Source organism: Equus przewalskii, chromosome X (genome assembly GCF_037783145.1).
Source record: "Equus przewalskii isolate Varuska chromosome X, EquPr2, whole genome shotgun sequence".
In the NCBI taxonomy this organism is placed as follows: Eukaryota; Metazoa; Chordata; class Mammalia; order Perissodactyla; family Equidae; genus Equus; species Equus przewalskii.
In genome coordinates, this window is record NC_091863.1 from 9,446,615 (window position 1) to 9,518,703 (window position 72,089).

A 72,089-nucleotide genomic window follows, 5' to 3' on the forward strand; every position below is an offset into this window, starting at 1 on the left:
TCCATTGCTCTCCTGCCATGCCGATAGTCATTTTCTGGACACAAATAAATCCCCTGTTACTTGATCTTCTTTGCCATTTTTGCAAGGGACTGTTGAGTGAGCTTGTCCCGAAACTGTTTTCAAAGAAGTCAGCTGTCTCAGTGGGGTTGGTAAATCACGCAATGGGAGCCCGCCCTGCATTTTGCCTGTTGCTCTCCTGAAGCCCGGCTTCCATCTGAGTTGTTTTAACGTACAACTTACTGGATCTGCCATGATTCGGAGCCCATGTCTCTCTCGTTCTAAAGGGCATGCAGGGTTGCTTAGGAAGAAGTGGCCGTGGACTCTGGCAGAGACCTCCCTTATCGTGGAAGTCAATGCTTCTGCCACTGGAAGCCCCATTGCTAACCTCAGAAGCCTCCATGGCAGTGGGGTTTGAGTTCTTTCTCCAATACATGTTTTATGGAAACACTTCCTTCTTATTTTTTTTTCCTTCTTGTTTTAATTCCCCTAGCACAACTAAGTCTTGATTTGGAAAATGGTGAATAAGTTACTGCAAATGGCTTTGTGGGCCCATAGACTCTATCATAAACTTTTTTTATTGTTGATAATGTCAGGTTTAATGAGGTATAATTTACCGGTAATATAATTCATCCTTTTTATGGATACACTGCTGTGAGTTTTGAGAGCCATGTGAGAGAATCGAGGTATAGGGTGTTTGTATCACTTCACAAAGTTCCCCATTGCTCCTTCGAAGTCAATCCCCTCCTACCAGTCCCCAGTTCCTGGCAACCACTGATCTGTTTTGTGTCCTTATAGTTTGGCCTTTTTCGGAATGTCATCTAAACGGAATCATACAATACGTAGCCTTTTGTCCCCTGCTGTCTCCACTCACTGTAGTGCTTTGAGGTTCATTCATGTTGTTGCGTGTATCAGGGTTTGATCCTTTTCATGGCGGAGCAGCATTCCACCGCATGGATGTACCACAGCTTGTTTAGACGTCCATCTGCTAATCGGGCATTTGGGTTGTTTCTGGTTGGGGGCGATTATGAACAGTGCTGCTGTCAACTTTCAGGCACAGGCATTTGTGTGGACATGTGTTTCCATTTCTACTGTTTCCACTGTTCTGCTCTGAGTTTGAGCTGCTATAACAAAGTACTATAGACTCAGTGGCTTATAAACAACAGAAATTTACTTCTCACAGTTCTAGAGGCTGAAAGACTGAGATCAGAGTGCCGCATGGTTGAGTTCTGGTGAGGGGCCTCTTCCCAGTTGCAGATGGCTGTCTTCTCGTTGTATCCTCCCATGGCAGAAAGAGGGTGAGAGAGTGCTCACTTCAACAGCGCATATACTAAAATTGGAACGATACAGAGAAGATGAGCATGGCCCCTGCGCGAGGATGACGTGCAAATTTGTGAAGCATTCCATATTAAAAAAAAAAGAGAGAGCGAGCGAGAAAGCCCTTTTATCAGGGCACTAATCCTATTCGTGAAGGCTCCATCCTCCTGACCTAGTCACCTCCCGAAGCTGCACCCCCAAATACCATCACGCTGGGGGTTAGGATTTCAACATAGGGATTTTGAGAGGACACAAACATCCAGTCCATTGCATGAGTAAAGCCTAGGAGTGGGAATGCTGGGTTGTATGCCAAGTGCATGTTCAACTTATAAAAAACTGTCAGTTACCTACAGCGGCAGCACCATTTTACATTCCCACCAGCAATGTAGAAGATTTCCAGTGGCTTCACATCCTTGGCAGTATTGTCAGTTTTTTAAAACATCGTAGACATTCTTCTGGGTTTGTAGTGGCATCTCACTGTGGGCTTAGTTCATGTTTCCCCAATGACTAATGATGTTGAACATCTACTCACATGCCTACTTGCTATCTGCATCTCTTCTGTAGTGAAGTGTGTGATAAAATCGTTCGGTCGTGTTTAAACTGAGTTGTTTGTTTTGTTTTTATTATTGGAATGTAAGAGCTTTTTAGATATTTCTGGATGTGAGTCCTTTATCCGAGATACAATTTGTAAATATTTTCTCCCGGTCTTGCCTTCCCTTTTCATGTTCTGACCAGTGTCCTATTGTACACGCTCATTTTGAGAGAGTTGGGTTGTTTCTTGCCCTGCCTCTGGCGCCTCCACCATCTTGGACAGCAGGGTAAGGAGCTGGGGAGCTTCAGACCAATTCATACTACTCTGGCTCTTGGTTACGGTCAGTCTCCTGAAAAAAGAATATTGGCCTAAACAACAGACATTTCACTCTCTGACTGTAGTTTGCATAGAATAATCTGGAAAGTTTGATTAACATGCGGATTTCCAAGCTCTACTCCTGGAAATGTTTATTCAGTAGGTGTGAGGCGAGGTAGAGGTTGTTGCAATATTCAACAGGCATCCAGATTATCGTCATATAGGTGGCTTTGGGATGACATTTTGAGAAACCCTGAGACTCTAGGGTCACTGACAATGTGGCACGTCTGCTGGGGTCAGGATGTAACATCGATGTCAGGCCTAAATAGAACTGTGTGGGATAAGTCAGAGGAGGGAGATGTTACCACACAACTAGACAAAAACAAGAAGAAACACCAAGAAGGCAGGAATTTGAGGACATTTTTACTGAACATTCAGCCATTCCATCATCCATCTCTCTCTGCTACTAGAGGCATGTCTTAATTTGGGCAGACATCTTTTAAAAGTGCCTTTCGAGTGTGCTACTTTATTTGATCAGATACTGGAGCAAAAAGGTGGCTGATAAATAAATATATTACGGCACATTAATAAATGTCAATAAATTCTTAACCTTGATCCTGAATAATAACATTTTCTCTTACATCAAGTACCAGGCTGCCAGGGGCTGCTAAGATAGATTCTGGTCCATTTTTTTCAGATCCACTGTACCTACAGGAAGTCATCCTGGACTTTTTCACCGGGGATGTGTGGAAGGTCTTTGGTCTTACAATAATAATTTTTTGGACAAAAGCAAAACTTATTCTGCATATTTTCAAACAAATCCATGAAGGATGTTGGAATATGAATCATTACCGTTTTTTACAGAAAAGGAAGCACAGTAGTAACAAAATACCCAATTCCATAAAATCCAGGCACCCAGATGTTTGGCCTGTGTAATACCAAACAACCGGTAGGTCTGAGGTTTTTCCTGAATTGGACAAACTATTCTGACGTCGCATAAATTACATCCAGCATGATTTAAGTTTTATCTACTGACAGAAACCAACTGGGACTGACCTGATTTTCTGTGTTGATTAATCAAATGTTATGGTTCGAACTCGTTGATACCTCTCAGCTGAAAAAACTTCAAAGGCCTATTGTTTTAATCGTGTGGGGGAATGCTTCTTTAAATCGCAACTAGTTAACAAACCTTCCAGGGTAACTAGGGCACTCAGGCTCTGCCAAACATAAGTGATCCACGATGGTTACTCAAAGCGGCGTAGGAAGAAGCCTGGAAGGGGAGGCAAGGGATGCGGATTCTACTGCTCGCTTGAGCTGGACCGTGCCTCCTTAAGATTTCCTGAGAGTAGACACCTAAGGAAACGGAAGTTTGTAAGAGGACTAAAAGCAAAGTGGTTAACCCCTCTTGCTAAATATAATCCCCCCACTCAAAGCAAGCAAGCCAACAAACAATGCGTTTACGTACCTCCTATACAAAGGGGGCCTCAAACCCGGAAGCCACCGGATTCAGCGAGGTAAGCAGAGAATTATTTTCTTTATCCTAAAACATTAAGTCATGTATAATTAATGTTGAAAAATGAGAAAATAAGGAAAAGACTAATCAATAAATAAAATCAATTAACATTCCACTACTCAGTAAAAACTACTGTTAGCCTATCAGTGTGTATTCTTCCATGGATCCGTACATGTTTATGACACGTGTATATTTCAAATGGCTGCTGTCCTGATGTCAGCTTCTGTGACTAAATGCTATATTGTGAAGCTCCTTGCTTGCCACTAAATATGCACCTTCATCACCCATTGAAATGGCCGCACTGTATTCCACTGTATGCTTACAAATATTAACTAACATATGGCGCTTCCTGTGTGTCCGGCACTGTTCTAAGCACTGTGACACCATTCCTGTGAGATAGGTAGTCTGATTACTCCTGTTTTACGGACAGGAAAACTGAGTTAAGGAGAGGTTAATTAACTTGCTGTCTGGGATTCAACTCCAGATGATCTGGCTTTGGAGTCCTAGTTCTCAACACCTGGCCATATTGCTTCTCACCTCATCCCCTTTGGCTATTTAGGTAATTTATAAAATTTCAGTCTTTGAACAGTGCAGATCAGTTTAAACCTCTACTTATTCACAAGACTGATGGTGGAGACAGAAGGAGGAGCATTGATAATGAATGACTCTTCAATAAGAGAGTACTAGGGGGACATTCTTTTGTGTAAGATCAGATTAGAAGGTGTCTGCTGTCATGGGAAAAACTGGGGAAGCCCATAGGATTGGCATAGCTCCTCTGGGCAGGGCGTGTTTTTAGACCTGTGCAGGAGGCCTATTTGCAGTGCTGCAGGAGAGAGGGACTCCAGCAATTGCACAGATCTACGTAGGAGGAAATAGCAACGCCGTGGTAGAAAAAAGCAGCCATGGTGATCAGAATACAGAATTAATATTCTGCAGGCTGAACTTTGACCTACTGCAAAGAGAGAGAAGTCCTTAGCAATTTGAGCATTGGCTTTAAGACAAGGAAGTGAGTGTTCTTCTGGGACTAGGTGTGGTGGGAAGGAAAGCAAAGCATTACTCACAAGCAGATCAGCGGACGTGATAGGGCCAGGGCCGGAGGACGGAGGAGGCCTGAGCGGAGCTAGGCATGCACTTCTCTGCTGGGATCACAGCACTACTGGCTCCCCCCACACAGGGTTTTCTTTACTTATGTCCACATATTAAATTACACAACCGAAGTGGAGCGGGAGAAGGTTGGGGGGTGGTCGCTAGTAAACAAGTGAATAGGTAGAAAAATGCATTATAAAGAGTGATGAGAATCTGAATAGATATTTCTCCAAAGAAGCTATTCAAATGGCTAATATCCACATGAAAAGATGCTCAGCATAATTAGGTATTAGGGAAATGCAAACCAAAACCCCAGTGAGATGTTACTTCATACCCACGAGGGTGGCTATAATCAAAAAGACAATGATGCTCATTGATGAGAATGTAGGGAAATCAGAACCCTCACACACTGCTGGTGGGAATGTAAAATGCTGCAGCCACTTTGGAAAGCAGTTTGACAGTCCCTCGAAGGGTTAAACATAGAGTTAGCACATGACCAGCAATTCCTCTCCTAGGTATATACCTAAGAGAAATGAAAGCATGTGTACATAAAAACTTGTACACCAATGTCAATAGCAGCATTATTGATAATCACTAAGAAATGGAAACTGCCCAAACGTCTATCAACAGATAGATATACGAAATGTGTCTATCCATACAATGGAGGATTATTCAGCCATAAGAAGGAATGAAGTACTGATACGGGCTACATGGCTGAACCTTGAAAACATTATACTAAGTGAAAGAAGCCAGTCACAAAAGGCCATGTATCATATAATTGCATTTCTATGAAATGTCCAGAATAGGCAAACTCATAGAGACAGAGAGTAGATTAGCGGTTGCCAGGGCCTGGGGGTATGGAGGACAGGGAGTGACTAATAATTGGTATGGAGTTTCCTTTTGGGATGATGAAAATGTTCTAAAATTGATTGTGGTGATGGTTGCACACTGCTGTGAATATGCTAACAACCACTGAATTGCACACTTTAAAAGGATGAATTATATGGTTTGTGAATTATATCTTAATTGAGGGCGTTATTGTAAGTGAAATAAGTCAGACAGAGAAAGACAAATAATGTGTGATCTCTCTTATACGCGGAATCTAATAAAGCCGAACTCATGATAACAGAATAAAATGGTGGTGGCTGGGGGTAATAGAGAGATGTTGGTCAAAGGGTACAAGCTTCCAGTTAAAAAACTGTTATAATATCCAGTTATGAGTCCTGGGGATGTAATGTACAGCATGGTGACTACAGTTAACAATACTGTATTGTACACTGAAAGTTGCTAAGAGAGTAGATCTTAAATGTTTTACCACACAAAAAAAGTGGTAATTATGTGAGATGATGGAGGTGTTAACTAACCTTATTGTGGTAATCATTTCACAATATACACACATATCAAATCAGCGTGTGGTACACCTTAAACTAACACAATGTTATAAGCCAATGATATCTCAATAAAGCTGGAAAAAAAAGTGATGAAGTGAATTGAGGGAAACAAACACAGCCCCGAGGCATGAAAGGCCACATGTGCTCCAGGACTGAGAGAGGAGGCCTGTATGACAGTGCTAGAGAGGGTGAAGGGATCCCCTAGAGTTTAGGGTGAGAGATCTGGCAGATGAAATTGGTAATTATAGGCACTTTGGGATTATGTTCAAAGGATGATGGGAAATCTTTGAAGGCTACAAAACCCAGCAGTTACATAATCCAACTTGTATTTTAAATAGCTCGCTCTTCTTGAATTGCTAGGGCAGAAATAGATTGCTGTTACAGCTAAAACAAAACAAAACAAAACACGGCCAGCCCTGATGGTGCAGTAGTTAAAGTTCAGTGCAGTCTGCTTTGGTGGCCCAGGCCCAGTTCCTTGGTGCAAAACCACACCACTCATCTGTCAGTAGTCATGCTGTGGTGGTGGCTCACATAGAAGAACTAGAAGGACTTACAACTAGAATATACAACTATGTACTGGGGCTTTGGGGAGGGAAAAAAAAAAGGAAAAAAACAGAAATCATTAACAAAAATTTAGAGTTAAAATTAGCACATGGTTATTTTCTTTTGATTTATTACACATGCTAGAAAAATTAGGACATCAAAATGCTTATTCACTAATGGAACAAAAGGAGTGGATTATCATGTAAATAATAACGTAAGCTTTTGACTTTTTAAGCAAGTATTCTGTTGCTTCTAGGAATTAACAACTATAGGCCACAAGTGGAGAATTAAACTCTTTTATCCATGTTCAGTAGCATATTTATATCATACAGAGATTCAGGTTGAATTGCATTTTAGAGAAGGAGCAAGTAGAAGCTCATCTAGCAAAGGTCAGGATGGGGTGGGCCCAAGGTTACCTGTGTGTCAAATGCGGGATCGTCAGCAAATCAGCACAGTTACCAGGACTCCTTTTGGCCTCTTGTTGAAACTGTGAAGAAGTTGTTGGGACGAATGAAAGAGTTTCAGAGATTCTGAGATGCACACTCCCAATTGAGAAGAGATGGGCTTTCCCGGCCTCAGGGAGGGCAAGAAAATCTCTCAAGCAAACAGAGAACACAGCTCTGCAGGAAGACAGATGAAAGGTGTGCATACGTCCTGGGACATCAGCTCTGTGCCCAGGCAGTGGGGAAAGAACAAGCTCAGGTGTGGACCTGCCAGGGTCCCAAGGATGCCCAGGTTTTTGTGCACCTGTTCTGAGTTCCTTGACAGTGGGAGGCCTATGAAACTTCTGGAAGAGCCAGGTTCTCTTTTGGAGATGGAGCATCATTGGGAAGAAACCTCTCTTTACAGCTTATGGTAGTGACATTAGCAAGACAAGAAACAACATATGAGGAGCAGCAGTTAAAAACAATCACAATAGGGGCTGGCCCCGTGGCTGAGAGGTTAAGTTTGTGCACTCCACTGCAGGCGGCCCAGTGTTTCGTTGGTTCGAATCCTGGGCGCGGACATGGCACTGCTCATCAAACCATGCTGAGGCAGCGTCCCACATGCCACAACTAGAAGGACCCACAACGAAGAATATACAACTATGTACTGGGGGGCTTTGGGGAGAAAAAGGAAAAAATAAAAATCTTTAAAAAAACAAACAAACAAAAAAACCAAAAAAAAAATCACAATAGAAGTTTCAGGTACACAGACACCCCCAAGCACCATTGTAGGGAATTTCCAGTACATTGAAGCCTAGTGAAGAGAATCCGTGGTGAGCAGAGAAGATTAGAGAGCCTGGATTCTTTTTTTTTTTTTTCTGAGGAAGATTTGCTCTGAGCTAACATCCGCTGCCAATCCTCCTCTTTTCATATGTGGGCTGCCACCACAGCATGGCCACTGACAGATGAGTGGTGTAGGTCTGCGCCCAGGAACTGAACCCAGGCTACTGAAGTGCAGTGTGCTGAACTCAACCACTGGGCCACTGGGGCTGGCCCTAGAGAGCCAAGATTCCTTATCAGTTAATTACCATCATCTTCAAATGCCTTCCATGGTTTGGATGTATCATAATTCATTTAGTCTTGTAATGATAAACCTTCAGGTTTCTTTCACCGTTTTAGCCTTACAAACAGTGCTGCAACAATGCTGCAACTTGTTTCTACATAACTACATCTCAGCTGAGATGAAATTACGTGCCATATAAACTGTGACAGGTGTCACCAAATTGTTCTCCAAATCTGCTGAAGAAATTTACATGCCCACCAAAAAGTGTATGCAAATGTATCCCAGCATCCTTGCCACTACTGAGTGTTGTAAAGTTTTAGCTTTTCAGGCAACCTATAGTTTAAAAATGGTATCTTAGGGCTGGCCCAGTGGCATAGTGGTTAAGTTCATGTGCTCTGCTTCAGCAGCCTGGGGTTCTCAGATTCAGTTCCTGGGTGCAGATCTAGCACCGCTGCTCAAGCCATGCTGTGGCAGCGTCCCACATAAAATAGAAGAAGATTGGCACAGATGTTAGCTCAGCAATAGTCTTCCTCAAGCAAAAAGAGGAAGATTGTCAAGAGATGTTAGCACAAGGCCAATCTTCCTCACAAAAAAATAAAATAAAGTAAAAAAAAAACCAGTATCTTGTTGTTGTGGTTTTGGTTTATAATTCTTAAATTATAACTAAAGGTATCTTTTCAGATTTATTTTCTTCCCCTCCTCTCTCTCCCAGAAACTTCCTGCTTGCCTGTTTTCTATTGGATTATACATCTTGTTCTTATTGATTTGTGTGAGCTCATTGTCATGTGTCGCAATATTTTCCTCAGTCTTTTGACTTTGGAAATAAAATTTTCTGAAATAAAGAAGTTTATATTTTTTTATGTAGTTAAATTTATAAATAATTTTCTTTATGGATCTGGACTTTAAGTCTTACCTAGAAGGACCTATTTTCGACCAAGATTAAGAATAATACACTTCATAGAATTATCATATGATCTAGTAATTCCACTCCCAGGTATATACCCCAAAGAACTGACAACAGGGAGTCAAATAGGTACTTGCACACCAATGTTCACAGCAGCATTATTCACAATAGCCGAAAGGTGCAAATAAGTCAAGTGTCCATCAACAGATGAATGGATGAACAAAATGTGTTCTGTCCATACAGTGGAATAGTATACAGCCATAAAAATGAATGAAATTCTAATACATCCTACAACGTGCATGAACCTTGATAACATTATGCCAAGTGAAATAAGCCAGACACAAAAAGACAAATATTGTGTGACTCCACTCATATGAGGTAACTGGAATAGGCAAATTCATAAAGACAGAAAGTAGAATAAAGGTTACCAGGGGCTGAGGAGGGGGGAATGGGGAATTATTGTTTAATGAGTAAGGAGTGTTTATTTGGGATGATGGAAAAGTTCTGGAAATGGATAGTGGTGATGGTTGTGCAACATTGTGAGCATACTTGATGCCATGAGTCCTTCTTTTGTTCCTTTCTTCTTTTCTGCCTTTGCTCAATTTATCTGCTTATCTTTTGTTTTCAGAGTCACTTTGGTTTAAATGCATCTCCTATATGGCCCAGAGAGTTGGAAGTTGTTTTTTTTTTTAAATTCAATCTGAGAGTTGTTTGTTTTTCTTTCTTTTTTTGCTGAGGAGGATTCACCTGAGCTAACATGCATTGCCAATCCTCCTCTTTTTGTATGTGAGCCACTGCCACAGCATGGCCACTGACAGACGAGTGGTGTAGGTGCATGCCCAGGAACCCAACCTGGGCTGCCAAAGTGGAGCATGCCAAACTTAACCACTAGGCCATTGGGGCTGGTCTGGGTTGTTTTTTGTTTTAAAGGTAAAATTATGTTTATTTCATTTACCTCTATTGTACATTTATCTCTATGTTTAGTCGTAATTCTGTAATCTTAAGTTATCTTTCCTAATTTTTAAATATATGAACATGTGAGTTTTCCATCTGATAATTTAGAAGATTTATATTCATATTTTAGTACCTCAAAGGGTCACTTCACAAATTGAAATGATTGCTTACTAAACATTTCAATGACCATCTAATAGTTCGTCTTATGATAATATTCTTTGATCATTTCCTTTTGCTGTAAACTTAAAATTGCTTCCAGGGTTTTGCTAAGATGGGGTACTGCTACGATAAACAACTTTGGACTAACACTTTCTCTCCCTATATTTCAGATTCTGTCCAGAGAACAGATTCAAAAGATAGAATAATGATATCAAAGAATTTGAATATTCCAAACTCCTGATTTCTATTGTCAAAGTACTTTCCATACATTCTGTGACAATTTATAGTCCAAACATTCACATAATTGGGACGGAAAAAAGTTTTAGTTAATAAAAGAAAGTTGTCCAAATCTTAATTAGCCTTAAGGCTGAAATAGCCTTGGGACAAAAGTGTCCCCTATGATTTGCATTCTGAAACAAGTCATCTGAGGGAGTTGCCAAGCCAGGTAAGAGGAGCCAATTCACTTCACTGCCATCACATCTTGGACTCCTTTCCTTCATGGAGGATTTCGGAGATGGTATCTCTTCATATTTCTATGGATTTCTTACACCACAACTAGCTCTAATAACAAGCTGCCTTAGTCTTTTTTTTTTTAATTGTAGTGGAAAATGAAGAGCGTTCTGAAGATCTTTTAAACACAGGGGTTAAGTTTATGGCAACTTATTTATAAGCTCATGAAGTTATCACCAGGTTGTAATGAAGCACAAATCAAGAGATTAATCGAGGAAAAATCGCATCACAGCAGTTCTGGCTTCTACTGCACGCCAGCGGGACTTAGAAGTTCTTGCAGCCAGTGCGTTGGCACCTAGAGCATTATCGAGTGGCTTGTGGTGAAGGCCTTCAGGCACATCGTTTTAACAGATGATGAAATCTACAGTCTGCTTCAGATTAGTTCAAGTTACAGCGCATCTTCAAAGAACAAGAATTCCAAGTATTTCCGTTGTTGCTCGCTTCCATGTCTTCTTGCTTGTTTACATAAACTCTTTGGAGTCTCTGTGTGAACGTTCCAAAGCATTCCACAGTGCTGTTGGGAGATAAGTTCTCTTTTGCTGTATCTGTAATTACAGCCCACGTAAAAAGGGGATTTGCAGTGTTCCCCCATCACAGTCCAAAACCCGAAAGAGAAGTTAAATACTACATGTTTGTGCATCTCTCCCCCTCATCTTCCACTCCAAATTTTGAGTAGAAATATGCTATACTTCTCCTCCCTATAATTTTGCCCCAGGCTGACTATCTTCCTTGTCAGACAGGCCTCTGCAAACTCAGGCCCATGGCCAAAATCCAGCCCACTGCCTGTGTTTTTATGGCCTGTGAGCTGCGAATGCTTTTTACATTTTTAAACGATTGGAAAAAAAAATCATAAGAAGATGAGTATTTCATGACATATGGAAATTATGTGAAATTCACATTTTGGTGTCCACACATAAAGTTATATTGTAACACAGCCAGGCGCAATCATTTACAGATTGTCTGCAGCTGCTTTTGAGCCACAATGGCAGAGTTGAATAGTTCTGACAAAGACAGAGACTGTGTGCCTACAAAGCCAAAAATATTTACTAACTGGACCTTTACAGAAGTTTGCTGACCCCTGTTCTAGAAGATTCATTAGATTCTGAAGGCTCGCTAAGAGCAGCTAACATGGCCCAGGAGATCCCATTTGCTCAAAGTTGGAGCGCCTGATGCCCATTTACAATGACCCACTACTGGGGCCCAGACTTCACAGACTCCCCCAGCGCACGGATCCCATTTCAAGTTTCTCTCCCTTCGCTAAGATACCAAGTCCTTTTCAGCTGGTAATATTTCTGCACGGGATGCACAGAGGGCTGAGCATATGAGAATAAGTAAGGGTGTACTGGGCTAACGTCTCCAGAAATACGGTGTAGACAGTGCTTCTCAAACTTCAACGTGCGTTTCTATGACCTGGAGATCCTGTTAAAAGGCAGATTCTGATTCAGCAGGTCTGAGGTGGGGCCTGAAACTCTGCATTTCTCACAAGCTCCTAGGTGATACTGATGCTGCTGGCTCACAGACTGCACTTTGAGTGGCAGGAGTCTCCACTCTGAGGCCTATTTCTTCAAATGACTTGATTGCCTTTCCATCTTTGAATTTCTGTAATACCATAGAAATATTCCTAGATTGTGATGGATGGCTTATATATCATATCTTATTACTTCATCTTTTAACTCATGCCTTATACTTCTTATTATGAACAGACTGTGTTTTCTAGAACTTGGATAGTAAGTCTCTCCTATAGAGACCAAATCGTCAAATGGGCTAAATTTGCCTTTAGTGCCCTGGTTCTCGTCTTTTCTCACGGGCTCCAGGTGTAAACCTCCTAGCCTTCCTACTCTCTTCTCACTCCTGGGATAACTCCCACGTCCTGGTTCCTCCCAGCACCCTTGGGCCTCCACAAGTCCCTTCTGCGCTCCAATCTGATGAACACAGTCAGGAGTCCTAAAGAACCCTAGGGAACATCCGCTCCTGCCCCCTCATTTTGCAGTGAGCACAGCAGGACCTAGAGAGTAGAGGCGACTCTCTCAAGGTCACCAAGCAGAGACCAGGAAGCCGAGGCCCCCAGCTTTCAGCCCTTGGACTTCACTCCCTCAACCTTCTTCTTCTGTCCCAGAAGAACCCTTCTCGATGGCCTAAAAGGTCTCAACAGTGAAATGTTCAGTGGGCATCAAGGAACAGATGTGTCACACTTCCCTAGTAACATATTTGTGGTGAAGCGGGATCTTTCTGCAGTGATTCTAATGGTCATGACTTCAGATACCATGATGGGGTAGCTGGGGACAATAGCTTTGAAGCTCTGGGCCTTTCCCCAGTTCAAATCTATCCTGAGAGGGATACCTCACTTGGCTCCTATGTTAGAATGAGAAATTGACATAAAATTCACATAATATAAAATAAAAAAGAGTACAATTCAGCGCATTTAGGGTATTCAGAATATCGTGCAACCATCACATCTATCTAGTTCCAAAACATTTCATCACCCTAAAAGGAAACCCCATACACTTTAGCATTTACTCCCCATCCCCCCAGCCCCTGGCAACTGCCAATCTGCTTTCTGTCTCTAGGGATTTGCGTATTCTGGAAATTTCATATAAATAGAATCATAGAATATGTGAACTTATATGACTGGCTTCTTTCACTTAGCATAATGGTTTTGAGGTTCATCCATGTTGTAGAATGTGTCAGGACTTCATTTCTTTTTATGCCTGAGTAATATTCCATTGTATGCATATACCATGATTTATTCATCCATTCGTCCATTGGTGGACATTTGGGTTGTTTTCACCTTTTGGCTACTGTGAACAATGCTGCTATGAACATTGCTGTATGAGTATCTGTTTGAGTTCCTGTTTTCAATTCCTCTGCATATATACCTAGGTGTGGAATTGCTGGGTCATATGGTAATTCTATGTTTAACTTTTTGAGGATCTGAATTTCACTTTAGTGGTTTTACTATTCCATTACACGATTTCACAATAAGGACAAAGGAAATAATCAGGCAAGGGAGAAGTATCTCGCTAGTGTCTCTTCCTGTCCCTCACCAGATGCCTTTAGCCAAATCAATAAATTTAATTTTATATCAATTTTCCCCAGGCCACAACTTAATGTAGCAGTTTCTGAAGGGCCACAGATTTGTCTCAAGCCAGCAAGCAGGAAAGTGGATGAGAACAAACCTTGAGCCTGGAGAATCTTCGAATTGCCTACGAATGATCCAGAATGGGGCTGGCTTCGTGGGAGGGCAACCCGTGTAGTCACACAGGGCCTCGCACTCAGAAGGACCCCAGGCTTGGTTTAATGCTCTACTGTCTCTGTTTTGAAAATCGTAATAATTTTTAAACAAGGAACCCCACATTTTCATTTTGCACTGGGCCCTGTAAATTACACCGATGGCCCTATCAAGAATGGATAGTTTCTATCTTATACCCATTCTGTACCCCAAACAACAAATTCAAAATTCTAAAACAAATTATAAAATGGGAATTAAAAAAGATATGTCTGTCACTCAAGGTGGAAGCATTCCAAATGTGGGTGGCTACTAAACAGAATGCTAATAGAATCACTCAATTGTATTTAAAAACACAGACAACAGACCAAAGCCAGACAGAGTTTCCACAAGTGAATTTGCTGTGTCTATTATTGTTGGCCTGAGAAACCGACTCAAAACAGCCATCGCAGGAAACTGAGCCCAAATAAGGACAAATAGCAAACACACTCCTTCTGCTCTCCAAGAAAAAGTGGGCAGGTTTCAGTTCTTGTGCCTTCAAGTAGAACTGAGCAGTGCCCCCTGTGCTTGACAAGGCCCGGGAAACTCAAGAGCAGAATGCAGTCTCAAGGGAAGAACTTCAAAGAAAACAGGATACTTTTGCAATAGGCTGCTACGCCTTCCCATCATGTTTTGGTTGCAGGAGAGATCAGGCTTCCTGGGCTCAAGGAAAAACAAACGCGTTCCTGATAAGCCTAAACCCTGCCCTGCCCTTTCCAGCAGAAGCAGGGAGGGGAGGGCCTGGATTTTTCCTAAGATGAGAATAAACAGGTTTTAAGTTCCGAATTGATCACAAGTGGCCAAAAAAGTTGGTGGGGCCTCCTTATCTGCTCCATCTGCTGGCTCTCAACAACTTTGAGCAATTGCTCAATCACGACGTCTTTAAAGAAATCCTGCCAAGCGCAGCCTTTTCCCAACCTCTTCTTAGTTAAAGCAATCTACAAAAGGCTGAGGGTGGAAGAGCTGGCCATCTCTGTATTTACTCCAAGTGGGTAGGAGAAGTATCCTAGGAGACAGGTCCTCCGGGAGAATGATTAGCCAAACCGTCTTGTCCAGAAGCCTTCCAATAAACCAGATTAGCTGTGATGTGATTATGTAATTATACGGCCTGTTTCAAGGAGACGACTAAACAGTAATTGACAGTTTGGCATCAGGCAGCAACTTGGGGTGTAACCTCTATCGGGGGAGCCAAGTTGGATACCAAAAGTAGAAGGACTCACTTTTGTAGGGAAAGAAGAGTGGAAGGAGGTGTTTGGTGATGGTGAGAAATGGAACATATTTGGAGTTTCTTAGACATTTCTTATAACATGTATCCACATCCCCGATTCTCCTTTACAGTTCATAACCTGAGTTAAAAAAAGGAAAAATTAAAAAAAAAGGCCTAAGGTAGAAATAACAGGGTCAGGCTCACCTGTAGTCCATGATTTTGTTGAGTTTTTGGGGAGGGAGATTCTTAACACTTTCGTCCTCCACTCTCAATCTCCACGGTGCAAATCCCTGTCTGTTTACACACAGTCCTTCCTGTAGCAGGAAAGGCCCCCAGAGGACTTGCCTTCCTTGCCTTCGGGACTCATTAATTCATGGTGGGTGGTAGTCAGGTACATTCTGTGGAGGACCGCCTATATCTTTGCATATGTAATTTACTCCTCAAGTTTTAAAAATCATATTGATTTTGATCTGCCTGGAATTGCTTGAACTTGATTCTGTCGGAAGGTAAAGTAATATAATTGCTTTTTTTTTCTTTTTTAAAGATTGGCACCTGAGCTAATATCTGTGGCCAATCTTTTTTCTTCTTCTTCTTCTTCTCCCCAAAGCCCCCCAGTATATAGTTGTATATTCTAGTTGCAGGTCCTTCTGGTTGTTCTATGTGGGGCGCTGCCTTAGCATGGCTTGATGAGCAGTGCTAGGTCCACGCCCAGGATCCGAACCAGTGAAATCCTGGGCCACCAAAGCAGTGCGCGCAAACTGAACCACTCGACCACAGGGCCAGCCGCAATAATTGCTTTTTTACTTATTTATCTCCCCACTGGAATGCACTCCTGGAGGGCAGGTATCTCATTATATTGACCTTTGTGTTCCCAGGGTCCGGTACGATGCTTGGCACACAAATGTTTCCTGAGGTTTTGCTGGCTGAACGAAGCAGACAGAGACCCTTTCAAGACCTTTCATAGTCCAGCGAGTATAGCATAGTGGTTCGGAGCAGAGATTACAGAACTACACGACTTGGTCTCGTGTCCTCGCTCTGTCTCTTTCTACTTGTGACTGTGGCTAAGTTATTTAACTTTCCTGTGCCTCAGTTTCACCATCTTTAAATTGAGTGTACTAATAAGATCTATCTTATAGTTCTGGAAATTAAATGAGTTAAAACTCAGACCATTGCCTGGGAAATGGTAGGCACTCAACTGTGTGAACTCTCTTTATTATTTAGAAAAAATGGACTGATGACCCACTTCCATGTTCTTGCAGCTTTGATCCATCCCTACTGCTCCCCAACAAAGTAATCCTTTGATAAACTATCTCCGAGTAAACCGTTATATATCCCATCATCTCTCTGTGATTGTCGCATGATATAGGGCAAAAGACCCTATAGGAACAAATGTCTCCAAATCCACACTCAGTAAGTCAATGCTTAATAAACATCCAACTGGCGAAAAACGAGGGGGATGGACTTTTGGAGCCATCTCAAGCTCTTAGTGACCTAAACATTTATAACATTTAATACATTTTGATGAGTCATTTTCAGTTATTAAACATGATGCGGGGTCGGTGAGCCGAGGACTTGAAAGAAAGATTTCTTAGACTCTTAAGATCTGGCAGTAGTGCTCTTTTATTTAGAGAATAGAATAGCATGGGGACAGGACCCATGGGCTGTCAGAGCTTCTGCTGCTGCCGGCATGGGGACACGACCCATGGGCAGTCAGGCTGCTGCGTGGGGACAGGACCCACGGGCAGTCAGAGATGCTGCTGGCATGGGGAGCTGCTGCTGCCGCTGCTGGCATGGGGACAGGACCCATGGGCAGGCAGAGCTGCTGCCGGCATGTTGCTGCTGCCGCTTCTGCTGCTTCTGCTGCCTCTGCTGCTGCTGCAAAGTTGGGTGGAGAGTAAGGCTAAATTTAAGGCATAGGTATGTGAGTTATCTCTTTACAAGACAAAGGGATATGTAAAAAAGTTAAAATGGTATCAGCGCCTGTAGGGTCCGGCCATTTGGCGGTCCCACAACTTTTAGATAAGAATCAAACCGGATTGAGTAAATGGCAGAAGTCACCGCTTGAATTTTATCCTCGGCTAAAGACAAAGGAGGATTTGGGGGGGGGGGGGTGTCAGTTACATGAGGTTGCCAGACAGTAACCAACTTAAGTTCTTGCCTCTGGCATTGATTAATTGATTAAGAGCTTCTAGAGATAAGACCATCCCCCCTTCTTCCTGGCACAGAGAGGGAGGCAGCTTCACAGATAGAGGTTTCCCTTAGAAATGTAAATGTTTCCCAACAAAGGGGCAAACAAATTCCACTCCTTGGAGCCTGAATCTCATCTGTAGTTTTAAAACTAACCAGCCTAAAAATCCTCATCATAAGCCATTTTAAAATTAAGCAGCCTAAAAATCCTCATCAAAACATAAAAAGGATTCGCTTATGCATGGCTATGTTTGAGTAGATTAGTTGATATTCCGTATTTTCCATTAATTCTAAACCATAAGATGGGAACAAAGTCAAAATAGTACATTAAAGCTCTTTAATGATATCTCCAGCACTTCAGAAAATGTCTGCACATGACCTTATGGAAAGTTTGAAAAGTTAGAAATAGGCCAAGTGTGTCTTGATCCATTCTTCTGAACACGCCTCTTCTGCTGCTGGGAAGGCCTAGCTCTGAATTGTCTTGACACTGGGGGGAGAAGGAGCTGGCAGTGAGCTGACCTCTACCAAAGTGACCCGGATCCGGAAGCCAGTGGAGGAGAGCCTGGGGCTTGGTAGGTGAGTGAGTGTGGCTGGAACTTCTCTGACACAAATCGATTCGGTTGTGTGCCCTGAGATCGGGCTCTCTTGGGAGGACTCTGAGATCCCAGGCAATGGTCGCCCCTGATCTCCATCTAACAACGCCAGCTTGTCTCCCTGGGTTACCATCTACTCCCTTCCCTCGTATGTCACCAGACTCCTCAAACAGTGACAGGGCATTACTACTAAATGAGGAAAGAAAAGGATAAGAAGCAGTACATGCAAAATGACCTGAATTGTGTGAAAAGAAGAAAAAATCACACTCACGAATAAGATGGGAAGAAAAGACACTAAAAGTTGGCAGAGGTACTATAGGGTTTTAATTTGTAGCTGATTTTTATTTTCTCCTTTATGTGTATCTGAATTTTCTTAAAATGTCTATAAAAACTTATGCTTATAATCTTACAAAAAGAAATTAAGTTCTATTTAGAAAACTATGCATATGATGTGGGGAGAACCGGCTAGTCCAGTACTCCTTGAAGCCAGTTGGCAGCCACATGTACGAGGCGACATCTGATTGAGAGAAAACCCAGCTGCCTCTCAGTCAGGCCTAATCACAAGGACTTGCCGGAAGTCCTTACATCAAACGCCACTCTAAGAGCTCTGTCCCTTTATTTGCTGGTAGTTTCCTGAGAATGTGTCCCCAGTCCTCTCCTTTCACCCTCCTCAAGAGGTGATCACTGGGCCGCAATTGAAGCTTGGAGCAGAACAGCAACAGGAAGGAAGCTGTGTGTGCCTCAAAGCCCACCATTCCGTTAATCATTCCCGGAGGTCCGTGGGACCACAGAGGGTTGTTCTGACCCACGTGGTCCAGCAGCAGCAGGTGGCACCTCCCTTTGGTGAATTACTGTGCTTTGCTGGTTAATGTTAGCTCAGTAGGTCAACAAGGGGGAACATCCATTTTCTCATCTGGTGAACCAGGACAATTTCCTTTCTTCAAGAAAAGGGAGAAGGTTATGATTTCATAAAAGCTCTTTTTTCTCTTTAGGTGGAAGATTAGATTTGCTAGAGACATTTTCACTTTCTTCGGAAATTGTCTGTTTGCCTTTTGCTTTGGAAAAGGCATTTGGTGGACTAAAGTATGACTTCTTTTTGAAGCTCCAATGTGGAAAACAATAGTTAAAATATCGACGTCTATTGAATATCCACTGAACCTGTCAAAGGATATAGCATTTGTACAAATGCTAATGACTTAGGAAATCTGGCTTTAAAGGGATGATTATTATTTTTATAACCTAAAGGAAATCCCTATCTAGTGAGAGGGATTCCAATTACTCCACAGATTTCTGATTGGACCTAAGAGCTTCCTTCCCCATCTGCCCCACCCTGATTTCTTCTTGTCTGGCCTAATTATTTCTTGTCTAGCCTTCTGTCAGTCACCCTCCATGGGTTCTCTTTGACTATAGCAATTTGTGTGTTTGTCTTATCTTCCCTCTTCATCTAGAGCGCATCAAGGGCAAATGTCAGGCCTGTCCCTTTTTTGTAAAGTCCACATCGCCTGTCTCAGTTGCTGGCACACACTAGTAGCTCAAGTAATTATCAGCAAACGAATTAATTTTAAATCTATTCATTGGCCATTTATTTATTCATTCATTCAGTGAGTCAGTCACTCAACATGTTTTTTGAGCGCAACTATATGCCAGTCATGTTCAAGGTACTGGGGACACAAACAAACAGGTCAGGCGAAATCCCCATCCTTTGCAAATTTACATTCTGTTGGGTTTGACCAAGTACTGGGAAAACCCTTAATTTCCTTATTTAAATGTCTAATTGCTGATCCCTGGGGGTTTATCTGAAAGGAGGTGAGAGGATTTTTTTTTTTTGTGGTCTTTCCTCTCTCTAAGCGTGTGATCAGGATCAGGGAACAAATAAAGCCCTCAAAGAAAACCTGTAATTTTAAATTTTTGACCCAGAACTTCACATGGCTAAAGGTGCAGCCTCAGTAGGGCCCTTTCTCATTGAGGAATCGGGGCCCCCTGCAAGGTCTGAAACGGAAGGGGTGAAATAAAAGGAGGTAGCTCGCCTGTATAACAACAACTTGAAGTCCTCCCCTCTCCTTTCCCTCAGAGTTCCAAAGTCAAGAATTTGGGAACTCTATGACTCAGAGAAAATGAGGAGCTAGGATAAAGGTCTCTATGTGAAGGGATTGGTGGCCGGCCACATCAAAGGTGGCAAGAAGCCTAAAGTGAGGCAGTCCCACAATGCCTGAGCCTGAGGCTGGAGTTGGGAGCAAGAAGAGGAGGCAACGTCCAGAAGGAGAGAAGTAACCCACTGGGAATTCTCAGAAATGTTGGGATGGGTGCAAGACTTCCTCTGGGATGTGTGACTGAGCCCTGAGCTCTTTCACTTAGCCATGCAAAGAAAGCCTGGGCCTGGAAAGCTGGGGTGCATGGGGAATTCAGATTATTCTGTAGTGGTGACCCTCTTTTCCAGCCTGGGGAGCGGTTCGTTGGCAGCTCTTTACAGGATTCCCAATGTGTTTATTTGCTTGGTCTTCATATTGCCTCACTCCCAGCAAATCCAAGAACTGTCAAAGATCTCTGGGAGTAAGAGGGTCTCATTTAAAAGCCTTTCACTCAGACTTGGAAACAAACTTTCCCTAAATTAAAAGTAGATAGGATATAAATCGGCATTTATGTAATGTAATGTTCTGCACCAATCCCTATTGTTTTGTGAAGCTCTTTTCAGGAACGGTCATTTGCAGCAGCCCCCTGGGTCTTAGTAGCCCACCATTTTTCCCTGAAAGATCCAGAACTAATCCCAGGAAAAAGCAGACAGGCTTTCAAGCCCGCGGTTTTAACATGTTCCCTGCCCACAAAGAAGCTGTTTTCCATGCAGAAACACCGCTTAAATGTGAGCTAATTCATCAGCCATCTCTCTGCACAGGCCACTTTGTGCAGACTGAAAATAAACGACATTGACCCAAACTCCCAGCCGTGGGGCCAATGTGAAGAATGGGAGGTGATGCTTTCTCCCTTGCAGCCTCTTCACCGAACCCCTCCATCCCAACCCGCAAAAGCAACCAGACCCAGGGGCACCCAAGCTTTCACTAGAATGACAAGCTCAGTTTGATTGCAACAAACTCCCACCTGCCCCAAAGACACCCATTCCTGCACTGTTCTTGCTTTGAAATTAAACTTTGAGAAGGAAGCATCCAAACATCACCTCGGTTCGAGGGAGACCCATGTGGCAAATTCCCTCTCCTCTATTTCTGCAAAAAGTGAGGATTCAGAGAAAACTTGGAACCCCAAGACTTCCACCTAAAAATGTAAACTTCTGCTGAAGAGGACACTGTATTCACAACGATGACCAAAACAGGTCATCGTGGCGACGTTCAGGCGGGTCAGCCACGTGCCTATCCATCGTCCATCTGCAGCTTAGCCTTCAAACCCCTTTAGCTTAACCTCTAAATTGAAGGATTTAATAATCTTTTCATCCATTTGCTCTCATAAAACTGCCTGGAAGAATGGAGACACTTCTCCTGTTATTACCATTTAGCTCCTTACCTTGATGCTGTATTTTGCTCCCTTAAAGCTTTTAATGGACCCAGATAAATCACAGCTTTTACATCGCCTGCCACTTTTTACAATCAGAATGCTCGGTATCCTAATCTAGGATGGAACACTTCTAACAGTTCATTTACTTTTGATCACATTCTGCTATCTTTCTACCCCACATGGAGCTTTTCTGCATGGACAAGTTCACAATTCCAGCTCAGCTTGCAATTGGGTTTTCCGAATTTTCCATTTGTCTCCTTAAGAGCGAGAAAGGGAATGCTTAGTGGTGGAGGCAGAAAGCTGGCAATGAGGCGTGCCAGAGCTGAAATAGACGTCTAGGGTTTAGCAGCAAAATAAAACAAAACCCAAGCCCCACGCTGCTCTTCCTCTGCCCTGCATGTTCTTTTCTGCCTGTGGCCCCACCCTCCTCAATCTCTAAGACTCAGCCCTGGTGTCACTGTGAAGGCTGTTGGCACCTGTCCCTCCTGTGGACCTTTAAGTACCCTGCACAGTTTTCATTCCAGCATGTTCCTCATGGGTTTGCAACTATTTGTCTATTTGTCTGTCACATCTAACATCCAGCACCCTCTGCTCTAGTCTGTGATCGTTGTATTTGTTCTCAACTAGTGCCCAATAAATGCTATCTACTCTTATTCCCATAGAACAGGGTTTCTCAACATCAGCTCTATTGACATTTGGGGCCAGATCGTTCTTTGTTGTGGAGCTGTTCTGTGCATTGGAGGATGGTTAGCCACAGCCCTGGCCTCTACCCACTGGATGCTGGTAGGAAACACCTCCCCACCCAGTTGTGGCAATCAAAAATGTCTCCAGACATTTTGTCTGCCAAATGTCCCCTAGGGGTTTTGCAGTCACCCACCTCCCATCCCCCCCTCCAATTTGTGAACCACCGCTAGAGAATAAGACAAAGAATATGGGTGCAATGCTTCAGGCCACGTGGTCTTTAATCACATGGACTCTCCAAAGCTATCAAAACTGTCCTTTATTTTTTTAGAAGAAAGCACTAATGTATTACCAATGCAGCCTCCAGATTCTACTTCAAAAATATATTTTTTAATCTTATTAAAATCAAAGTAAAAAAAATCCCTGAGAGGTAGGTGTACTTGCAGGCTCTGGAGGGTAGTAGTTGAGAGCAGAGTGTGGAAGCCTGGCTTCAGTTCGAAATGCAGTTCCACCAGATCCTAGCTGGGTGATCTTAGGGGAATCCCTTAGCCTATCTACGCCTCCTCAGCTGAGTAATAATCTAGTTAATCTAAACTGTAATCTACAATTAATGATTTCACCTGCCAAAAGGAGTTGTTGAGATGGTAGATAGTTGAGTTAATATTTGAAAAGCTCTTAGAACAGTTCCCAGCACAAAGCAAGCACATATAAACATTAGCTCAAAGCCAAGAAGTAGGGGGATTTTCAAGGGGTCTCCATATTAGAGCCCGTTTGTTTAGAACTATTTGGAAGCCTTAAGTTTTTCCTGCCAAAGGGATCAGAGTCGATCCTGCAAAATGTATAAAACATCTTTACACCTCCAACATTTTAGAACTAAATTGGAAGGTTAGGGTCAGCTCGGTAAGTTTCTGCTCTTAAAATGCGACCTTCCTTCAGCTGACTCAACTCCTTATTTTAGAAAAAGATACGAGTCTCAATAGATAAGAAGCTGGGAAATCTCACGGCCTCTTGCATGTCCTAACCATTGGGTTCACACTCACCTATTAGAAGCAAAATCACAGAGGAAACCACTTGGCCACCAGTTTTGATAAGACATTCCAGTTGGTCTGTGTGCTCCGGAACATTGAGCCATTAATCTCCAGGGAACTTCTTGTTTTAAATTTTTCTTCCATTTTTGTGTATTAAAAAAGACACAAAACAGAGTTTAAAACATGTCATGACTTTGATCTCACTGTGCAGTGCTTTTTAGACTGTCTTCTGTGATAATTTCGTCCATTCTCACTGTTCAATATTATATTTTAGAGGCAGCATACATCAGGGATAAGAACATAGCCCGAGGCTCACCTTTCACTGCAACCAAGAAGATGTATAACCTTGAGTGAGACACCTAATTTCTCTATGGCTCCTTTCTGCATGGATAAGGTAAGATTGATATTACTACTCTCATCAGACAGTTTTTGTGAGACCGAACTGAAAGCTTCATCTTCAGAAGTCAGCACAGAGCAGGACACATGGTTAAGGTTAAGGTTAAGGTTAAGGTTAAGGTTAACCTTAAGGTTCTATAAATGTTAGCCATTACCATTAATAATGTCTCATAACCATAGAGTAGTTAATAGTCCTTCAAGCAGGTTCATGTTCATGATCTTATGTGACAAGGAGAATATTGTTCAAAAAGTGAAGGAAGTGATTTTAGTCCCCCTTTAGAGAGAAGATGACTGAGGCAAAAAGATAGTTGAGGAATTTCCCCAAGGTCCCCAGCGAATTAGCACCAATTGAACCTGGAACTGAATCTCCAAGACCCTGAGTCTTGTGCACTTTCTTTGATTAGTGCTTCTGGAAAATTCATGTATATTCCGACGATCTGGGAATCCCGTTAAAATGCAGATTAAGATTCAGCAGGAGGGGGATTGCTGGGCTTCTGCATTTCTAACAAGCTCCCAGAAGGTTCTGAAGCTGCTGGCCCATGGACCCCGCTTGGGATAGTGAAAGTTTATAAATGGTTGCATCAACCTCTTACATTTCTGCTGCCTTAGTAATTTTCAGCAGAATTTGAGAAAAAACAAAGTGTGCAGAAGAATCACAAAACATTTCATGGGGATAACCCCCACAGTTCTCGTTCTCTCACCACTGTGAAGTTACCTGGGAGTTTATTACCAAAACACCCATCCACCTTCACAGTATCAGGACAAACAGGCAAGCCCAGCTTGCTACAGCCCAGCCAATAAAAGTTTCTACTCTGTGGGCTGATTGGAAGTCCCGCTGGGACCTACAAAAGTCCCTCCACTCCTTTCCCTTCACTTAACACCAGGGAGCCCATTGCCAGTGGGGAGCTCCATCGAAAAGAACATTTCTCTTTCTTCTGAAAATTGATTGCTCCCTCTGTATACATTTGTTTTTCATTTACACAGATATTTCAGCTATTTTTGCTTTGTTGTGTTACCTAGGTAACCTAGACCAAGGAAAATAAGAACTAATTCGAACTTTTGCATCAAATTTCAAACCACACCTGAGCTTTCCACAGATCACGCAGCAGAAAGAATGACAAGGTTTTGGCGGGAGGGCGCCTTTAATCTGAGGGGGCCAGGCTGTCATGAAAGTGGGTACAGATGCGCAGGAGAGGTTCAAGTGTGGCTTATGAAAATCAACTCGCGAACAGGGCATTTTTCTCTCTTTTTTCCTCTATATTGTTTTTTCGTATTTTTACTTTCAGATTAAGCTGGTCTTTGCATATTAGACGAAGGGTCGTCAAATATTTTCTGTAAAGGTCCAGATGGGAAATATTTTCCGCTTCGTAGGCCATGGGGTCTCTGTGGAAAGGACTCAGTTCTGCCCTCGTAACTCAAAAGCGGCCACAGACAAGATGGAAACATTTGGGCAGGGCTGTGTTCCAAATAGACTTTATTCATGGACCCTGAAATTAGAATTCCAATTAATTTTCATGTGTCACGAAATATTTTCCTTTTGATTTTTCTTTTCACCATTTACAAATGTAAAAACAATTCTCAGCTCTCAGGCTGTCCAGAAACAGACGGCAGGCGGGGTTTGGCTCACGGGCCGTAGTTTGCTGACCTCTACCTTAGAATCACATGAGCTCAGCCAACAGCAACATTCTCATATATTGTAATGTTAAAAATTAGATGTAGAATAGACTTCCAGATTTCCTGTGTTTACGATGGCAGCTTTAAAGGAAACCAAAGCTGTGTGCTGGGAACTGTTCTAAGTGTTCTGCAAATGTTTTTTCACGTTAGCTTTCGGTATGTAATACATCCTCATTTCCTAAGGCTGTTTAGTTTGTGAATGTGAAACCGTCAACTTCCTGTGTCAACTGCAAGTAGCTAAGTTTTCCTATTTGTTTGAATTTCTTTAGTGGACCCTCAACTTGTATTTATTTATTTTAGCTCCAAAGACTGACCATATTCATAGCAAGAGTTTGGAAACGTAAGTAGTAATTTTCTGCAAAGGAATATATTCTGACCGATTCATTTCACTGAAACCTCAGAAACGACATACTTTTGTTCTAGTAATTATGATAATAAAGGCTGGAGGCAAGATTCTTTAGCTCTTTGTTTTGTACATATTATAGCTACAAGAATGTAGCTGGAGTTTTTTCATGTAGGAATTCCATGCATATACCAGAAACTTTTAAATGTAGAATTTATCTTTGCAACATGCATCTTCGACGATGTATGTATGCTTTCTGAGTATGCACAATTATTCCACTTTTCTGATAGATATGCTAAGCTTACTTTTCTTTGGTGTATTTCTTTTCACATCAGGCACAATCACCCATCAGCTTCCCTCCACTATCACCATACACATGCCCACTAACCTAACAGCCTTAGCTGTAGGAATTTCTCTAAAGTCATGAAATTGATTTTCTTCAAACACCTCATTCGTTTACTCCGCCCCTTGGTAACGCTAAGTTAAATACAATATGTGGGCTTTTTGGCTTGGATTCTTGTTCTATGGCTTCTGTACACCGTCACCTCATTGTTCATCTGACGGATTGTAGATGCAGAGTAAGTTTATTAACCAGAATATCTTTTGTGACCCCATAAAATCAATTTATTTCTGCCAAAAGAGATTATCTGGGGAGATGGTCAGTAAGAAACAGCTGAATCATAATCACTTTTGGAACAGCCCTCGTACTCCATAAAAATCACGTTGACTCAGAACCACTCCCAATGCTCTGTGCTCCTTCAGGAGATGGCATAAAGGAATGGAGTAGCACCAGTGGCGGCAGAATGCGCACGGACGCCGGCAGACCTGGAGGCGGCTGGCCCACCCAGCCCATACACCTTATGGCAGGAAGGAGAGTGGGTTAGCTCCTCTTCGGATAATTTGCTTGTGTTTTCTTGTGCCTTTGATAGGGGCATTGGGACACAAAGGCTTTGTCAGAAGAGGAAGAGAGGAGGGGAGGGGAAAGGCAGCAGCTGTGGCCCAGCTGAAGAGCTCTGCGCACAAGCTTTCAGATCTCTGACATCTGCACTTCCTGGGTCCTGACCTTTTCCCAGCCCTTCCCTGGCTGGGGGGTAGCACTCCCAAGAATTAAAGGCGATGTCACAACGCCCTGCAGGATCAAGAACATCCCTGGGTGGCCTAACAATAAAAACAGTGTCCTGGAAGAAAGAAAAAAAAAGGGCAAGAAGAACTAAGTGAGCAATCCACAATGTTAAAAGGGCCAAGCTATTCAATGTCTGTTTAATTGCCAATTCATAAAACTGAAAGAAAAAAAGGAGGTTCCTGCGAGTTGGCACATGTTTACTTGTCTTCAATGATTTAATGAGTTGAAGAACATTGATTAAAAAAGAAACAGAGTCATCTTCAAATGTAGACAAGCAGGTTTTGCTTATAGGCGGCCTGTTTCAGAAGCCCAGGCTCTCGAGTATTGCCCTTCAAATTTCCGCCCACGGTGGAGATAACACGGAGGAGAACCCCGGCATTTCTCAGCTGCCCCCTGGGGGAGGCAGGGACATACACGACGCCAGAACCATTTGTGTTGGCTCAGGATGAGTTATATGGTGTCTGTTGCACTGGATTTACCCTTCTCATCTTCCGATGGTGTTTGGCTTAGACTAATTTTAAATGCGCTGGTATTCCCTGAGCGTACTTCTGATGAAATTTACCCCGGACACAAAGCTCCCAGAGCTGTCTTGTTGCAGCTTGGGTAACTTTCCACTGCCACGACACAGGGGAGCCGGTGGAATTTCTCCTCTAAAGACTGGGCCCAGGGAATCATATTTTTTCCCATCTGCTCTTCTTGTGGTACGGACCCTCATTCCCATAATGTGTCAAGTGAAACAGGAAGCAGAGGACAAGCCTGGTCAGCTGTTGAAAGTGCTCGAAGCCCTTTATTCTAGTGCAGAGTTCTTCACCCTCAGCACTAGTGACATTTTGGGCCGGATTGCTCTTTGTCGTGGGGGCGGCCCTGCGGGTTGTAGGATGCTGAGCAGCAGCCCTGGTCTCTGCCCACTGTTACCAGGAGCACCTCCCTCCCAGTTATGGCAACCAAAATGGTCTTCAGACATTGCTCAATGTCCCCTTGGGGCACCACTGCTCTTGTATGAGGGTATTGTGGCGGTACACAGGACAGCTAATATAATTCCTTTCAGCCTGGCTCAGTCCGAAGCATTAGTTATTCTTTTCCAGCCTTTTGAAGTACAGGATGGGCGGTCATATAAGCTCCATGAGGAAAGTGTGCCTGCTTTATTCATAGCTCCCAGCCTGGGCAAAACAAAGTAGGCGGTCAATAAAAGCGTGACGAGTTGAATTATATTTTCTTTTTTCCTGCTAACTCTCTCTCCTTTCTACTCTGCACTTCAAGTCTAGGGCTGCTGACTCACTCTTCTTGGTAACTGGAAGAAAAAGACACTTTGGCTTTGGATCCCCAGTCCGGGCTCAGTTTCAGATCTCAATTTCCTTTTCTTAAATACCAGATCTCAATTGAGGGCACCCAAGAATCTTGCTTACAGTGTCTGCTTAAAGGAATGTTTCTGTGCTGCGTCAGCTTTATCTCCCTACTTTGTCTTCAATAGACTTTCTTCAATTTTCTCTCTGATCCCAGCTCTTCACAGTCTGCCTATGGCCCTCGTTGGCCATCAGTGACCTCCAAGTCTCTGTTTCAGGTCCCCATGTTCCCACCACTCAGGAAGCCCCCTTTCTGGGCCCTCTGCCCTGGGCATTGTCTCTTCACAGATAATCATTCATGGACAATCGAGACAAGAAGATCTTAAGATAGAGCCCATGGATGGGACTTAGAGAATTGGTCAATCTCTGAATTGTCAGCTGACACTTTTTATGTGGGCATTTAAACCCTTCCTGAGCAGAATACCCATGGCCTTTCATCACATGTCCAGAGGGATATAAGACAAAAAAATCTCCAGATCCATGTCTCTAGATGCTGGCCCAGCAAAGTTTAACTGCACTTTGAGATCCTTTAAACATATCAGTGGCTCAGACTCTATACGTGATCTTTAGGGGAAGGGATTAATTCATTATCTCAACAAATACATATTGAGCACTATTATATGCTAGGTACTGTACTAGGTATTAGAAATACAGCAGTAGCAAGACAGAAGCAGCCCCTACCCTCAGGGAGCTTACAATATTGAGATGAGCTAGCTCAAGGAGAAGAGAGTCCAGCACACGACGCTGAATGCAGCCAACGTCTCTGATCATTTTAGAAAATAGTTAACAAAAAATATGCTGTGTGCAAGTTTCACAAAGAAAGAATCCTTCCATGGATCTGTATAGATCCAAAGCATTGCTAAGTGAAAGCAAATAGCATAAGAAACATGGAGCCTAAGAAACCAAATGGACAGAAAAGCACGCAAGCCTTTTGTATGGGAGAAAACTTACAAAGGACTTTTGGTCCAGGCTTTTGAAAGAAGTGTTAAGCCCTAATGCTTCTTTAGAAAATTCAAAGAAAACTTGAAGAACTCACTGAAGTACAAATTCAATTAGAGGAGAGAAGCCTTGGATAATAACATGGAGTGCTGTGTTCTGTTTGTACCCCTTCATCTTACAGTGAGTGCTAGAAAAGAGAAGAAAGGCTGCCAGGAGATCCTGGTGAGTGAGAAGGTCTTCAAACAACCTGGTTCCTGGATCGTTTTGGTCGAATAGCTCTTAGTGACTTTATTCTGCATGGGAGGTGGCTGTGGAAAAAGGATGCAGACCATTATTTTTCTTGATTGAGTCATATAAAGAATGATGTTAGAAAAGGTGTCAGAGGTTGTGCCAGAGATTATTATATAATTGATTCTCCCATTTTAAGAAAAATAGGGTCAAAAGTCATTTTCAAAACTAGATTTCTATTTTCCAGTATACTCTGTCTTGGGAATACGTAACAAGTCACAAAGCCATCTTATCCCACCCATGTTAAAAAAAATATTGTTTTAAAAAGAAAATTGAGAGCACAATGATAATGTTCTAGATCAGAGGCAAACAAAAGGACTAACATGATTATTTCAGTAAGAAAGTCTAAGAAACACAGAAAGTCTTTTGTCTCTAGACAAGAGAAGGAAGTGTTCAACAGAGATATATGGGAATATTCCTCTAAGAGGGAGATGAGAAAGTTTAAGTTTTGGTGAGAATCATTTGACATGCCTGAAAGTGGCTTGAATTTCCAAAATATATGAATGATAACATTTGTAAATATTTTTGAGTCTCCTTATTGGGACAAGAGACGTCTTAGGAACTCAGAAAACTTAACCTGAGCCCTCTAACCCACCACTGAGGACTCAGGGAGAACGGAATGAGCACCAGAAGACTGAAAATCAGAATCTGGATTCTGATTACAATTGACCAATAGACGAGTCTAACATGATTATCAAAGGTTTGAAGTTACTACCTTGGTGGGACAATGATATGAGAACATCAGAGAGAATACAACTAATCCATTGCCTTACAACAGACACAATTCAAAGATTCTCTGACACGTATGCGACTTCCTACAAGTTGGCATTCAGGAATATGACATAATACATAAAATAGTATTTTTCGTGAGAGAGATGCAGGCCCTATATTGAGCAAGACCAATGATAAAAAAAAATTGTCTTACGGTTATGTATATAGTTCATAGTATTTTTCTTCGAGTGAGAGGCAGATGGTTTGAGGATCTAGAATGTGACAGAGACAGTAAATGGATTGCAGACATAAGTGACAATATCGTCATGTGGGCTTACTATTCATAGGCATTTGTAAGTCGCGTAGAGCATGCATAACACAACTCTGACATGGATTATCTCAGAGCTCTTTCCTGTGACCCATTTGGTGGAAATCATCCTGGAAATCTCAGGGGTTAGGTGTTTGTTCTGGTAGGAATATCACTACTGGAGTCAAACCAATTGTTCTGACACTCCCAACGCCCACATGTAACTGCCTTAGCAGTGGAAACATGCGGTCAGGGACTGCAGGAACCCGTGTGATGATGTGGTCTAGGTGCTTACTATTTTTATAACAAATTTACTAACAAGCACATGGGATTTTCAGTGATCTCTGTGTAAGTTTCAGGAGCAGTGCCAAAACTAAAGGGTAGCCTCAAACAAGAGGCGTCTCTTACACATAGACACACACACACACGATAAATAGCAGGACATAATTTGTTTATTTCTCAAATACTCTTCTCTCTCCCCAGACTGTCAGCTCCACTACTGAGACGGTTAAAATAAATAAATAAATGCGATACAATTGTAATCCTTTACCACTAGATCCCAAGCAATTTTTTTAGAACCTGGAACTCGGCAAGTCCCTGTTAGTGAACTGGAGGCATCAAAGGGACAAGTAAAGGTTGTTTGAGGTTGGTACCCGTAGGAGAAGGCACTGGCTTCTGGGTCTTTACAACGTGTGTCCCCTCCCCTGGAGGAGGAAACGATCGTTGTGCAGATTAGGATAAAATATGCTTGATGGAGTTTGTTTTTCTTTACACTAGAAATTCCATCCAATGCACATGGCCTGGAAAATAGGCTCTGGGCTTGGAAAGAAAGCAAGTACCTGTGGAGAGGCAGAATTTAGAAGCAAAAAGGATGCTCTTTAGGTGGCCACCACCAGCAGATTCCATTTCATTTCTAAATTTGTGATTTGTATGTTCATCCCTTTGTTTGCATAGGGCTTCTCATTTTGCATTGTTTTGTTTATTTTGATTTTGTTCTGGAATCCAATACCAACACACTGTGAGGAATAGCTTCTAGACAGTGTTTATGAACAGCTGAGGCAAGGATCAAGTTAAATAGCACACATACTCCCAGTGGGATGTTCCTCTTTGCACTTTATGGTCTTCACATTGCTAAATGCCTTAAACTACGGTTAATTCTCTCTATAAGAATTGCCAAGGCACTGCCAAAGCAAACATCAAAACGCTGAAAACATGACCTTTATGCAAATATATGGTGAGCAGGTATCAAAGACGTCTTTAATTCCTTAATGAGGAAACCAGCATATAGGAGAGACTGATGTATATATAGTCAGTGGAGAAAAGAGTGTTAAAATATGGTGCAACGATAGATACAAAACTGTTTGATGCCCTACAAGGCAATAAAACCGTAACCTTTGAGGTTATCTTTTTTACCAAACATAAATCGTTTGCAACTCTACTGGACAAAAATCATTGTAACTTCTCGGTCTACAAGTTACCATCTGACTTTGTGAAGTCCCAGTCCTAATCAGTGGTAAATAGTAAGTCAAACAAAGCAGCATTTCTGTGGAGAATGAAATACCCTTGGCTTAGGAAACAGAGCTCCAGGATGACTTTGAAAGGACATGCGGTCATCATTTGCTCATTTTCACGCATTGTATAACTTCTCTTCACAGGGCCACACATAAGGCATTCTGTCTAAAGTTCAGTGGGAGGGGGTTTTATGGGCGTTGGTCTCTGAAATTCCCTATAACTCCCTTGAGCTCTATATCATGAATAGTTTCAGCAGCCAAAGGAAAACTCCAATATTTCAAAAAAGAGATCTTGAAGGATTTGTCTTTCTAAGAGCAAGCTTTTGCTGTGCACCCGAGGCAAAGGTGGCCCCCTCTTGGCCCAGCAGCTCACTTGATTAGAGGCCAGCACTGCCTCGGACTGTTTGTCAATGTTCTATTGTAATCTGAGGTTTTGAGGGGTGTGACTGCCCACAGCTGGCCACAGCTCCTCAGCCTACATTTTGCTAGCCCGCGCTTACAGCCAGAAAGTCCTTTAGAATGTTGCACTGAACAAAACTAAAAGCCCACGGCCCATCTCAGGCAGAGGAAACCACAGACAGACTCGCTGTCTTCCACAGGCTCCCAACTCGAGTTGACCCAGTTTATTTCTCAGCATTTTAAGTCCTATGACCTTAGCAAAGGTTCAACATCCAGTGCGGACTGAGCAGGGACAAACAGAATTGCAGTTCTTGACACAGGCTTCAGAGGCACAAGAGTTAAGTTAAAGTTCTGTGTCCACTGGGTACACGTAGCTGCACCTGCTCTGGGTCTCGGTTTTCTCATCTGTACAGTGGGGATGAGAAGACTTCGCTTACCTACTCTGCGCTATTGTTTAAAGATTAAACAAAAACTGTATGTTAAAAGGGCTTGTTATAATAAATGTAGTTATTGTTATTGTTAAAAGCTACCTTACACTGGATGCCAACTGAAACGAGTGCTTTACACCCATTAACTCGAACCCCATGAAGAGCCACACAGCAGCTGGGTATTGCAGTGTGTATGACAAGCACTGTTGCTTGCATAGCTATATCCGTTCATCCCCTTCTTCCGTGCTAACATAACCTCAAGTTTGTCTGCAGTAGCAGTATGCGCAGCTCTGTTCCCCAGACCCTCTTGTAACCAGGAAGAGCCATGTGACCTGATTCTGGGCAGTGTGACCGAAGCAGAAGTCTTCTTGGGACAGGGGTGAACTCTGGAAAGCTTTTGCTTCCATAACAAAAACAGACGGAGCTGGCTGGTGTGGCCTTTTCCTCTTCTCTTCCCATTTTCCTCCTGCCCTGAATGCAGAAGTGATGCTTGGAACCAGGACAATGAGGGAAACTCCAAGAGAACTGCAGAGACGTGGGCCCAGCCGTGATAGGGCAGAGCTCTTTGATCTGAATATTGACAACCGCCTCTCTTCAAACTTCCTGTTATGTAAAAAAAATTAATTTCTCTAGGATTAAACCACACAAGTTGGGTTTTTGATTACTTGTAGCTGAACACAAAACATGAAAGAGCTGAGTCTCCTAAGGTAAACTGTGGACTTTGGGTGATGACGATGTGTCAGTGTAGGTTCATCCTTGGAGACAAACATCCCACTCTGGTGAGTGATGTTGATAATGGGGGAGGCTGTGCATGTGTGGGACAGGGGGAGGGTGGGAGATCTCTGTACCTGCCTTTCAATTTTGTTGTAAACCTAAAACTGCTTTAAAAAGTTAAAATCATTTTTTTAAAAAAAGAGCTGTGTCTGCAGGAGTTTGAAGTTTAATTACTCAACTAATGCCACCCTCTCCATAAAAGCCCAGAGGCTCTGAATTCTGGGGTCCGGCTTTTCTTGTGGAAATGCAATGGTCTCTGTAACCCTCCCTGCCCTCCTTCCCCTAAAAATCTGTAAAAATTATCTTCAATGGCCAACCCTTCAAAATTAAGCATGTGATTAGTGCCCCAAACTAAAGTTTGTTCTTGATATGGAGCAACTGTTCTCAATCATTTTGCCCTGTTATTCTCATAAATTATAGAAATACCTTGGAATTGAAAATATTTTGCCATGCAAACTTAATTGATTCATTAAATCAAAAATTTAATGCATACCTGCTAAGTTCCAGGCTTTGGGAAGATAACTAAGAATAAAATACGTGGCATTCACAATCTAGGGAAGAAGATAGACTTGGAAATCAATAATTTCAAAAAGCCTGGAAGGAAAACCACCAAAATATCTTTGTGGTTATCCTGAATGAGAAGGATCCATGAGCGATTTTACTTTTCTTTTTCACATATTTATAAACATTCCAGTGTTTCTATATGGAGCATACATGGTAATAGGGAGCCCAGACAACTTCTCAAACATAAAAAAAAAAATCATTTCTTGGGTAATAAACCCTGCATTTTGACTTGAAAAATGTGGTTACTGGGTCTAACACATCCCTTGGGGTGGAGACAGGTAAGTATGAGTCACATCTTTGGAGCCAGCCTTATACATTGACTTTTGTCAGACCTTACCCAGCTCACAGACTGGTCAAGCTGAATGGAAACTAGAGATGATCTAGGCCAACTCCCCAGTTCTCAGATGAGGAAACTGAGTCCCAGAAAGGTGAGTGGCAGATAAGAACTTGATCCCAGGGCACTGGACTAAACCTAGTAGTCTGGAAACTCTCAGTTAGACTCCTCACGCATGAACACAGCATTTCAGGGTTAAAAGTCTTGCCAGGAGGAGAACAAACAGTTGGAGTGGAAATGGCCTGGTTATCAGCAAATATTTGTAACTACATTCGTAGTGCCAAGGATTATACTAGAATTTTTTTTAAATAGACTATTCTTTGATGAGTTTTAGGTTCACAGCAAAACTAAAGGGAAGGTACAGAGATTTCCCATGTACTCGCTGTCCCCCTCTCCACATACACACAGCCTCCTCCACTGTCAACATCCCCCACCAGAGGGTACATCTGTTACAATTGATGAATCTATATGGACACATCAGCAGCAGCCGGAGTCCATAGTTTACATTAGGATTCACTCTTAGTAATGAACATTCCACAGCTTTGGACAAATGTATGATGGCATGTATTCATCATGATAGTATCATACAGAGTAGTTTCACTGCCTTAAAAATCCTCCATCTTCCACTTATCCATCCTTTCCTCCCTCCCAACCCCTGGCAACTACTCATCTTTTCACTGTCTCCATACCTTTGCCTTTTCGAGAATGTCACATCATTGGAATCTTACAGTTTGTAGCCTTTTCAGATTGGCTTCTTTCACTTGGTAATAGGCATTTAAGTTCCCTCATGTCTTTTCATGGCTTGATAGCTTATTTCTTTTTAGTGCTGAATAATATTCCATTGTCTGGATGTACCAGTTTATCCATTCACCTACTGAAGGACATCTGGTTGCTTCCAAGTTTTGGTAATTATGAATGAAGTTGTTATAAACATCCATGTGCAGGTTTTTGTGTGGACATAACTTTTCAGCTCTTTTGGATAAATGCCAAGAAGCACAGTTGCTGGATTGTGCCGTGAGAGTATATTTAGTTTTCTGAGAAGCTGCTGGACTCTCTTCCAAAGTGGCTGTACTATTTTGCATTCCCATTAGCATCAAATGAGAGTTCCTGTTGCTCCATCTCCTCACAAGCATTTGGTGTTGTCGGTGTTTGAGATTTTGGCCATTCTAATAGGCATGTAGTGGTATCTCATTGTTGATTGAATTTACATTTCCCTCTGATATATGGTGTGGAACATCTTTTCATATGCTTATTGACCATCTATATATCTTCCTTGGGTCTAGTAGAATCTACTGTTGTCAACTCCCTGAATATCTCAATATCTGAATATACTTTGAGTGACATTTTGCACTTGAAAATTGGCTGTGTTTACCCCACAGCTTAGCAATTTGCTGCATTTGACAATGAAGAGCTTCATAGATACAGTGCATCACACACTTTCCCATCAGGGACATTCTTCCAGTTGAGGTGACTAAATGGACACTCACTAGGTGACTAGGTAGGTGCTTGGAGGCCTGGCCCAAAGCAGGCCATATTGTTTAAATATAACTCCTCATATAATAACTTTTTTACACTAAATTGTAAAAAATTCACCAGACAGGTGAATCATTGACCACCCATGGCTTATCTCATCCTGGATAAACAAAATGTGGTATGTCCATACAATGGTATATTATCAGCCATAAGAAGGAATGAAGTACTGATACATGCTAGAATGTGGATGAACTTTGAAAACATGATGTTAAGTGAAAGAAGCCAGACACAAAAGAATACATACTCTATGATTTCATCGGTAGGAAATATTCAGAATAGGCAAAGGCATGGAGACAGAAAACCGATTAGTCACTGCCAGGTGCTGGGGGGAGGGGGAATGGGAAGTGACTGCTCATGAGTATGGGATTTCTTGGTGGGGTGATGAAAATGTTCTGGAATTAGAAAGCGGTGATGGTTGCACAACTTTATAAACATACTAAAAACCACTAAATTGTACAGTTTAAAAAAGTAAATTTTGTGGTATGTGAATTATATCTCAATTTTTTTTAAGAAAAAGGATTTTTAGGTTACTTATCTTTTTAATTGTTTGCTAGCTAGAGGACCTGCAGACTCGACTCGAGCCTTCATAAAGCTGCATGAGGCAGGTTCCTTTTTCACTGTAGTTTTCACTTGGATATTCACAGTCCCTGGAATGGAAACGACATAGAATTTACATCCACCTTGGTTTTATTGACCCTGTCTCTGAGTTGTTTCCTTCCTCCCACAGTGACAATTGGTGAGCGCTTTTATAGCTTCCTTCTGGAAGTTCAAGATATGCCATAAAACATAAAGCCTAAGGTACCTAGGAAAAATCATCTTCTAAAATACAGCAATTATTTCATTTTTTTCCCTGGGAGTTTTACGGGGTTTGTTTTTTGAAAGGTTTGATCCAGCTTCTTCCCCTTCCTCTCTTTCTTTTTTATAGTGAGAGGCCCAGAGATTGGAGTCCAGCAGTAAAACATACCCACTGCCTGCAGCACCTCCCAGGTACGGGGGCAGGTGGAGTAAACATACTGCGTTATCAAGAGAGAAAGGCAGAGCTTGGCCAAGAGAGAGGCCTCAAAGGCAGCGCCCAGGAAGGCCAGGCTCTTGCCCACGATAACCCGTATCCTGGGGCCTCTCCCACGGAGCACAGGGTGTACCAGTTTCCTCACGACCACAGCTCCAACAACCTTTCTCTATTAGCAAAATATCTCTGGGGTGAAACCTGACGCTGGAGCTCTGTGCCGCCCTGTGCTGTGTGGGTTTTAGACAACATGTCTCCAGGATCTCAAACACTCCTTCACATTGGGTCATAGCAAGAAGTTCGCCTCAGGTGCCTTCACTGACGGAACAAGGAGCATTTATTTCCCGGTTCTTGGTTGGGGGTGGGGGGGCACTTTTCTCTCTTCTTGGGCTGTGCTCCGAGAGTTTAATAAGGATCCAGACTCACTTTGCATGAGGGAGTATGGACATTTTAATCCTCCTAGGCCTCTGTAAAGCAGGGATAACCCTTCACCCAGGTTGTGACAGAGCCACGCCTACAGGCCCAGGAAATGCCACACTGTGAGTGGCGCTTGACTCACTTCAACCAACAGGCTTGATCCTGAAAAGATCTGTTTAAATTAAATCATGCTCCAGGGACTGGCTCATCAGAGGAATCCAGACGTATATTCTTCTGTAAGGGGAAAAACATTGAGACCCCATAAATCAGCAATTTGGGAAATTGGGATATTTTAAGATGCTTTCATTGAAGTATATCTGTACAGGGAAAAAGATGAGGGGGGTTGAATGTCTTTTTCCTTCAATAGACTTGAAGTTGTGTGAAGTCAAGACACCGAGTCTTCTTCATCTTCTCACCTTGTGACCTCCGCGCAGCGCCCAGGGCACAGGAGGGGTTCCACAGATATTTGTCAATGAATGAATACATGAGTGTTACGTTATTTCCCTTAATAGTCAAAGTCTCTCCTTGAGGGAAGCATCATTATCTGTTTATAGGCAAGGAAGTTGTGGCTGTTGGTTAGCTAATTTGCTCAAGATCATACAGCAGGTGAGAGCTGGAGATGATAGGATTAAACCCAGGTCTATGAGTTCTGAGTCAATGCAAAAAACGGGGTGGGGGCGAGATTCCACCCTCCTCCCATAATCCTACCATTCAAAGATAACTGAAAGTTAACCACCATTTAACTTTTTAAATATTTGGTATTGATTTACAAAAAATAGGTTTAAAGTACTTTTTGCACATAAATTTCCTTTTAAGACTAATATATAGAAACTATGTCATTACATATTCTAGTATAGCAATGGTTCCCAAAGTGTGGTCCATGGACCAGCAGTATGAGCATCACCTTGGAACTTGTAGAAACACAAATTCCCAGATCCCATCCTAGATTTACATAATCAGAAGCTCTGGGGGTGACGCACAGTAACTTGTGTTTTGTTTAACAAGCCCTGGGGATTGTGATATACATTCAAGTTTGAGATGCACCTTGTGTCACGTGGCTATATTTTATATTCCTATTCCTCTTTTATTGGAGGCTGAGGAGTCCCTGAACAATTTTGTGTGTGTATAAAAATTGCAGTGGTAAACATCCTTATAATCAAACCTTTGGGCATATCTACAATTATTTCTCTAGAATAGATGAAAGAAGGGCAATTTCTAGGTCAAAGGACAAACATAATTGTAGGTCCCCATGCTCTTTTTTGCTACAAGATCACAAGGTCAGTGCAAGGTGCACTGTGGGCTGGAACCAACATCTTCCATCTCCACAACCCATGATGGCCTTGTGCAGGTGACCTCATCAAAGACGTAAACATTCCATGGCAGAATTTGGAGCAGGCTCTGGCTATCCAGACGCCAGTGCAGGAAACCATGAGATCATGAGAAAGCTTCTGAGGCTTAAGGAAATGGAGGAGGAAGATGGGATGAAAAGCAGAGAGCGCGCCCTGTAAATAAGCAAACGGCGGAGGAAGTTATCACAAATTCAGCTCACATGAGAATCGACTGTGATTAAATTTAAATGCAAGGAAAGTATAAAGCAAAATTTAAACTCCACAATGACGAGGAATTTCATATGAGCTATTACACGAAAACGCCTTACTGCATACAGATCAGGAAATTATTAAAACAAAACATTCCAAGGATTGTAAATGTTTCCAGAGACATCTGAGTCATTTTATAAAAATAGACTGTTTTTCTCTTGTAACTAAGAGTTGATATCAAAAGTTAGAAATAGAAAACAGAAACCTTGCACCAGGGCTGGTGACACATGGCAAGGAGCTTAAACATCCCTTGAGCAAGCCCCTACTCAAATGGCGGTCCTTGTTTGAGGCCCACAACTGCCAGGCGTATGAGGGACATAGGACAAAACCAAATCGAAGACATTGAGTTTGTGGTCAGTAGACATCAAGCATAAAGGGCTAAATTGTGGCTCGCTATTGGATATCTCTTCTGACCTATAAAAGTGGTGGTGTCCCATGGAGCAAGGTTCTAGTCTCAACTATGTTACTTCCAGTCTGTGGCCTTGGGCCAGATCAATCTCTTAGCCTCCATGTCAAGGGCACACAGATATCTGCCTTTGTCTATCTCCCAGGATTATGGTGGGCATGAAATGAGATAATAGCTCTGAAAATGCTTTATAAAGGATGGCACTGGGGCCGTCCCGGTGGCGTGGGGGTTAGGTTCACACGTTCCACTTCGGTGGCTCGGGGTTTGCTGGTTCAGATCCCGGGTGTGGACCTACGCACCGCTTGTCAAGCCATGCTGTGGCAGGCATCCAATGTATAAAGTAGAGGAAGATGAACATGGATGTTAGCTCAGGGCCAGTCTTCCTCAGCAAAAAGAGGAGCATTGGCGACAGATGTTAGCTCAGGACTGATCTTCCTCAAAAAAAATAAATAACGTTAAACCTTTAAAAAAAAAAAAAGGATGGCACATGGTAGGTATTGCCATTATAAATAGGGGCCTTGATGAGCCAGTGGCAAGGCTGAAAGATGGGTTTTAGTCTTGACTGTGCCACTAACTAGCATGTGTCTTTGGGTAGGCAACTAGTGGCGCTCAGACCCCCTTTACTGGGCTGGTGCATGCTCCTCCAGCTGCTGCATGATTACAGCTCTCCTCATCTCCAGAGGGATGTCGCCTGGTCCGGGAGGTTATGCAGCTCCCTACCCCCAGCAGCTCACAGCTAGCGGAATCCCAAGCCACAAGGTGCCACTCTATGGTGTGCTTCATGCTCCAGAGCTCCCCACAGGGTCAGGCTGGAGCTAAGCTGAGATCAAACCCTTGTTTCGTCCTTCCCCTTCTCTCCCTTGTCTGCCTTGCTCCTTTTCTCCCTAGAGCACTACCTCAGTAATTCCCACGCACCTAAATCCTACTCACGACTTCTGCTTCTAGAAAATCCAACTTATGACATTTGCTTTCTTATCTTCCTTTCATTTATTGCTGTAGTTTTGTTCCGGAGTGACTTCTCAGCTCAAAGGGTTAGTTGAAACTTCTGGTCACCAATACGCTCTGTGATTCCTCTACCAAGACTTATGCCTCAGTCTCCTGGTGAAACACTCATGTTTATACAAAATGTTGCTCTTTGCAATGGCCTTGGTGCTTCTCATGTTACCTGATTACATTCTACTTTTCATGCAAAGTGGCCCCAAGAAACGACTTGAAAACGAACTCTCTTTAGCCGAAACACACTTATTCTTGAGCAAATTGGAGCCTAAAAGTTAGTTAGTTTTGCTGATCCAACTAAGTCAAAGCCTTGCTGGTTCTTTTTGCAGCAGTGTAAATGAACACCCTGTTCTTTCAGTTTTGTTTACAAAATGCTCTTTCCCCCCTACCAGGCTGTCTTTCTCCAGCTTGGATGAAATCCCAGAGGGCCGTGCCCCTGAGCATAATAGGTTGCTGCTAGAATCTCCCGGGCTGCAGACATGAGTGGTGTTTCAGTAGGGAGTGTTTCCCATAGTAACCTTCACATGGGACCTGTTGACAGGGGAAGGCAAGAAGATGCTATAGTCTGCGGCATTTAATAGAAGTCTTCCCATAATTACCTTCCAGGGGCCTGTGAGAAACACAACAATCATATCTGACGTGTTTGCACATCACATCATTCTTCTGAGGGTTTGTTAATATCGAGCAAACATAATTCACCAGCAAGCATTCCTTTGTGTGTTCAAAGATGGACAACGTTAGGCTGTGAGGCTGGAGGCCTCACTCGCTGGCTGAAAGGCAAATGGATTTCCAAAATCTCTGAGCTTCTCTTGAGTTTCACCAGCTTGCACAAACATCACTCTTCCCGCTGATGTTCACAAACTTTGCTGCAATTCTCTGTCCTTAGGCCAAGAAAACACAGAATAGAAGAAAACGGGAAAAAATAATTCTGAGTCTTACATTTCTCCTAAACTTCAGAGTCATTTCTTCCTTTGTCCCATTCTTCCTTCAAACACCAGTTCTGCAAGTATTTACTTAGCTTACTGGGGTGCTCGGCAGGTGGGTAACGTGGAGTAGACCAAAGGGACAGAAAACCCTGTCTTTGCTTTTAAGTTGCTAACAGTCAAGTTGGAGAGATAAGAAATTGCTAAGGTGGATATCGTTATGCACATTTTTAAGATAAAGAAACGGAAGCTTGAAAAGCTTAACTGATATGTCTGGGGTCACCGAGCTACCCCATATTTAGCTGAGACTCAAACCCAGATCTGATTCCTGGTCAGCCCTCCTTCCACTGCCCCCAGTTGCCTCAGTTCATGAGTGAGGTATGGATGGCTGTATCCGAAGGCTGTAGAATAGAGTGGACTGAGAAGAGGGAGAATCAGAGTCACAAGAAAAATCCAGGGGTGACGTGGAGATCTACAACATGGTTGCTGTGGAACTATTAAAGGTGCCTATTCAAGGCAGCATTTTCTGATTAGTCAGTGAACCAATTCGACCGTCCTGGGATTCTGGTGTGTCCAGCGCTGTGCGAAGTGCAGTGAAGAGCAAAAGTATATAATAGCATGACCTCAAAGAATTTACGTCTTCTTGAAAAGAACCTTAATAAAACAATGATAGTTACTAGGGAGAATTTCCCAAATAGCCCGGCCACCAGCTGCATGATCACACCACTCATATTTGTAGAGAAGACAATTCAGGCTGTTTAGTCCTATTGCAAGGTTGGGGGCAAGAAGGGACGTTGTCACTTGGCCCAAGTTAAGTAAACTCTCGGGAGAATTTTTCAATTACACATCATAGAAGCTTACCAAGTTACACCCATGTTATACGTGCCCGCCAGTGAATACATCCTGTTTTTTTCTGAAGCAATAGGACCTTCTTGCCTGTTGTTTTCGTTCTAGCAGATGATTTAAGGTCAAACATGCAACTTAGGTCAAATATCTGAATAATTGGCAGGAGTTCCTCTAAGTAAGATCAGCTCCTAGGGCACAGATCTGTAGGGAGGCCCGTATCTGTGCTGTAGGATGTCTGGGTTGAGAAGTAACAACCAGAGGGAACAGAACAGTTCCTTCTCTTCATTCCACCAACTAAATATTCAGTGAATGGTCATTCTACCTGGTACCTCAGGAAATGGCATCTCAGGAAACACTTTATGCTAAGACATCAGTAAATTGGATTTCATTCCTTAGGAATTTATGCTACAATATTTTTATTTGAAAGCTGTTATTATTATTTAGACTTAGTTCTGGGAAAAATAAAAAGAATGCAGGACTATATATTGGCAGACCAGCACTGACGCTGTCTGGAACATTTTGTGAAGTTTCCTCAGGCCTTTCCCAAGTGTCTCTTGTACAAAAGCCACTCTTCTTTTCCTATTGTATCTCCCTCCCTCACTTCTTTAGGTGCCAAATAAATGCAGTGAGTGGTCAACAAATGTTATCTAAGATGAGTTGGGTCCATGGTTCCCATCATAGGCTGCTGATTCCTGACCCGGAGCTTGTTCCTGCTCATTCTGGCTCAAGTGAATCCCAAGGTCCTTCTCTCCCCTATTCCGAATCCCACTCACCGTAAGAGGCCAGCCCCAGGCCCACCTCTCAGAAGCATCATGGGATCTAGAGCTGGACAGAAGGGTCTAGACTCCAGAGGATCCCTGGTTCACTGAATGTGGAGTGAGGTCCTAGTATTTTTTTAGTGAAATATTTTCTGGGTGATTCTGATGACCAGCCCGTGTTGGTAACGACTAGTTTAGTTTATCTCAGTGGTTCTCAAGTGTGATGGAGGTATCAGCTTCATGGGGAACTTGTTAGAGATGCAAATTTTCAGGTCTCCACCCCACACCAACCGAATCAGAGACTCTGGGAGTGGGGACCAGCAATCTCAGTACTAACAAGCCCCAAGAGATTCAAGCCTGAGAACCACCGGGTGATCTCTAAGGGGTCTTTTCTCTAGCCCTAAGGGAGTCTTTATGTTTTAAATTTTCCACAGACATCTGTGATGTCAGCTTAGTCTGCGGAGCACTTGACAAAGAAAACCAAGACCCAGAAAGTTACATGGCTTGACCAAGTTCCTAGTCATGCAGTGACCCAACCAGAGACTAGAAGCCTTGACTCCTGATCCTGGTAGAACTCGTGCTTCCTCCGTGCTTCGGTCTGCGGGGAGTCCAGCCTCGGAGAGCTTTTCCATCTCTAAACTCTTGTAAACATTTACCATACTCTTTATCGCTCCTTTGAGCTCCTAACCAAATTCCGCCTTGCCTTACTAATTAACCTTTCCGTGAGATTCCAGCTGAGGCAGGGTGTGGCCTCCTGGTGCAAGGCACGCTGTAATATTTGTCTTCTACCATACTGTCAGCCCTTCGGGCAAAACAGCTCTCCCCACTCCCGCCACCCCGTCCCTGTCCTCATCACAGCATGGGGTGGTTTATTTACATGTCTTTCCTCCTCTAGTGGAGACACAGAAGGCTCACTTAATATTAATAGAATGAATTGAATACATCTGCACGCCCTTCTGCTTTTTTTATAGTAATTTTTCTTTGATATTTTATTTTTGAGTGCATTATTTGTATTTAAAAGGTTTTTATGGGGCCGGCCCGGTGGCACAGCGGTTAAGTTTGCACGTTCTGCTTCAGCGGCCTGGGGTTCACTGGTTCGGATCCCAGGTGCGGACATGGCACTGTTTGGCAAGCCATGCTGTGGTAGGCGTCCCACATATAAAGTAGAGGGAGATGGGCATGGATGTTAACTCAGGGCCAGTCTTCCTCAGCAAGAAGAGGAGGATTGGTGGCAGATGTTAGCTCAGGGCTAATCTTCCTCAACAAACAAACAAACAAACAAAACCCAGAACTTTCTCATCACCCCAAAATGAAACCCAATTCCCCTCTACCTCCAGCCTCTGGCAACCATCAGTCTGCTTTCTGTCTCTATGGATTTGTCTATTCTGGACGTTTCATATAAATGGAATCACACAATACGTAACCTTTTGTGTGTAGCTTCTTTTCCTTAGCATCGTTTTTTGAGGTTCATCCATGCTGTCGCATGCATCAGTACTGCATTACTTTTTATGGCTGAATAATATGCCATTGTATGGATAGACCACATTTTGTTTATCCTTTTGTTCTCTGATGGACATTTGCGTCGTTTCCACCTTTTAGTTATGGTTAATAGTGCTGCTGTGAACATTTGTGTACAAGTATTTGTTAATTTTCAATTCTTTTGGTCATCTGTTTGCTTTTAAAATGTAGAGTTGATACGTGTTTTGGTGGGTGATAAGGGACAATAGGCTCCTATTTCGCCAGAGGGGTGAGCCCCAAATGGGCACCTTAATGCCATGCTCATCTTCACAGGCGTAGTCACATTTTTTTTTGTCCTCTTTCAGGTCTCACATCATTATTCTTTTGTAAAAACCTAAATGGCTGCAATGGAGAAATTGCATGACCCAGCTCATTTTCTGTAACCCAAGGGTGGGGACCCTGCCCAGCCTTCAGCTTTCATGAGAAACTCGCCCTGGTGAAGGACTTTCAGTTAACTAGCACGGTGTAAAGGGGGAGGTTTTTTGGTTTTTCTACTTAATCACAACTTCCTGTTTTTTCAGAAGGATGAAAAGATTATTATTAATATAAAAAGGTACCAGATATTAGACAGCAGCTAAGAAAGCATTTTCTGAAGGTGACTTTTTGATGACTGAAAAAAACACTTTATGTAATATTTCTATTAACTGAAGAATTCCAGTTTTAGGCCCATGTACCCAGCTGTGATAAATCAAAATTTCCCTAGTTTGGCGGTGTGTAAAGAAAACACAGTGTATCTCCAGTAGCTACTGAAAGGAAACAAACACAAAAAGAAATGGAAGCTGCGAAATGCTAATATCTCTTCAGAGACTTGGAGCAATTTCCAGAAGCCTTTGCTTCTCTTTGTAGTCTGGTTGCTATGGCTCTGTCTTCGATATTGCAAAATACTGTCGGAGACACTCCCGTGAGTGGTTCAATGAAAGGACTGATAACTGCAGAGGCGCTTATAGATCCCTATCTTTCAGGCTCTCCTCCCAGCCTGAAGCTTTCTGACTAAGCCTTTTCTCCCACCTTCTATGGCTTCTGGGGCTGCCAGTGATTAAAGCAGCACAGGAAGAAATCAAAGAAAATGCCACTCTGAGAGCCAGTTCGCTGCTGAGGCTCTGGGGGCTCTATGTGACAGGAATACCAAGCTGAAAGTTGGCTGAATTTAGAGATACAAGAAGGTTAGACCTTGCAAATATTCTCCCTGGAGAGCTCACATTGCGGGTTAAGATGGGCCAGTGGGAGTCTCCAGTCTTCAGATGGGAACTGACCTCGTGGTGATGCACGTGAATGTGTATATTCAAAGGAGACTCTTTGCTGGGGACAATAACGCAGGGAGCTTTGGAGAAAGCATTCAGACAAATGGTGGCTGATCACCCTCTTCTCTCTGCCCTTTCCTCCTTAGCAACGAACGGACCCATAACCATCTCTACCTTGGCCTTCTTCCCTTCCTTCCCAGTGGAAGAGGGTTCCTCTTCCAGTCCACGGGAGCCCAAGGAGCCTCCCTGTATGTCTCTTTGTAAGTCAGCTTTATTGAGGTATAACATACACAATAAATGACATCCATTTAAAGCGTACAAGTTGTTGAATTTTGATGCCATGAAACCACTGCCAAAATCAAGATACAGAATATCTCCATTACCTCCAAAAATTTCCTCGTACCTCTCTGTTGTTCATTCCTTTCTCTCTACTTCTAACCTTAAGCAACCACTGATCTACTTCCCATCACTCTAGGTTAGTTTGCATTTTCTAAAACGTCATGTAAATGGAATCATGCAGTACGTATTCTTTGTTGTCTGGCTTTTTTCACCCAACATAATGATTTTGAGATTCATCCATATCGTGTGCATAGCGGTCAGTCGTGCCTTTTCATAACTGAGTTATATTTTGTTGTATGGATGCACCACTTTTGTTTATCCATTTTCCTGGTGGTTGGGTTGTTTCTAGTTCGTGGCTGTTGATTCTCCTCTATCTTTAATTGCTTCCTCTCTTCTGGCTCTACCGTCTTAACATAGAGATATGCTCAAGTCTCTTCCATATTTTAAAAAAACACTTTCTTGATCCAGCAACCTTGTGTGCCCAGTCTCAGAACAGTGATGAATTGGGCTTTTCTGGGGTTATTCTGAGGATTTCTACGCATAATCCAAACAAACCAGGCAGGCAAATGTAAGTGTCACAGTCGTGGGACAAGCTAACCTTTGTGGACATAGTTTATCCAAGCTGGACGTTTCTCAGGGCTGGCTCTCAGTCTCTTGAAGTGGCTGCCTTAGATTGGGATCCCCCTGGGTTATTTTTCTTCCTCTTTCTGGACCAAATAACCATTCTGTGCCTCAGTTTCCCCCTTGGAAATCAGGAAGGACCTTTACTTATAATTATTTAAAATTAGCGAACTAAGCAAAAATGGAAGAATATTTGCTTGGGTAGGGAAAAGACAGTGGCTAAATCTTAAGTATCTCTATCTTGTCTTCTTGTGCATTTTAAGTATGCTTATAATTAGGGTCAAGAATAACTACTTGTTTTAAATCATAAAGTACAGGACAAGTTGTGCTACTAAAATCATAAGGGCTGCAGATGTGGCATCAGTGATATACAGAATGGTTTGTGATAAAATGGGTGAACTGCCAGGTCCTGATACTGTGCCTAGTACATAGTGGGCACTGAAGAAATGTCAAATGACTGACCTCTCTCCCCAGTGAGGCAGACAGGTGGGCTAGATGCTCTGTTATCCTAACCCATCTAAGTCTTTTTTGGACGTTGGGTTGGCAATGGGACCTGGGGCTGCACCAGAGATTCACCATGAGGCTGGACAGAAGGTGGGAAGATGAGGACAAGGTGTTTCCATAACCCCAGATGAAAATGGTTGTAGTGACTGTAAGAGGCCAAACAGAATTCCCCAAGAGTATTTAAAATCATGGCCTTTGAGGTAAGAGGTGACTGGACTCACAGCTGTGGGACTTGCAGAAAGTCATTAAGCCTCCCAGAGCTTCAGTGTTATCGTGTGTAAAATGAGTGTTCCAACACTAAACTCCAGTGTTGTTTAAGGATGACAGGAAATGATGGACACAGAGTGTTCACCATGCATGCCCAGATTATTGTAGGTGTTTAAAGGCAGTGATGAGGATGATGATGATGATGCTAATATTTCAAGGAGGCCTGCTCTCCGTTGTGTTTCTGTGATAGAATGATGGGCCCCAAGATGTCCATGTCTTAGTCCCTGAAACCTGTGAATATGTTACCGTACATGACAAAAGGGATTTTGTAGATTGGTTAAATTAAGAATCTGGAGATGGGAGATTGTCCTGGATTGCCCTGGTGGGCCCAATGTAATCACAAGGGTCCTTATACGAGGGAGGTAGAGAGAGATTGGAAGATGTGATGCTTTGAAGAAGGAAGAAGCATCCACAAACTGAGGAATGCTGGTGGCCTCTAAAAACTAGAAAAGGCAAGGAAATGCACTCTCCCCTAGAGCCTCCAGAAGGAACCAGCCCTGTTGACACCTTGATTTTAGCCCAGCGAGAGCCATTTCAGACTTTTGACCTCCAGAACTGTAAGATAACAAATTTGTGCTGTTTTGAGCCACTAAATTTGTAGTAATTTGCTACAGCAGCTGTAGGAAACTAACACCGTCTCTGTGGCAAAGCCAGTGTGATTAACTAGGATTCCAGTTCCTGAACCCTTGGTCACCACCATTACAGGTTCCCAGGGGAGATACACAGACAGGACATTCCAAACAAATGGATAATGCTTTTTACTAACTACAGCCTTGGCCCCACACCTCTAGGTGGGAACGCTAGCTTTGGCAAGGTTGCCTAGGCCCTGGGTGGCTCTCAAGGAGCTGAGTAATCCTGAAAATGCGGCTGTAAGGCAATCTGTGGAAAGTTGGCCTTTCAAGGGCCCTGCTTTGCCTACAGCTTTGACTTTGCATTTTCACTTGCTGAGAATTAGGTCATTCAAAGTGAGATACTTTAGAGGCAAATGATTTCTGACCTTCCCTGAAATGACACTTCCTTGACATCAAAACTCACAATAATTTAATATATCACTGCGTCTTTATTCTGAATAGCATTCGAGGGTAGAAAGTTCTTTTGGGATCCTAGAATGCTATTAAGGTGCCTTAACCCTTGTGTTGAGAGCATTTACTTGGCTCTAATTTATGAAATGGATCATGGACGCTCTTCAGAGAATGCTACACACATAGGATTCTATTTGTTTCCATATACTTAATTTCTTGCTGATCTAGCCAATATATGTTGAATATAGACCTATGATATACACTTTAATATTTTATTAATTGATATCTTTCAAGAAACCATGTGCCAAATATAAACTTTTAGAGAAAACAAATTGGTAGTGAATGGAATTTAGAGGACTACGTGTTCAATATGTAGAAAGCTGACTGCTACACTAGCATGGTCATTTATTATTTATTGAATTTGCTTAAATAGTCTTTCCAGTGCAATGCTCATAGTAGGCTCATAGTACTCAATAATTAATCAATTTAAAAAATATATCTGGTTCTATCATACTTTGGCTTTATGAACAGGGACACTGCAACCTAAGCATAACCAAATATCCTCATTTCCAGGCACTGGGCAGTGGATCAGAAAGACAGCCCATGCCCAGTTTATTGACTCCTAGGGACGCACAATGGTAAAAGCAAGACATAGTAATTTACAAGTGAAACTGAAGGTTGTTTTTTCCCTTACTTCATCATTTCACGTCAACACAGTAGCTTGTGAGTTGTGTTTGACACAGCCACACTCTGTAACCTATCATCTCCTATCTGGTTCGATTTAAATTACCTTAACTACTCAGAAATATCTTCTGAATTAGATCAACAGACACAGGCATCTATATGGGAAAGTATGAGAGTTTAAAATGTGGTTTGGAAATTGAAATACAGGCAGAAAAAAACTATAAGGTAGTATATAATATCAATTGAATGGAACAGAATATATTGTAACTACAAAATAAAGATAATCTTTTCTTTAACAGTCAAAGTACAATGATCTGATTTGGCCATGAATTTTTATTGAGATGTAATTCGCATAGCATAAGAGTCACCTATTTAAAAGTGTACAGTTCAGGGGTTTTTAGTGTATTCACAGAGTTGTGCAACCATCACCATAATCAATTTTAGACCATTTTCATCAATATCAAAAGAAACCCTATACCCATTAGCAGTCACCCTCATTTCCCCCCATTCCTTTAATCCCACCCCAGCCCCAGGCAACCACTAATCTACTTTCTGTCTCTATAGACTTGCCTATTCTGAATATTTCATGCAAATGGAATCATACAGTATCTGTCCATTCACCAGTTGATAGACATTTGGGTTGTTTCCACTATTACGAATAATGCTGCTATGAACGTTCATGTACAAGTTTTCGTGTGGATGTATGTTTTCACTTCCCTTGGGTATGTACCTAAAAGTGGAATTGCTGGGTCACATGGGAAGTCTCAGTTTAACCTTTTGAGGAACTGCCAGGCTGTTTTCCAAAGCAGCTGCACCATTTTGTATTCCCGCCAGCGCTGTATGAGGGTTCCATTTTCTGCACATTTTTGCCAACACTAGTTTTTGTCCCTCTTTCTATGATAGCCACCCTAGTGTGTGTGAGGTAATATCTTATTGTGGTTGGCTGTGAGCCTTTTGATAGGTCCATGGCTTTAGGGAAAGAAGTGCGGGGTCGGGGTGAGGAAGATCAGGAGCAAAGGCTTGAGGGAGGAAGCCTCCTCCGCCAGCACGTTGATTGCCCCTGCTGAAGGCCGGTCACTTTGGTCTGCATAAAGGATCTGTGTAGGGAAACAGTGAGGGATGAAACTAGAAAACTCCATCAGAGGGGAAACTGCGTGAAGACGAGCAGAGGGTCCTGCAGGCTGGGTCAATGTGTGCAGGAAATGGTAGAGACATTGAAGGGAGTACTATGATAACGTCTAGCTCTGTGAGAATTAATTCGGACGCACAGAGCATCTTGCACAGGAGAGAGGGACAGATGCTGGAAGCGTTGCATGTGGGTTGGCATCATTGCATGTGGGTCAGTAATCGGATTGGGATGCTGGTTTTGCATAAGAGATGACAAATGAAAACCTAGTGACCCTCAGAGTTCCAGCCTGGGGCCCTGGGAAAATTCTGGTATCCTAAGAGAAATAAGGAAGTTAGGGGAAGAAGCTATTTTATGGGGTGGATCAGGGACCGGGCAATTTTCATATTATAAATGTCAAGTCTGAGGGTGTTTTGGACAGCAGGAGGAATGGAAGGTGGAAAGAAGTATTGGTCAGAACAGGGAGTGACAAACTCCGGTCTGTAGGCCAAAGCCAGAGCACAGTCTGCTTTTGTCAGGCCCAGGAAGAATGGTCTTTACATTTTTAAATGGTTGGGGAAAAAAATCTAAAGAAGAATAATATTTTTGTGACAAGTGAAAATTACATGAAATTCAAATTTCAGTGTTCACAAATGACATTTTACTGGAACACTGCCATGCCCATTCATTTACATATTGTCTATGGCTGCCTTCATGCTGTGAAGACAAGTTGAGTAGTTTCAACAGAGACTATACATACATCTCACAAAGCATAAATATTTACTATCTGGCCCTTTGCACAAAAAGTTTGCCAACTCTTGGGTTAGAGAGAAATTTGGGAGGTGCATTCTCCTCGTCATAATACTTAAAGCTGAAAAGGTAAGTAACCCAAATTGAGAGAGTGTAGAGGAAAAAGCAAGTGGGGCCGGTCCTCCGGGCTGCTTCTGTTTAGGAAACAGAGGGACATAGACGAGTCAGTGAAGACAGTAAATAAGTTTAAGTAAACCTCAACTTAATTAAACATGTCAACTCCCAGACTGTTTTATTGCTTGGTATTTCAAACACACTCCTAAGAGGAAGATTAGCTAATAAAGTCGCAACCTGGGGTCGCTTTCAGCTGGAAGCCGGAGCAACCTATGATGAGAAGTTTGTCTTTGGCAAATCCCCACCTCCAGTCTTTCCCTTCCTCCTCCCACGACACTGTGAGGTGTCTCATTCCTGCCTTACTCAGAAAGGGGTATGAGGAAGAATATTTCACTAAGGTCAATGTTTGATAAAAGTTCAAAGTGCTCTTCCTGCCCTAAAACTTGGATCTTAATAGAGGGACTTGGAGACACTATCAGGAACTCTCAACTCTGGAAATTTCGGGCCCTTGCAAAGGGGCAGACAGGGAGATGTGTAAGAATACCGGGGGGCAGGGGGATCCTTGCACTGTCCCTCCAACCAGGCCAATTGTGTGTGCTAGGTATGCAGGGATTGAACCCACCAGCTTGCCAAGTGGCCCTGGATAAGTCACTTCAGAATTCTGTTTTGGTAACTCATGTGGAAGTAGGGAATAAATTCTAAGTCACTTTTAAACAAGAGGCACAAAAGCATTCGAGTCTCCAGTATTTGCTCGATTAACCACTGCAGACGGGCTATGTCAATAATAATGAAGTTTAGAGGAAAACATGTCCATTAGAGTTACTGGTGAAATTGTTCTTTCCTCTCCTTGGACTCAGCACAAGGAATGGGGACCAGGAAGCCATTCCCAGGAATTACCTTCCCCTCCCACTCTTGAGTACGTGGCAAGGCGACCGCTGTGGCTGAATGCCCAGGCCCAGAGCCATGAGTACTAACCTGTGCCCTTGAAAGCAGGAAACACATTGTCTTCACGGACTCTGCTCTCCTGGAGCAAACACCGCAGCTCTTGCAGGAGGCCCCTGTGAGCCCAAATTTAGCAAAGCGTTTGCTCGTCAACCATTGCTCCATCTTACATTTGTTTCTGGGGTTATTCAGGAAGTACTGACTGGTGCCAGTGCCCTGTGAAGTATGTATGTAATAAATTATCCTTCATATCTTTCTACACACACACCCCTACTCGCTTAGCTTATCTTACCCAAGGGCCTAGGAGAGCTACAGAGGAACAACGTTAGCCGACTTTACAACTCTGCTTGGGGAAGTCAGACCCTGGATTCTCCCTCCACCCCCCACCCACTCAAATTAGTATACACTCGGGCTCCTTCTGAGTATGTGCCCATGGCAAGTTCACTGCTGACTGGTAGTTGATGAAAATAATGCCTCAGTGTCTATGCAATATGGAGCCATCAAAACCTTCATAATGCAGGGTAACTGCTGATCTGGGAATGATCTGGTCCACTAAGCATTGACCCCTCCCTTTCATATACAGGGAAACTGAGGCCCAGAGAATGTTAAGTGCTTGTAAAAGGTAATAGTTGAAACAAAATTTGAAATAGAACTCAAGGGGCTGGCCTCGTGGCGTAGTGGTTAAGTTCAGCTTGGTCCACTTTCGCAGCCCAGGTTCACGAGTTTGGATCCTGGGTGTGGACCTACACCACTCGTCAGCCATGCTGTGGGAGCGAGCCACATATAAAGTAGAGGAAGATTGGCACAGATGTTAGCTCAGGGTTAATCTTCCTCAGCAAAAAAAAAGAAAAAGAAAGAAATAGAACTCAAGGCACCTTGACTCACAATCCAAACCATCTTTCTACCAGTCCCAGCTGAGTTCATGCATGTAAAAAACTTGGTAAAAAAAATTATAACACCCATGAAGATGTTAACCGCCGTTATTTATTGTTACTAATTATAAATGACCCATCTTTCAAGATGCCTCTGACAATATCTTGCCAGAGACATTTCTAATCCCACCCTAAGAAACAATCTCTGAGACCCAAGGAGCCACCAGAGACCCACATCCGGAGGGGTGAGGGAGTGAGCAAAGGGCAGGCTGTGGAACGTAATTTTGCAGGAAGAAATTTTTAAAAAATCTTTAGTGCAAACCCCTCCAGCTCTGTGTGATTTTGTGCTTTTGTTTAGGTTAAACTAGGAAAAACACCAAATTCTTGATTGTGAGGAATTTTTCAACAGAGAATAAAAGACCATAAATGCCCATGAGCCACCCTGCCTCGGAAAGCCAGAGAGCCCCTGGATTAAAGTTTGCAAATTAGAGGATGAGTCGAAACATCTGAAAATGGGTGACAAGGCAAACTTTATACAACAAACGACAGAGCTATGTAACTACGTGAAAATAGAGAAATAGCTGGATAAAAAGAGCCATGTGAATGATGGATGGACGCACAGATGGATGCATGAGAAGGAAGGAAATAAGGAAGAAAGGGAGAAAGGAAGGAAGAAAACAGACCAAAATGTTGTTGTAGTTGATCTCCGGGTGGCAGGTAATTTTAATTTTCCAACTTTTGCTTCTCTGTATTTTACATATTCTTGTATTTTATAATCAGTAAACAACAACAGTAACTCTAGTAATAAAGGCAACATTAAAAGGGTTGCTTGACAATGGCAAACACAAACCCCTTCAAATTTCTAACTGCTTCCCAGCAATTCTGCTTTCCCTGGGGCTCTGCCCGGTTCCTCAGCAACATTGAGGTTTCAAAAAATCCCACTTGATTGAAGTCCAGACCACATCTAAGATTGAACTCCGTAGATTTAAACCTTTCTCTGATCTTTTTGGCAACTTTTACTTGCTGGAGATAAAATGACACCAACCCACTGTTTCATTTTCCTGTAGATCCAGCCACAGCAATCCAAGGCCTGGCTCTGTCATTTGGTTTCTGTCAGTACTGGTTCAATTCACCCATGTGAAAATGTCTTTGAAACGAGGACCTCCACTCAACACCTCCGGGTGAACTTTAGGGCCTTGATTGAAGAATCTGAAACCACTTGACAAACTTAATTTGAATCGCAAAGAGCTGCTGGCCCAAAGCCAAGACTTATCTCTTAGCCCTGAGAAAATAGCTGTTTTGATATGTTAATCATTTAGCTAGTAAGAGCTCTCTGCTGTTTTATCTTTCATCTACCAATTGCTTAACAAAATTCCTCTACAGTACTTTAATATTATTTTTTAACTTTACAGTACTCTTAAGGCTAAAATATATAATATATATCCCAGCTACTAAAAACGTTGAGAAATAATAAGCTTTGACTCAAACAAATGTGAAAACAGGAGAAGGAAAGTTTAGTGACATTTGGATGTAGTTCATTTTTAAACCCAGATCAAAAAAGGCTACTTATACTGGGAAAAATATATGTTGTCCAGCATGTTCTGGAAAATTCATTTTAGGGCTTTGGAAACACTTAGGTGGAATTGTAGGAATCTCTGAGAAGCATGAACTATAATTTTTTTTTTAACTTCAGTAGAATTTGTGACATTTGTGTTTAATTGTGTTTGGTTTCAGAGACTGAAACAACAGATATTGTAATTTTCTTTTTTTTGGGGGGGGGGAAGATTAACCCTGAGCTAACTACTGCCAATCCTCCTCTTTTTGCTGAGGAAGACTGGCCCTGAGCCAACATCCGTGCCCATCTTCCTCTGTTTTATACAGAACGTGTGCACTTAACCACTACGCCAACAGGCCAGCCCAGATATTGTAATTTTTAAGCATGTGTTTTTATCTCTAATATGTGCTAGGAACTCTGCCATTATTATAAGAGAATAAAAGTTGAATAAGATTTGGCACAGTGACTGGCACCTTATAGAGGAGCAATTAATAATTATCCAATTAATGGATGACTAAAATCTGGTCTTATTTACATACAATTGAAAGTGTTACGCAACCCCATTAGGAGTAGGGTTTTAAGATTTTTATATCAGATTACTGGAAGTCTTACAAACCACATAATTCCTTGTAGGAGATATTCTAACTGTATCCATATTCAACTATGTTTTAATGAATATGAGTGTCTATGATAAAGAGATCTTAATATAATAGTATTAACAATAATACCATCTAGCATTTATCAAATGCTTACTTCTTGGAGAGTACAGGTTTACCTGTTTTCCTTTATATCTTGTTTAATCCTCACAATCGGCAGGGTTTTTTTTTTTGAGGAAGATTAGCCCTGAGCTAACATCTGCTGCCAATCCTCCTTTTTTCTTGCTGAGGAAGATGGGCCCAGAGATAACATCTGGGCCCATCTTCCTCTATTTTATATGTGGGATGCCTGCCACAGCATAGGTTGGTAAGTGGTGCCTATGTCCACACCTGGGATCTGAACCTGCAAACCCTGGAGCCACCAAAGCAGAGCGCATGAACTTAGTGCTATGCCACCAGGCCGGCCCCACAATTGGCATTTTTATTGTTATTGTTGTTACAGATGAGGAAATTGTAGCACAGAAGGTTAAGTACTTCCCAGCACCCAGAGCTAGACAGCGTTGAGGGCAGGAATCAAAACAAGGATTCAGATTTCAGGCTGCAAAGCCGCTTTGCCTCTACTGTACTACTTCTTGTAAAAATGCTAGGAAACCTGATTTGTAAGGCAACTTGTTAGCCTTAGTTTAGACTTTTTGAGTATATGATTTAAATGATAAATCATACAGTCGATGTTATGTCACAGGAAGCTAACTCTGTCAGCCATGTGGGACATGGACTGGAGTTACGGGAGCCTGGGGGCTGGTTGGCCGGCACATGACTGTTACAGTTAACGCAAGGGACAGAGGATAAGGGCTTGAGGGGAGAACTTGGAGGGTATGGGGCGGATTCAAGCGATAATTCCAGCAGGATTTGTTAAATCCATGGAAAAGGGGAAGAGGAGAGCGTTTAACATTATTTTGAGGTTTTTAGGGTAGACTCCTGGGTCGTGGTGGTGCCATTTCCACGAGGAGTTTGGAAACTGGGCAGGAGGAGGGAATTTGGGGGTGGTGGGTGCAGGGTGGCCGGTAAGGAGCTTGGTTTGGGAGGTGTGTCTTTGGGAGTGAGTCTCCACAGAGAGGCGGGCTGCACAGAGGGCAGCTGGAATACAGCCCTGGGGGTTAAGGGCCGTGTTGCCTGCAGAGTGGAAATTGTCTGCTCCCAAACAGCACACATGTCAGAAATTAGAAGGGCATGTCTATTAAATTGTATAGTTTTTAAAAATTTTAACTTTCAATAACTCTAGGTAGGAAACCAAACTAAATGCTAGAATTCAGTGCACTTCTGCCAATTTTTGTTCAGAAACAATGAGCTGCTTTCCATCAGCTCAGTCACACAAAAGCCTTTCCTGGTTTCGCCTGGATCGTTTATGCCCTTCCTTCCCAGACATGTCCACTCTCCCAGATTTAAATAAAATTCCTCTCCCAAGGGAAGGTAGAGTTTTAACGTCCCAAGGCTTGCCTGCTGGCTACTCTGTGTCCTCAGACCCTCTGTTGCTGTATTATGGTATCGTGTAATCTGGACTTAAATTTAAAATTACAGTGTAGGTTGCAGCTGTAGCCTGGGGCTTTGTGCAAAGCCTGCCACTCAGGCCCTTTCCTCCATGACATCATCGCTTTTCTATTTACAGAGAGCTTCACTTTTACTTAAGACGAGTAACAAAAGAGAACAATGGGCACTGGCAGCAGTGACGTCTTGGTGTGGAGAAATCAGCAACCAGCCTCAGACGGGCAGACTTCCTTATCCTACCAGGAACTCGCAGAAAGGAACAGTTTCCATCTTCCACTTTAAAGGCAAAAGAGCAGTTTTGACCCTATGTATATATCACAGTGCATTCTGGCTTCTACTGGGGCAGAAACTTCCCCGAAACCCTACAAGGGCAGCTGTTTCTCATTAAGAAGAATCCATCCCTGATGAAGGTGATAATAATGTTTCCAGGGACGCCTGTTCCGGGTGTCTCTCTGCAGTGAACTTGTGAACTCTTTGACTTCCTGCTCTAAGAGGAAGTCTGCTCTCTGAAGTGCTCTGATGTTTCTCCTCTCTTTACCCAGCTTTTCAGTTGATTGTGGAGACTTTCCAGAGTTTCCATTCGTTTTGCCCCTATCCCGCTGTCTCAGCAACCTAGTATGAGAGGGAAAAAACCACTAGTATTTTTACAATCCATGTGAAGATATATCAAGCCAGCCATTCACAGCTGAATTTCCACATAACTCCATGGGTTTGGCAGAAGAACAAATGTCAAATTTTGGCAAACATTTTTGGCATAGTCCACACTGTGATATAATAGCAAGGCCATTAAAAGGTTAAAATATTTGTATCTTGGGTAGGCATAATACATCTTTAATCTCTAAACATCCCTTACCGTGTAGCTCGTGGTTTGCTACCCTCAATGTCTACTCCCACTGCATCTCTCTGCAGGGGTCTTCTGAGGAATGATCAGTTAATAAGGCCACAGGAAGTCTAGCTATACTTGTCACTTTCTCTGGATCAGGAAATGAGGCCTTCTTCTAGCAAAGAATAAGTGACTCAAGATGGGGAGCAACAAATTGAGAATAATTGAGAAGTCTTCTGTTGACAGACACAGGATTTATCAGTTTAAGGACTAGTTGTCCTTTCAATCCTGGATAAATTCCCATCTGGCTTGAGTAGTATGGACTGTTTTTATTTGTTTGTTTGCTGGAAAATAATATAGATATGACTGAGTTTTTAATAAGCCTCAATACTTGGATAAGTACAGAATGTGACAAGGTTGAAGATGCTGTAAATCATTCCCAATGAAGGAAAGGAGAGAAGGACAGGTGAACCTGAGTTCAAAGGCAACACACAACTTCCAAGAACTCTTTGATGGAAGACCTCTTCTGAGAGAGGAAGATATTTACAAATGAGGAGAAATATTCTATAATAAGAGTGTGCACCATACAGTATAGGAGGATAGAGAAAGAAATGACTCTTTCTATGGCTCTGTAGGGGAGTCAGTGGAAGCATTTGGGCTAAATGGTGGATGAGTAGGATTTGCCAGAAGGGGAATGGGTGAGAGAGAATTCCCTGCGGAAGGAACAGCATACGCAAAGGCACAAAATTGTGAAGAAACAGGGTGTGTTCAGGGAAAGCCTAGAATTTGAAATGGTTTCAGTATAATATACATGGGAAGTTGGCCATGAAGGATCATGTTGAATTTTATCCATTGATCAACTAATGATGGCTGTGGTTGTTTTGTCCTATATATGTTGATCAGGTTATCTATTTTTTTTTGGATTTTTATGCAAATGGAATAGCTCAGAATTACCAGAATAAAAAATCATGTAAACATATTTTAAAATCAAATAGTGCAAAAAACTTATAAGAAAAACAAGAGTTCTTTGCCCCAGCCTTCCACATCCTCAGTCCCGTTCCCCAGAAGCAGCCATAGTCAACCTTTTGGGAGAACCATGTCTACCTTCCACCAAATGCTTGATCCTTATCTACCATAATATAAAGTCAGTGCAATATGTCTAAAAATTAGACTAGAGCTGTCCCAGTTCTCCCAATTGTGGTATCACAATTTTTGGTTAAATCAATATTTACATTATTACATATTTCCCCTTGAGTCAAAATTATATTATTTTCATTTGTTTAGTTTTTATGTACTTCTTGCTAATTCTCCTCATATATTCCAACATATGTATGCTCCAAAATGCAATATAATATCTCAGATTTATTTGTTTATCATTTATTTTTTTCCCTTGGTGACATCCTTTCTGGAATCTTTTGTCTTCCTGCTTCAGTCTGAGCTGGTTGCTTTCGAGACTTGCTGTATGACTATCCTCCTAGGATTTCTTCCTCCTACTCTTCTGTGTTGGATCCCCTGATTCCCTGATCGCATATGTAGTAGTTTTAAAACACAGCTGAAAATGCTTTGACACTCTTCCCATCAATGGTAGTATCTATGTCCCCTCCTCTTGAATCTAGGTGGGCTTGTGGCAGCTTCAAACACTAGAGGATGGCAGACGAGATGCTACATGATTTTTGAGGCTGGATCAGAAAAAGCCCTGAAGCCCTGCCTTGTTCACTGGGAACACTTGCTCTAAGAGTCCTGAGCTTCCATGTACTAAGTCCAACCACTCTGAGACCGCTGCTGGAAGAATACATGTAGATGCTCCAGTAGACGGTCCTACCTGAGCCTGTCCTTCAGCCATCCCAACCCGGGGGCCAGACACGTGACTGAAGGACCAGCGTGGAAGTAGATCCTTTAGCTCCTGCTGTTCCAGTCTCCAGCCATTTGAGTTACTCTCAGGAATGCGAGTCATTCCAGCTGAGACCTCAGATATTGTGGAGGAGAAAAGAGCTATCCTTGCTGTGTCCTTTTTGAATTCCTGACCGCATAATAACTTTTTTATGCCACTACATATTTGGGAGGTTTAGTGCACAGCAAAATATAACCAGCAAACCATATTTTCTTTCCTTCCTTCCTTCTTTCCTTCATTGTTTTTGTTTGTTTGTTTATTCTCTTCTTTTGGTAGAATATATCCACCAGTGTTTTTCTGAGAAAGAATATATGGGAGGTAAATTTTTGAGTATTTTTCTATCTGAAAATGTTATTTTAACCATTCATTTGATTGATGCTTTGACAGCTTATAGAATTTTTATTTAACCTTTTAAGATATTACTCCTTCGATTTCTAGTATCCTATGTCCCTATTAAGAGAAACAAGGTCAATCCAATTCCTGATCCTTTGTATGTTATCTGCCCACATTCATCCCTCCCGAGAAGGTTTTTATTTTTTTAAAAAAAATTTCTCCATTTGCAACAATGTGGCTGGACCTTGAGGGTATTATGTTAAGCAAAATAAGCCAGACAGAGAAAGACAAACACTGCATGATTTCACTCATATGTGGAAGATAAACAAACACAAGGACAAAGAGAACAGATTAGTGGTTATCAGAGGCGGGGGAGGGTGGGTGAAACGGGTAAAGGGGCACGTTTATATGGTGACAGATAAAAATTGGACTATTGATGGTGAGCACAATGCAGTCTATACAGAAACTGATAAATAATAATGTACACCTGAAATTTCACAATGTTATAAACTGTTATGACCTCAATAAAAAAAAAGTTCTCTTGGTATGAAATTTCACAATGCCTGGATGTTGCTCATGTTTCTATTTATTTTTGCTGTATTTATTTTGCTCTCAGTGAGTTTTAATCTGGAGACCCTTCTGTTTTAGAATATATTTACATACTATGTGTGGGGGACTGGCATTGGCCACCCCAAGATATGTCTCTTTGGCATGAGGATTATTTGGGGCTGGGTACTTTTAATAAACTGGGACAGGGAAGGAGGCTCTGAGGAGTGGAAATTGCTTACTATTTGTTAAGAAACATTTACATTTGTAAGGGAAACCTCCATCTGTAAAGTTGTCTCCCTCTCTGTACCAGGAAGAAGGGGGATGACCTTATCTCTAGAAACTCTTAATCAATACAGAATGCAAGGACTTAAATCTGCATAATAATCTTATTCCTGTTTCTGGTAACCTCCTGTAACTGACTCCCCCCACCCCCAACATCCTCCTTTGTCTTTAGCTGGATATGATATTTAAGGTGGTGGCTTCAGCCATTTTGGCGAGTTGCTCAGTTTGCCTGAGCCTCTCCCATGTATACATGTTATAAAGCTTTGTTTAATTTTCTCCTGCTATTCTGTCTCATGTGAATTTAATTTGTTCTCCAGCCAGACGAACCCAGAGAGGGTAGAGGAAATGTCTTCCTCCCCAACATATGTTATGATTTTCTTCCTCTGCTTTCCCTATTCTCTATTTCTGGAACTCTATTAGGTTGTGGACCTCCTAGATAGCTTTTTCTTATCCTTCCTCATATTTTCCATTTGTTTGTGTTTTCTTCTCCTTTGAGCCACTTAGTTGCACAACTTGATGGGCACTAGGTCATGTAAACGGTTTTCCGTGACGTTGTTCAATAGGACAGTATAGCTGGAGATAACCTTGCCTTTATTGTCTAATCCTTTTACTGAACTTTTCATTTGGGCTATAAAAACATTTTTCTGTTCCTTTTAACATATCCTAATCTTGTTTCATGTATACAGTCCTGTGCCACATAATGACGTTTTGGTCAATGACAGACCACATATATGACAGTGGTTCCATAAGATTAGAACATATAGCCTAGGCGTGTGGTAGGCTATACCATCTAGGTTTGTGGGAGTAACTCTATGATGGTTGTGCAACGATGAAGTCACCTATTGTCACATTTCTCAGGACGTATCCCCGTCCTTAAGCAACGCATGATTGTAATCTTATTTCATGTTTACTGTCCCTTTATGGTTCTGAGAACATTAATTTTAGTTTCTTTAAACTTTTTCTTCTTCCTGATTTATCTTTGTCTCCTACAAGTTCCTTTATTTGTGTGTGTTGGGTTTCTTTCATGTTGCAGGCTTTCCTTGGTTGTATGTTCATGTTTAAGGCTAAAGCATGGAAAAGAAAATTAGAAGCCTTGTGAACAGAGGTGGGGCTTGCTGACAGTTGACTTTCACTGTGGAGGGTGGAGTGATTTTCTGTTGAGTTAGAGTTAATGTTGGTAGATCTCTAGATATTCACATTTATAGAGTTAGTATTTATGGATAAGTGTCTACAGATATTTGTATCTCTAGATCTCTGAGACATTTTCTTTCTCCCTTTACCACTCCACAATTTGTTATCTGACTTCCAAAAAATGCTGGTATCTGCATTAAGGAGCTACTGCTATAGCCACGAACACCTCCCAAATCTCAATGGCTTACAACAGCACTTTTTTGGTCTTAAGTTACATGAGGGCTGTTGCTCTGCCAGGCTCTGCTGGGCTTGGCTCCGTGTGTTTTTGAAATCCAGGACTCGGCCTTAAGAGCAGACACCATCTGGGGAATTTTGTTCTCCTGGTGAAGGACAGAAGCACAATGAAAAGAACTGAACCACAGAAGGGCAGTAAAGCTTCTGCTCAGACATGTCTTATGCATTATTTGCTCACATTGCACTGGCCCGAGTCAACTGGCCGTGCCCAAAGTACACAGGGTGAAGTATTTCCATCTATAGGAAAGCAGAGCAAGTACAGGCAGAGAACAAATAATTGTGAACAAATAATAAAACCTACCACATTATCTCATGCTGACTGGTTTCATTTTTCCTCTTCTCTATATCTTTGTGAAGTTTTATTCTTTTCATCTTTTACCCTCATTTTAATGAGTGTGTGGGAGGATTAGTGATAAATGTGAGTGTTCAGTCTTTAACATTTAACTCAAAGTCTGCTGTTAATTTAAATTCTACGTGCTATTCATATGGTTGGGCCAAACTTAGTGTTTATCAGAAACGACTCTTGTATAAAAAAGGGGAAATAAGGATCCACATTCATATTTGTTTGGTTGAAATTCTGAAAAAAAACCATATGCACAGAAGAATGGTATTTACCTGGGGGTGGCCGTGGGCAGTAAGAACTGGGATGTGGCAGACAGGAGTGCCAGGGAACTTTCTGCTGCATAACAATGATACATTCTTGTTTACGCACCATGCAAATGTATTTCCTCCTCAGAAAGGTAATTTGCCAGTGAAGTCTAACAATGCTAAACCTTAGGAGAATTAACGTAAATTTTCAATATTGTCATGGCTAGACTAGCAGATCAAGTTGGCTCTCTTCCCCAAGGCTGTGAACAATGTAATATCTTTCTGTTACCCAAGTCCAGTTGCCTGATATATAAAGTGAAAGTGTTTCATTTAATCTCAAATGCCCTTCCTCTTTCCTATTGATGATTTGAATTCCTTGCGGGTGAAAAATAGATTTTCCAGTCACAGTAGAGAAGTAAATCTTTTGCTAAACGAACTCTCATTACTCTGGAAGTATAGTTGGCCCTCCATATCTGAGGGTTCTTGGAGCCCAGAGCTCTTTAAGCAGTCCATATACTCCAGGCAAGAAATCAAAGAATTCTCAGGAATTGCTGATCAGCCCAAGAAAAATACCAAGAGAACTGACAGCTGGGAATCCCCCAATTGAATGGCTCAAACAGAACATCCTATATTCAAATCTGCAAGGAACGAAAAGACTTACTCATACGTGGATTTTCCAATCCTCCTTACTCTGAAATATGAACAGTCAAAGGTCACCAGATATTTGAGGGGAGCCTATAACACAAAAGATAGAGACCAACGGGGCTGGCCCCGTGGCATAGTAGTTAGGTTCGGTGCACTCCACTTTGGTGGCCCGGGTTCATGGGTTTGGATCCCGGGTGTAGACATACACCATTTGTCAGCCACGTTATGGTGGTGACCCACATATAAAGTAGAGGAAGATTGGCACAGATGTTAGCTCAGGGCTAATCTTCCTCAGCTAACAACAACAGCAACAACAAAAAAGAGACGAAAACAAACAAGGAACTTAGAAGAAACAGAGACAGTGCAGGAAGCAGAAAATAAGAATACTAACAAGCCTACGATTAACATTCTCAAAGATATAAGAGAAAATATTGCATTCATGAAGCAAGAAGAGCACCTTATAGAAAAGGGCCATTCACTGAAAGCTCAGAAGTTAAAGGCATAAAAGCAGAAATTAAAAATAACAGTAGAAGTTCCGGAAAGTAAAACTGAGGAAATCTTCCAGGAAGTAGAACAAAAACGTAAGGAGATCGAATGTGAGAGAGAACAGATAAGAAAATCAGATGAGCAGCCCAGGAGATCCAGCACTAAACGGCAACCATCCCAGAAACTAAGGACAGAGAAAACGTTAAGAGAAGAACCCTTCAAGAAAATATTACAAAATTTCTGCCAGAACTAAAGAATATGAGTCTCCAGACTGAAAAGGCTCCTCTAAGTGAGCAGCATAATGAAAGAAAACCGACCCAAACCGACACACATCATTATGAAATTTTACAGCAACAGAGTTCAAGATTCTAAACATTTCCACAGGGACACGGTTATAAAATAGATCGTATAACGGCACAAGGAATACACGTCACATTAGTCTTCTCAGTAGCAACCTGGAAGACTCAGAGAGACAGAGCTTCAAAATCTTGCGTGGAAATCATTGGTTCTGTACCCTACAATCAGGTGATCAAGTGTGAGGATAAGAAAAATATGTTTAGACCTGAAAGTTTTAGAAAATTTCACCTCCTCTTTCTTTCTTTGAAAGCTCCCAGGGGAGGAGCGCAACCAAAATAACGTAAAACCAAGAAAGAGGAAGTTATGGGACTTAGAAATTGCTGACCTTACACAGGAGGAATGCAGACAGTCCCCAAGATGATAGTGGAGGAAGGTTCTAGATGGCTGATGTGCCCCAGGCCCACAGTACGAGTCCAGACTGATGGCTGATATTTTGTGTTTGAATATATTGAAAGAAGAGTTTTCTTCTAACAGAGATCTGAGGGGACAAATCATTGGTAGATCCATTTATTTGACTTTTTAGTTTTCTCAGAGTTATGTATGCACAAAGCTACACATGAATAGTTCATCAGAAACATCATTCCTCTGTCCTCCCTGATCCTACATAGTCTGTCTTCCCAGAGGGAGCCATTTTCAAATCTTCTGGCTGTTTCTTCTGGTATTTAATTCCACACTGCAAGCAAAACAAGAATAACACGACAAAAACAAGACCCTGATTATTTGGCTGAAACAGGTGTTATCTGTTCATTTCCTAATAAGGAAATTCTCTGCTCCTCCCCCTTCCTTCTAATATAATTACACAATAAATTTTTATCCATCAGTACTCTCTGTCTCTCTCTCTCTCTCTATATATATTTTTTTTACTGTAGATTTGCTTTCATTTACAGGCACTTCTCTTTGCCTCTTTCAGCTTCCTGAAGAGTAGACTACAAAATGAATTTTTCAGTGTAAATCATATTTTCCTATGGATTATCTTAGATCCCAAAGACACCAGAAATCCGCAGATGCTACCAATATAGGATATATATGACTATATAAACAGCTTTGGTTTCATTTTTCAATTAAAATAGCTTAAAATACCATACTTACAAAACCATATAGTTAAAGGAGGAAGTTAATATTATGATATTAATCAAGATAAATTGAAAAATAAAAAATAGTATTTATATTTTTATGGCTATGTAAATATTATTCATAGATATGATTTCATCTCCTTTCTATAATGGTTATTTATAGAGTTAATAATTGCCTTGGTTTTTATTTTTCAGTTGGAGAGAGATAGTGAGATTTTTTTAAGATAATTGGGGAAAAGCTGATTGTAAACTAGGTATTGGGTATTAATTTTGTGTGGTGTGAATGGTGCTGTGCTTATACATAAGAAAATGTGCTTTTCAGAATGCATATGGAAATATTTAGAGGTAATACAATATAACATCTGGGATTTGTTAAAAATACTTCAGCAAAGAGGAAAAGGGATATATAAAGCAAGTGTGACAAAATTTGGTTATTGTTGAATCTGGGTGAAGGGTACATGAAAGTTCAATTCTCTCTAATTTTGTGTATCTTTGAGATTTTTCTTAACCAAAGTTAAGTATCTCTTGGTAGGGTGTCAATAGAACCACATTTAACTACAACTCACAAATGAAGTTTAGATTTGCAAGGAGTGACCATGATGTGGACTATATAATATTAATTGAATATGTTTATTGCCTAAAACTACACACTCATATGGACTGGAAATGATGAAAAGTAAGCTCTTAATCTCAGTGGTGCCACCACTACAATATATGCCTGTGGCATCATGAATAAATACTGGGCCTGGTCTCCTCAACTGTAAAATGAAACGGATGGACGAAATGATCTTTGGGGTCTTTTCTGCTTGAAAATTCTTCACTACAGAGAGCTCCGTCTAATGTATTTGCCTCCGTACAAAAATTCCCCTCTAGAGATAAACAGACATCAAATGGCAGACTGAAGATGTCAGAGAATCCTAGAAACTGAGACTCCAACAGCACCTCGCAAGTCCTGTAGCTCATGTTCCAATCCAGTGCAAGAATCTTCTCTCCAGTAGATGTCCATCAGCCTTGAATTCTTCCAGAAACGGATATCTCACTATTTGGTGAAGCTGCCCCTTCCTTTGAAGATCATTTTAATCCTTAGATTAAAGTTATAAAAGATATTTTCTTTAATTGCCTAAACTTATTAAAGATATTTTCTTTAATGGGCACTTTCTCATTTCTGATAATACACATCATCATTTCATTATGCTAAAGAATTTTCAAGGGTTTTTTTTGAAGAACTGAGTTTAAAATAATGACAAAAATCTTTGTAATGCTAAGAATCTAATTCTATTTGTACAAAAAAAGTTGGTCATGGTCTGTGTCCTTCTGAGGGTTTCCTCGCTCTTCAACTGCTTTCTTTACCCCAACTCATTTCCCCCTGTTCTTGTCACTGTTTGAATTATCTATAAGCTAGGTGCAGATTTAGAATTACTTTCACGTAAATTCCATCAGGGAACTCTGTATCCAGTCTGCATTCTGGATAAATTGACATCTGGTTGGGCCCAGACCATAGTCCATTCTGTTTTTACAAAGTAAAATTATCTTTTCTCCCCAGATCATGGATCCAACCCAATTCATTAGATAACCTTTTTCGGTTTTTGCCTATTTTCTCCTTGGATTAGAAGCCTGGGTCTGTCAGTTCAATATTCTTCATGAAGAATAGGTATGCTTTAGGAATTTCTGGCTAAAATTGACAGCTGTTTTAACCCTAAAACTTTCAGAGAAATGCGAATAACATCGTCATTGGTAGCTTCCTGCGATCATTTCTCAGCCTTTGCCTCTATGAATGGTGTCGACGAAAATAATCCATAACCAATCTGTAAATGAAAATTTGGGTGAGTTTATTCTGAGCCGAAATCTGAGGATTATAACCCGGGAGAGTCTTTCCACAAAGGAACAGAGCACTCCAAAGAAGTGGGGGTATAAGGGTGGTTATATACCCTCAAAGAGGGTGTTTCACATATGATTGAAATGTCCCTCCCACAATAGTCACAAGTCTGCTCTGTCGGCACAGCGATTGATGGAAATAGCAGGTAGGTCTTCTGTCTCAGTGAACACACAGCAGGGTGGCAGCCTGTTGTCTCCAGCTGAGTGGTCACAGGTGAGCTGGGTGGTCAAAGGTGAGTGCAGCAATCAGTTCCTAGCCTAAGGAAAAATGCTTATCCCTAAGGAAATGCTAATGTGGGGGGAAGTTGCACCTTTATCTCAAGGGCCTTTGTTCTGGCCATAGGAAATGTCTAAGCAGATATGCAGTGCGTGCTCAATAGCCACAGTCAGGCCCTTTTGAAAAAAAAAGTCAGGCTGAATTAGGTTTATACCAAATGGCTTCCTCATATACTCCAATATATCCTATTGCTTGCCATTTTTATTTGTCAATGGAAATAGGTTAAGAACTAAGTTATACTGACTGCTCATGCAAAACCTATATTTTTACAACTTTGAAGGTCACGCTCAAGACAAAATGTCCCCTAACAGAGCAGATAACACTTATTTTGTGTGAGGTTCCTCTGAATGCTAAGTGGCCCGTGTTTGAGGTTTTGGCCATCCATTTATCTGTAGGTTAGAACAGTCCAGAACTGTTTGCTGGAGGGGATATTAATCCTTTCCACGGACATGCTCTTGGTTTGTCTTCCCCACGTGACAGCTGCGTGTACATTTACCAAACACCTATCTTGAGTTGGCATTTTAAATTTCCTAAGATGACCTTAACTCTACCCTCTTTTTGATGGTTGAAACATATGGATTGTCCCTTAATTGACAACAGAAAATGCCTGGTGCTGTGTTCACATCAGGTGTATTAACGTTGAACAATCTGCTCTGCAAACCTTATCAAAAGCACATTGACAAGAAATAATATCGTTGGAGGACTGCTTAAAAGAAATGAAATCCATCCTCAGATATTCTAAAATTTGCCCTTGGACCAAGCCAATCCATCAGCAAGCTTTGTACTTGACCTTCATTGCTTGGATCCTGCATAGATCACTTGCCTTTTGCCTAACGCATTTATTCGACACTGAAGGACCCTTCTAAGAAACAGCGTTATGAAATTCACTTTTATGTGTTGCAGAAAAGTTGCTAAAGATGCCTTACACACTTACTTTTCAAAGTGTGGTCCCGGGAACAGCAGTTTTGACATCACCTGGGGGTTTGTAACAAATAGAGAATCTTGGGCTCCACCCCAGACCTGTTGAATCAGCATCTGGATTTTAACAAGACTCCCAGGGATTCGTGTGCACAGTAAAGTTTGAGAAGCACTGTCTTAAACTATATTCCTTTTTGCCAGAAAGCTTAGCAAAACAACAACAGAAAAACACTCATATTTCAGAACCTAATAAAGCTTTGGTTCCGTCCAAACTCTTCTCATTCTTGACTTGTTATTTTTCCAGTGTTGTTTTCTATTCACCTAATTCTCACAACTTGGTATGAGTTTATGGCAGTGTTTCAGTTATCTCGTGCTGTGTACCAAACCATCCCAAAACTTAGTGGCTTAAAACAACAGCCACATTTATTTCGCTCACAGATATTCACTTTAGGCAGGGCTTGACAGGACAGCTGGTCTCTGTTCCATTTGGCATCAGCCGGGGCTGCTCAAAGCTTAGGGGCTGGAATCATCCAAAGGTTTGCTCACTCATATGTATGGAAGTTAATGCTGGCTGTTAGATGGGAAGACAAAAACAGCTGGGACTGTGGCCGGAACACCTACATGTTGCCTCTCCATATGGTCAACACGGTGGCTGAGTACCAAGGGTGAGCATGCCACGATAGAATGAGCTTGGCAAAAGCTTTATTGCCTTTGACAAGCTAGTCTTGGAAGTCAGGCAGCATCACTTCTGACACCTGAGGGTGGTCACATAGTCGACCCAGGTAAAGGAAATAGATTCCACCTTTTAATAGAGGAATGGCAAGATTCTAGAAGAGATGAGAAATACTGCTGTGGCTGTTTTGTGGAAAATAAAATCTGCTACAACTACTTATATTTTTTAAGCCATTTTAAATTATTTTGGAAGAAAGTGGGGGCATAAATTAATACAGAATATTAAAATTAAATAGCTTTTAGTTGTTTCTTTTCTAAGCCTCTTATACATCTTTGCTTTCTAGTAAAGTAAATAGCCTGGGATGACCAGGAAAGCAGTTAAAATTTATGGAAATTTATCTCTTGCTCCTAATGTTGAATCTAATCCCAAGAAGTTCTACCCAATGTATTATTTTGAATTTATGTTAGGGACGAGAGTGTCTGCTTTAGAGTCTCAAATTTAATGTGCATACAGATCATGGCGGGGGGCGGGGGCGGGTCTTGTTAAATGCAGATTCTGATGCACTAGGTCTGGGGTGGGGCCTAAGACTCTATTTCTAACAAGCTCCCAGGTGATGCCGATGCTGCTGGTCCATGGACTACACGTTGAGCATCAAGGTGTTAGACTGAAGTTTCTCTAAGATGAAGGGCTATGGGAATCTTACTTGCCGGGATCTCTGCCCTGTCCCTGGATGGTAACCATGAGGGAGGGGCGATTTATAAAATTGAGGTCAATCCCTTGCTTCAATTCTGAGGGCAAACCAAACGGGCCCATTGGAGATTGCTGATCCTACTCTAAGTCTACCCAGAAGGTGAAGATCCCGTTTCCTCTGCTGGCCCTGAAGCCTCCTACTTGGCCCTGAAGGATCCAGGCCCAGATGCTGGAGAGTGGCAGGAAAGCCACATCTCAGGTTGCTTGAAGCTCCCCTTGACTGGCTGCAGGTCCTTCTTGGATCTTCTCTGATGGTGTAAATCTTGCCAACTCTGGTTTTTCTGACCCTCGACTCCATGAGCTGGACCAGCAGCTGTGTGAACACTGGTCTTTTCAGTAATGCCTCTATCCTTTTCACTCCCTCCGCAAACCACACTGACCTCACCTTTAAAGATTTCATCTCTGCCTGGGGCTGGGCTACCGTCCCATCATACTGCCTACCTTCTGTACGTAAGACAGAAAGGAGTCTGATCTAGTCCCGAGTCATTCTGGTTCTCAAAGACCCAAGAGACTTTGGTAGGATTTCTAGATTCTATAAATTTTCATATTTTTGTACAACATCTGATGTAATGGGGCAAAATCACTGCCACTGTGCTCCGAAGATCTGGGTCTCTAGGTCAGTGCAGCGAGCCCGGCCACGCATTACTACACGTGAAAGTGATTATAATTCCTCCCTCAGAACATTGTTGGAAGGAGAATTATAGCAAACAATAAGTGCAAAAGTGCTTTCAAGATTAAAAATACTAAACAAATGGAAAGGTCCAGGTTGGTGGCCCAGCCGCCACTGTGGCAGTTACAGGTACGACAGTAGGGAGCACATAATTTAATCTTTTTACATCCAGTCTTCTAAAACGTGTGGTTCAAGGACCAGTGCATCAGAGGCACCTGGAATGTTTTTTAGAATGTAAGTCCCAAGCCTCATTTTAGTTTTCACCAGAGTCTGGATTCCCGTAGGGGAGGCACAGTAATCTGCATTTTGATCTCCTCAAAGGATTCTTATGCATATTGAAGTTTGAGAACCAGGCTGCTGCCCCCAGCTGGGGGGTGTTTGATTGGCCTCTGCTGGGTTAGGCTTCAAAGGGCAAACTCAGAGCTAATTCGGATTTTTCCTGCTCACTCTTAACCCCTAAATCCTGATCCTCTAAGCCCCGTCCTAGCTTGGTTTCCCACAACCTCCCATTTGTAAGTTCCAAGCTCTGTTCTAGTTTCTCTATATCTGGCATGCATTCTAGACTTCCCGGAAGCCTCAGCTTTTAGCCTTCTTCCAGCTTTCATCCTAGAGTGTGCCCTCAGCTCCCCAGACTCAATTCTCAGGCAAGTTTCAGGGGCCCCTGGGGAGTAATTATCACAACCTTCTCTTTTTGAGCTAGCTCTTAGGGTGTCTTGGCTACAAGACATCCCATGAGTCAGCTGTCACGGGAAAGGAAGGCTCACCCACAAGTCAGGTCATGTGGGAATCATCTCTTCCCTTCGAAAGAAGGTGCAGCGACAAGTTGCCCCTGCCCCAGTGCTTGCTGGGAAGCCAGCAGGTCTCCAGCGATGAGCACAGGAGAGGCTCAGAGCACTCTCTCCTGACCCGTAACAGGGGAAATCCAAACGTACAGGGAGTCCCAGAATCGATCCAGTACAGGGCAGTTCCCATTCGCCTTCGCCACCCTAGAACGGGGGGAAACTGGACCACTCAGTGATCAAGGTCGCTTCACAGAGTTTCGGCCACATCAGGCTTCAGTGATGTTCTACTTCTTTAGCTTTCACAGAAAGGAATATATGTTAGTACAGAGAGCCTTTGCATCATAGATAAGTACCAACACAGCTTCCGCTGGCTTTGCTAGCAGATATACAAGTCAAGTTCTAGTTCTAGCCATGAATCTGAGCACTAAGACAATCTTCCTTGGCTTATTGTCCTGGAATCATTTCCTAGCACATATATGAGTTCCTGTGGATGTGAGAACATTCGAGGATGTAGATTTTATTCCAAATAACATTTGTTCCTCTTTTCCTTTCACGGTGTCTCTATAGGATAATACTGTAGTCCTCTTCAGGCTGCCAAGTGACATGGTGGTAGCTTAACATAGGAGACTTCTTTCACTGGTTGGCATTAAAATGCTGACCTACCGGTTTTGTTTAGATCAGGGGTTGGCAACTCAGCCTGCATGCCTGTTTTTGTAAATAAAGTTTTCTTCGCACACAGCCACGCCCATTTATTTACATGTTGTCTATCATTGCTTTCCCACTACAGCAGCAAGAGTTGAGTAGTTGTGACAGGATGGTATGATCCTCAAAGCCTAAAATAGTTACCGCCCGGCTTTTTCCAGAAAAAATTTGCCAGCCCCTGGTTTAGACTGTAAGCATCTAGAGGTCATAGAACGGGTTCAGTTAGGTTACTTTGTAAAGAGCTGAGAGCAACTCTGCATGCCTAATAGGTACAGCCTGGTGCATTTGATGATTTCCAGAGTTGCAGTACATAGGACTTTAAAATTCTATGTGGAGGAAAAACAATTGAAGAAACAAAACATGTTAATTGTGGTTATCTTTGATTAGTAGGATTAGGAACAGTTTAATTTGCTTCCTTTTCCTTTCTGGATTTGTCAAATTTCCTTCAATGAATATCTATTACATACACGTGCACGCACACACCAGCACCCCCCAACCCCCGATTCCAGGTTATTTGGTGGGGTCTA

At 42.1% G+C, this 72,089-nt stretch overlaps 1 long non-coding RNA gene and 1 other non-coding gene across 2 annotated transcripts; both read left to right on the forward strand.

The window, feature by feature from the left end:
* Positions 1 to 1,303: 1,303 nt before the first annotated feature.
* LOC139081220 (U6 spliceosomal RNA) lies at positions 1,304 to 1,410 on the forward strand. The gene has a single exon (XR_011536343.1). It is a non-coding gene; the product is annotated as a U6 spliceosomal RNA (small nuclear RNA).
* A 2,000-nt stretch (positions 1,411 to 3,410) lies between these two features.
* Positions 3,411 to 60,067, forward strand: LOC139081000 (uncharacterized). The gene is made up of 4 exons (XR_011535923.1): positions 3,411 to 3,675; positions 23,446 to 23,565; positions 53,126 to 53,484; positions 56,585 to 60,067. It is a non-coding gene; the product is annotated as an uncharacterized lncRNA (long non-coding RNA).
* Positions 60,068 to 72,089: the final 12,022 nt, after the last annotated feature.